We start from the raw sequence: 72,089 nt of genomic DNA on the forward strand, positions 1-72,089 counted from the left end.
TCTTTTCATGTTGCGAACGGGCCTCCGGAACGGATCCCGTTCGCAACCAGAGGTACCACTGTATAAGCCCAGAGTTCTGGAAGATAACCTGATGTCTGTGGAAGCCCACCAGAAATGGACACAAGGTACATACTGGCTTGGGACAGTGTGTGGAAGACTACTGTCGCCAACCAGGTGTAGGAACCTTTGGGCCTCTGGATGTTGTTGTACTACAACTCCCACCATCCCCAGCAAGCATAGCCAGTGGACATGAATGATGGGAGTTAAAGTTCAGCAACATCTAGAGGATCAAAGTTCCCCCCACACCTGGTGTAAACCAAGGTGAGAGAAGATTGAGTTGGCCCTTGGAAGGGGCCCATGCAGTCTAGGAAGAAGAGGGGGCGGGAATCATACTACTCAATCAATTGAGTATATATAGCATATTTGAAGTGCTCCACTCCTTCACATGCCTTAGGTCAGTGATGGTCAAACTTGGCCCTCCAGCTGTTTTGGGACTACAACTCCCATCATCCCTAGCTAACAGGACCAGTGGTCAGGGATGATGGGAATTGTAGTTGGAGGGCCAAGTTTGGCCATCACTGCCTTAGGTGGTGGCATAGCTGTCTCAGAACCCTTCCTTTCTGCTCTTGGTCTATTTCACCACCACCTTCAGAGGACTAAGATTTACAGTTCTAGAGATATCTAGGCATGTGTGTCTGTGAGTATTTTTCCAAAGAGAGGGGAATGAAACACTGAAGTGAGGGGAACAGGCTCGATTTTCACACAAAAAGGGGGGGTGTGTGTATTTTGCTGCACATCTCAGATTCTAAAAATGCTAGCAACTTCCTGGTTGTTGTTGTTGTTTTATGTGTTGTTGTTGATGTGTGGTTTTTTTGTTTTTATTTGCTTATCCTGGTGGGCAAATCCCCCTGCCTTGATCCCCCCTGAAGATGCCCATGCACCCTAAATGAACCACACGGGCTGCCGTGCTAGGTGAACTGTGGATTCCCTGCCTTTGCACTGAGTACAAGTAGCCCCAGCCTGCTCACCCTTTCCACTCAGGGCTAGTTAATCCATATAAATAGCTTGGACTGAACTTCAGCCAGCAGTTGTGCATTCTGAAACCCAATAAACGATAGGGTGGGCTGAGACAGGTGCTGCTATACCTGCTATATCTTTGGTGGCTTATACAGCTATAAGCCCAGGCGCCTTAATGCTAAGATCAGAGGAATCCCCAGTCTTGTCATCTATGACCAGCTTAACATACCCTGCTAAGGCCCAATAAATATGAAGGATGTGAATATAAGCTTCCTCTCCATTTCCCCAGGTTTTTCCCCAACTTCAGTACTGACCATCATTTCAACCAAAAGGCTGAAGTAACATTATTTATTTAAAAAACAGTATATAGCTATAAAATATAAAACTTGCAACCCAGCCAGCTAAATGAACTGTGGTTGACGGCTCAGCAACCTGGTGGATTGTGATGCTGCTTTCCCCCTTTCTGAGCAATACAGTGGTACCTTGGGTTAAGTACTTAATTTGTTCCGGAGGTCTGTACTTAACCTGAAACTGTTCTTAACCTGAAGCACCACTTTAGCTAATGGGGCCTTCTGCTGCTGCCGCGCCACCAGAGCACAATTTCTGTGCTCATCCTGAAGCAAAGTTCTTAACCTGAAGCACCATTTCTGGGTTAGCGGAGTCTGTAACCTGAAGCGTTTGTAACCTGAAGCGTATGTAACCTGAGGTACCACTGTACATAGACTCTCTCTCAGAGTACTCCTTCCTTTATTCAGGTTCGCTGTACTAAAATGATGGGCAGTGTGTGTGTGGGGGGGGGGGACATCCTTTCAGACATAAACCAGAGCAAGCACACAGATTCAGACACCATTGCGTGCCATTAGGAGGAGAGTAGTTAGCTGTTTCCGTTCAGTGCTGGTTGAAACCGGACAACTGTTCTGACTGGGCCACTTTCCACTGGATATTGCTAATTGGACTCTTCCCTTGCCCTTGGGGTATTTTTATCCTGCTTGGCCACATAAATCCGCCCCCCAAAGCACACACACAAAAACTGTTTGATCTGCATAGCCCTTGCTTTGTTTACTTGTATAAAGACGTGGGGTCGTTCTGTTCCCTTTTGAAGCCTTCCCCTCATGACTTTCTGCGGTATGGTGACCCGTGCTTCTGAGCACCGCAATTTCCTAGCGACTCCGTTCAGCAAATCAAATCAGCAGAGGAAATTGCTTTCTTTGCTTGGGATACAGGCTACTTGCTTCTTCCCTCTCATTGTGCCTCAGTGGCAACGTCTAATTGATTTGACTCACTCGAAGCCCTTTTCAGAGTGGTAGCATGCTTAGCAATTTTTCCATCAGCAGCAGTTTGCATCGGGCCTGTAGGGTAATAATAGTGATCTCTCTACCCCACGGGCCTCATTAGGCCCGACAGGCCTTGAAGGAGGTTGGCTTCGTAGGCTGTTTTGGGCAAACCATGCCTCATCCTAGCTGAGACTGTCATCATATGATGTCAGGTATTGGAAAGTTCAAGAAAGAGCTGACCTATGCAGCCTTGGCTTGAATTTAAGCTGCTCAAAGTTGGTGCTTTTGGAATTTGGCTCCCTTTGCTGCCCAAGATCCTTTGCATCCTGGCTTGAATTCAAGTCAAGAATACATTATTCCTTTGTAGCCATGGCTCAAAATTTGAATCACCTGATGTCATATGATGTCAGGTAGCAGACATTCCTGTCCACCTGTGGCCTGTGCACACATTTCGCCTTCCATTTGCCCTTCTTTTCTGTCTTCCTCTCTTGCTCTACCACCCCATTATATCTTCTCCTCTATTTATCCCTGCCTAGCGGGCTGCCCCGGGAGGGATGGGGTACTATTGCTGGCAGCTTCAACTGATCACCCACAGAGGGCTTTTTTCAAAACCAACCAACCATTTTCAGCCTCTTTTTTACCCATTCTAACTTCTCTCCCCCATTCCTCTCATCATCTCCCAGGAATAAGTTTATTTAGATGGAACTATATATAGTTTTTCCTCCTGATTATATGTGCCTGGCTGCTACTGCTTTGTTCTTAGGCATGACGTGAGTTGATAGCCTCATGGCCAGTTTTCTTAGCATATCATTACTGCTGTTTCAAGTTGAAGTGGATGGCTTGTTTGTCTTGCTCTGTAGTTTTCATTTTTAAATGTAATTCTGGGTGAGCTCTCTGACTCAGCCTGATCCACAGCGCCTGCAGCTATTATAACCAAGCACTCCTACGCAGAGCTTTGCTGATGTTTCTGTCCATCAGCATCCTGCAAAAGCTGTTCCAGTTCTGGGGCCCACACAGGTTTTCTAATTCATTTTATTAATCACTTTCCTGGAACTGCCTCCTGTGCAAGTCCCATTGAGATAAGCAGGGTGCTTCACACAAGAACATTAATGGTCCTTATCAGCACAGCCCCTTGGGATTCAGTCTCTGGTCACTGAACGGACAGGAGTTAGCAAGCTTGGAGGTTTTGCCATTTTATTAGCTATAGATCTGTGCAGCTAGGCAGAAGCAAATGGATCAGAGCTATTATGTGGTTTAAGGAGAGGCAGCATGGAAGGATCCAAACGTGTGTTTAGGCTGCATCTCTTCTACTGCTTAAGATTTCAACAGTGCAATCAAAACAGGGAAAGTGGCCCTCCAAGCCCCTCTGTCTGGACCTCGGGATTCTCCCCAGTCCGCATCCCTCACAGGCAGGGCATTTTTTGTACCAGTACTCCCTGGTATGAAGTACCAGCATCCTTTTTTTGCTGAACACAACAGCCATTTTGTACTTCCTACCCGCACGCTGCATGTCTATCAAGATAGCATACCCTCCAACATTTCTCCAATGAAAATAGGGACATCCCATTCCATAATGATAATTTTACTGTTTATATCCCACACATCTTACTGGGTTGCCCCAGCCACTCTGGGCAACTTCCAATGTATGAAAAAAAACATAGTAAAACATTAAACATTTTTTTAAAAAATCCCTATACAGGATTGCCTTCAGACAGCTTGGGGTTGGACAACTCCACACTCTCCAACATTTCTCCAGTGAAAATAGGGATATTCTAAGGAAAAGTGGGACATTCTGGGATGAAATCAGAAACCGGGATGGCTTCTTTAAAATAGGGACGATCCTGGAAAATAGGGACACTTGGAGGATCTGAGATAGGAGTATTGGTTTACGAAAAAGGCACTGCTCACATGCTCTACTCTGCAGGTGCCTTAAGTGTTTTTGCCCGGCTGGGATGTTATCAAACTCACCTCTTGTTTGCTGGGATGCTTGCACTGGCATGCAGCCCCCAGAACATTGCCCAGATGAGAATGCCACCCTGGGTCTAAGAAAGGTTTAATAATCATGATAATAAGAGTAATACAAACTGTTCTCTAGCATGGATTGCAGTGATCTTGAGCGACCTTGGGGGTGGGGCAAACGAAGTTCTTGGAATAGGTGAGGACTTGTCCGAGACGGGATGTCAGCAGATTTAGAAACCAAAGTGCCTGTAGGATGTTTGGGAAATCCTCACTTAGGTTGTTTTAATGGGTGCTTGCTTGCTTCTGATCCAGTAAACAGTAAGTGGAGAGGTGTAAATCAGGCACTGTGCAATTAACACTATTTTTATAACCGTGCTATCAAAATCTTTCATTTGGCTTTAGGCATCATTTTCTTCTGGTTGCACAGCCAAGAGTTACAGAATTCTGAAGAAACAAAGCTAAGACAGCACGGCGGGGGGAGGGGCAGGGGCAGCTCATAAACTGACTCCTATTTGGAGCAGCACACATCTGAAATCATGAGCCATGGTTATTGTCCTCTGCCAGTCCGCACAAATAGGAATGCCCCATTCCCTTTCCACCCCTTAGCGTCCTCCTCCTCCTCTGTAGAATTAGCAGAAGCAAGACGAGAAACTTTATGGCACTGAATTGCATGTGACAAAATACCCCTCATTAACATGAAGATTGCACTTCATGTACCTTGTTAGGTTTTGACAGTCTGAGAATGACGTTTCCTAATCTGGGGAGATTAGTCACCTATGGCAGACCATTATTTCCTGCCTGTTTCCATTGACATAAGCAGGGCTGAGGAGTTTCTTTCAGCCAGAGGACTGCGTTCTCTTTTGGAAAATCTTCTTGGGGAAGGGGGCACATGCAAGTGGGGTGGGGTCAGAGGCAAAAGTGGGCAGGGCAATGAATGCAAATATGGCTTTTATTCGGTAATAATAATAATAACAATAATAATATAAAAAGCAGCAGCAGCAGCAACAACAACATCATTTTATTAATAACCAAGCAAAAGAACAGATTAGTTCCCAGCTGCACCCACAATTGTGTGGTCTGGGGAGGCATCATTGATGCCTCCTCAGCTGTTGCCATTGGCTGCGGACTGCCTGTGATGTCACAAAAGGACATGGCAACTGAGTGGATATAAACATGGTCCAAGGGGAAAGGCTTTCTCCCTTCCCTAACTGTTAAATAGTGGGTACATAACACTAACGGATCACAGCAGGTAACAGCTGTGGCATTCAGGACTCCTGGATTTCACATGGAATTAACAGACAGAATGAGGAGATCATCCAGCAGCAAGTTGCTATGGAGTGCTAGAAAGCAAGTTTGCTTGCTGAGTGGGATTGCAGCATGGAGGGGGCCGATACCCATGGTTGGAAGCTGTCTGGAGCCTGGCGATGGACTTAGTGGAAACTGGCAGATGTTGGTGGGTGGAAGCTGGTGGAGTTCACATTTGGAAGCTAGTGGGTGGCACAAGGCTGAAGCAGGTTGTTGCTTGCACATGTAAGAGTGCTGGCATTTACCTTCAGAAGCTGGCTGACATGAACTGTGCGGATATTTGCGTATTGAACTGAGAGTGGCTGACGAGCGAATGTGTCTGTTGGCGTACTTCCTGGAAGTCAGCCATTGTGTGTGTGTGTGTCTGTGTGTGTGACTGGGAGGTTTTGAATGTGGTCAAAACAAATGGTGTGTTCGAGTTCGTTCAGGGGGTGGTGGTGGTCACCCTGCAGGCACAAGATAAATGGATGAGCCTATGGACATTCATGGGTAGAAGCCGGTGGAAGCAGGCTAGGTATGAAGTTGCTAGTCAGAAGCCAATGAAGATGTCTGTTGGATAGTAGCCATCCCTCTCACTGTGCCTGTGTTTGCTTTCCAGGATGCCTGAAGATGGGAAGGCTTTTCTCGAGGCTACCTGTGGAAGTAATGAAGAGAACCACAGGGCTTAAGCCAGCCAGCTTCTATTTCTAAATAAATGTCTTTCTAAATACACTGTTCATTACACCTTCCCCAACCTCCCACAAGAGGAATACTGGGAGGCTGTTCAGGTGCTTCTCCAGCTGTTGCCATTGGCTCTGGACTGCCTGTGATGTCACAACAGGACATGGTGGCTGAGGAGAAAGAGACATGGCAGCTGAGGGAGGGAGCAACCACAGGAGGAAGGGACTCATGGGAAGTTGGGTCACATGACCATTTGACACAGAAAGGAAATCTGGGTTGACTCCCTCCTGTCTACTTAGGTTGCCAAGACATTATACTCTTGGGGCTCCTGTATCCTGTCATTGGCTTCACCTACTGTTGGGTTCCTTGACTTCTGTTCCCATTGGGCATCAGCCACCACTGCTGGAAGGCCATGTCTGGCCTGAAGTAGCCCCTGCCTGATTTACAGTCATTTATACGCCACTCTTCAGGTTACAAATCTTTCTGAGGCAGCTTACAAATAATGTCAGAAACATTTGAAAACTGCAGTAATTGATATTGACATGTGTATACCAATATCAGGATCCTTCCCACAGAGCAATTGGTGATAGGTGGCTCTGTGGGTGAAGAGGGTGGCGGTTAAGCTGGAGTAAACCCTGAGGTCTTCTTCAACCGCCTGCCTGCCTCCCTCCTTCCCTCTCTCCTACAATCCTTACAAGTTTTTGAGTATTAGGAAACATTTGGTACAGCTCAGCTGTGAGAGAAAATAATTGTCAGCTCTCAAGTAACTAAGCAGGTGGCACACGAAGGGAACAGGTTGTGCACGTATTCTTGTGTGTATTAAGAGAGAGAGAGAGAGAGAGAGAGAGAGAGAGACTCTCTTTTCTAAAGGAAAGAAAACTGCACAGGTCCAAGAGTGAGATCTGGAAGAAATTTCTTGCTGTGCTATGACTATGCAGAAACCCCTATTGTAAGAACATGACATTAAAATTGCAGGTTCGTGCTAGCATAGGCTACTATAAGGCTATACCCAGGAGCTCTTTACAATGCATTTCCCTGTCACTTTCCTACCTGCAAAAAGTTTTTTTTAAAAAAACAAAACAAAACTGGATTTATTACACTAGGGTAACAGAGTGCTTTAATTGCACAAATGCCAGTTTCCCAATACATGCTTGAATCCCTGCAAAATATTGACTGGCGATGTCAGTAGTTTTTATTAATAGTTTTTATTAATAGAATCATGAATTGTAGAGTTGGAAGGGACCCTGAGGGTCATCTAGTCCAACCCCCTGCAATGCTAGAATACAGCTCAAGCAACATACTATGTCTGCTGAATACCTGATCCTAAACATGGTTGCTTATTGAAAGTAAGTTCCACTGATTCCACTGAGTTTAACTTTCAAGGAAGTGTATATATGGTTTCAGCCACTGTAATCCGCCATTTGTTTAGTTATATCTCCTGTTAATCCCAGTTCACCCCATTACTGTAACCCTGTTTAAAAATGACCGTCCCAAGTTCTAAATGCAATTTTCCAAGTGTTTGTGATGTGTGTGCGGGACAGGCAGACCTGCTGGCTTTAATCTGCCTGCCTCCCACAAATATGGGATCTGCTATTAAGTGCTATGCTGAACTGTGATATTTCCAGCAAAGTGATGGATGCAGAACTGGGGGTGTAAATTTCAGGAAAAGGTCCCTGTTTACAGAGGTGTTTGGGCTGCGCAAGAATCTCTGGATTCCTCTTTTTAGTGACTCATTGAGACAAAATAGCCTTGAGTGTATTATTCTGCTGATGTGCTCCCTGGGGATTGCCCAATAAATGTCGGCTGATTCTTCATCTAGACATTCCTGCCATAATTGGTAAGTCCTGGGTCTGTTTATTCTTCCTCTGTATTCTACTATGAAACAAAGTCAGGATAGGCTGAGTGTGGCACCCTACTCTGATTAAGGGCAGCAACAAATTTCCTATTGATGTTAACAAAACCAATGAAACTCCAAGCTGCTTTTCTGTTAAAACAAATAAAGTAACCAGGGAGATAAATGCTTGGGAGGGTTCCACAGTGCTTTATGCAAACATTTGCCATTGTTTGACACTGCCATTTTTTCTTCCTACATCCCTCCTTTACTTGAACTTCTACCATCGCTTTCCCCCTCCTAGGGCTCATTCACACTTCTGCTTGTCCCATGTCTAGAAAGTGTTGGTTCAAAAAAGAAAAGAGGGGGGGAAAAAGATTTCCTTGGATGCCAAGATCCAAATTTGGGGCAACTACTGTTTGGTTAGAGAACTCCAGCAGAGATTTAAAATCACAAAGCAAAGCATGGAAGCAGCAAAGTAAAGCATGGAAATATAGGCTGTAAAACCTTTAAGATATGCTCTTCCAAGTGAGTTCCAAATTTGTCCCCTTTAAAAGTTCCTTCCAAAGTTTCTCTCTTCTCCCAGCATAGGAACAGACCACACATTTGGTAAGTTAAACAATAGTTTACTCACAAACTCTCTTACAAAGGTCAGGTTAATGTGCTTTTCCATACATCAGTCAGAAAAAGCTGCACAGGCAGTAAAACATAGTTTAGTTACAAAGTGGTAATAGTTCCTAAACTATTGGTATATGCTGAAAGCCATGTGGCTGAACTGGAGGAACCACCTCAGACCTCTTTTCATGGTGAATTCGCAGCTAGTGTGGGGGGCAGCAAAGGCTTGATTACCTATTTCCTCCCAAGGTAAGGGGAAGTGACATAGCTAAGCCTGGCAGGACAGCTTACTCTATGGTATTAACCCTCTCATGCAATAGACTTAAGCATGTTAGTTATACGAGGCTGGTTATCCTACAGAAAGCAGGTGTCTGAGCGGTTTTCGCTTGTCCCACACTTTCTAGGCATGGGTCTGAGTGGGTTTTGCATTTTCCCCACAGCTTTCCCCTAGAAAGCATGCTCTTTACTTCTGAATCAGAACAAATGGCAATCTATGGAAAACCCAATTGCCGTTTGTTCCAATTCAGCAGTAAAGAGCGTGTTTTCCCATGGGAAAGAAGAGGGCAAAAGGAGGTGTGGAAGGGCCCTTAGTTTTCCTCCCTCCTCACTCCCATGCCATGGCCACTGCTGTTGTGCAACCCACCTTCTCTTTTGCTCCCCTCCCCCACCCAAATGTCAGTCAAATCCAGGACTGTGATGAGGCACTAAAAATCCTCCAAGGGGCGTTGACAGGGTGCTCCACAGATATATACAGTATAGACCAGTGGGATAACTCAGTATAAGGGAGCATATCTGAGACCTAGACACCTCTATTATTCATAGGATTAAGCTTGTGGCTTTTCATTTTATCTACACAGCTTTACTCACTAATATAAAGCCCATTAATCACCTACATAATTTAGTAACTTTGTTCATCTTTATCTTGTGTAAAAGGTCCATTGGTTCCTAGCAATGTTTTCTAAAATGCAGCCTGTCTCTGACATGTCCTTCCTTACGATCCAAAATATGAGACTAATAAGTTTGCGCAAGACAGTTATCTTTACTGGATTAGCCACTTTGGTTACAATGCCTTAAGGTTGCTTGGTTTTCAGAGGATTGAAGCTCTGAACCTTTTGGCTGCAATTGTCCTGAGGGTTTGTCAGTCCTCTCCCTTGCTTGGAAAGTACTCTCCAGCCACTGGATGGGATAAATTAATCTCAAATGGAAGTTCACATGAACTAGGGGAGCAGGGATATTAGGGCTGCAATTTACATCCTACTTGTGTTAAACCACCTTATGCTTTTTGTATGCTTCCTCTATACAGTGGTACCTTGGGTTACAGACGCTTCAGGTTACAGACACTTCAGGTTAGACTCCGCTAACCCAGAAAGAGTACCTTGGGTTAAGAACTTTGCTTCAGGATGAGAACAGAAATCGGGCGGGGGCGGTGGCGGCAGCAGGAGGCCCCATTAGCTAAAGTGGTACCTCAGGTTAAGAACAGTTTCAGGTTAAGAACGGGCCTCCAGAACGAATTAAGTTCTTAACCCATGGTACCACTGTACTGTATATGGGCTACTGCGGAAGGCCATTGCTTCCTACTCCCTAACCCATTTTATGAAGTAGAGCAGCAGCCAAATGGTGACCTCAAGGTGTTGGTTAGAAAACAAGTTAATGCTTATTTTTGCTCTTTCAGTAGATAAAGATCTAACAGGGTTTATTATTTTCAATCCTGTGACCTCTTCAAATGAACTTTACTACTTTTTTTAAAAAAACCACACGCTTGATTGATCTTTCCTTTATTTTACTATGTCTGTGGTTGTTTCCAGCTGAGGTGTATATTGGGCAATCGTCCTAAGTTGTTTTCACAAAATCTGCACTGAGGTTATATGACATTGCCACCAAGTAATTGTTATCCTGCACTTTCCACTGTAGTTTTCCATCGCTTTTTTGCTGCAGAAAGTCTGTTTTGTTTTTGTTTTTGTAAGAGCATTTGGGTACTACTTAGCCCCTGTTATTTATCACAATGCATTCTCAGTGATGGGTTATGGAGAAGGGCTTAAAGGTCACACACGGGCATCTACTGAAATGTACAAAAGATTTTTGAAAACGTGTGACAGTCTGGAAGTGCCCTGAATTTTCAGTCACCAAACTTTTCAGGAGAGAAATTAACTATCTGCAGCAACAACACAAACAACAAATATTAAAGTTAGCCCAAGCTTTGATGTCTTCTAGAATCTGGATAAACATGGGCTTTCCAGAGCTCTATTCTAAAGGAGCAAAATATTATTTGTTGAACTTTGGCTGACCTCTTCCATACTGTGTGTTTTTTGTGTGTTTTTTTAAGCAGTTAAGTGGTCTGCAGAGCAGCTCTAGAACAAGTGAAAGTTACTCTTTACCCTCTCTCACCCTTTTTATCTATGGTGATGCAAAGGTTAGCAATTTCAAAGCAGCTGCAATAAGTAGCTTAAGCCACAGTCTGTTGACAGGGAATAACCATGATTACCTAGTAAAGCTGGCTTTGTGAAGAGGAGGAGGAGAAGCAGCTGCCTGTGTCGCTTTGCCTAATGCCATGACAACCAGTGATGGCCAGTTACCTACTAGTTCTGCTGTCCAACCCAGAAATCTTCCTAAATCCCTTTTGCTACTGCTGCTAATGGTTCCTGTGGCACTTATTGCAACCACTTACCTGTTGCTCTCATAAAAACAGTTAGCGCATATTGATGTACTCTATTATAAATCAATGGCATTACTGAACAGGTTGTGCAGCACGATTGATGAAGATGCCTTGCCAATTCTTTACATGATATACGGGCACTGCACTATGCCTGTGCACATTTATGGTTTACCACGAAACGGAGCTTAGTTTATGTTAAGGCACAGATGATCCACAGCATTACACTGGTAATTTATATGTTGGGTGAAGCAGGAGCTTTAAAGAGCATCCTTTCACATTGTTCTGCCTTTGGAATAAAGTTATTTTGTGAATGGAAATCACGAGGATACTGCAGGTTCAGTCATAGGGCGATATGGATGTGCATTGAGATAGTCTATCTGCTGGGAGAATGGACAAAACAATGAAGTCATGTGCATGCCTTTGGGGGGGCTGTTTGTTTGTTTTGTGCAACTGCACAGTTAAAGCAAGAGCATGCAATCAATCATGTTGTTTCAGAGTAGTTGGAATGTGCAGTGGTCCATTTATCTGAGCGGTATTTGCAAATGCCAATCTACGAAGGTGTCAGGCAAGCAAATAGCACACATTTATCCTGCATAAACCTGAGTTATAACGAAATGCCAAGAACTTCTCAGGATGGCGTATATGGTTTGTATATCTTACAAACAGGTCCATGTGCTTTAGACATGACTGGTATCAATCACTTTACTCTCTTTTTAATTGCAGCCCATTCTGGGGATTAGCAAGTGAGACCTCTTGTGCTCTGGGATATTATCATTCAGCAACACAGAGGACAGGGGAGATCGTGAATAATAATAATCTCTTAAGCGTCTTCCATTGAGGAACAACATGTGCTTTATAAACATGAATGAGTTAAGCTGCTTGAATCCCCGTGACGAAGGAGAAACACAACATGAGCCTTCTCCACCTGCTGGGGCTGTGTGTAAGAACATGTGTGTGTGCCAGCTGCCTTGCCCAGCCCTTGTTGACATGACACCATTTTTCACATGGCCTTCACTGCTGTGCATTGTGGGCTTCCAATCTCACCTTGCCCACAGGGTAATGAAGGGGCTGGGTTTGTAATCGTAAGTATATTATGAATGGCCCAGATTAAGAGGGTGCCTGCTGATAGAACAGGGAAAAGAAATCTCCATCGTGCTACTAAATCTTTCTCCACAATTTTGCTGAATGGGCTTAATTAAAAACCATGGCTGCATGTGCTATTTCTCTGCTGAAAGCGCCAGGCCCTGATTAAAAACTTTGCCCTACATGGATGTTGCTCTTTCGTTCCTGGCCCTGCTGCAAAACTCTTCTATATCTAAGGTAGTTTTAAGAATGTTTCACATCTGGCCCAGATCCAGCTGCAAGAAACCTATTAGATCCCAGGCTTCCCATTGTTTGTCAAAGATGGTTCTGGGTGAATGCAGGTTTACAACTCTCAAGAAGTTATTATCTAGGATGAGTTGTGAAGATAAGCCAAACTAGATTTCACAATGAGCCCACAATGAGTTCATTAGCTGCACCCACATACCATTTTCTTTTACTGCAAGGGAGTAGGAATCCTGGGATGTTTTCTAGCAGAAGGTAGCTGATATAAATCTATGCCTATCTTTCTTGCTACACAGACAAGTGGTTTTCCACCCATTGCCTCTTTCTCCTCTGTACTGTATGAACCGTGCCTGGTTCCCAGTATTGAGCATATGATTGATTAATTTTATAGACCACTTTTCAGCCAGTAATACCTGCCAAAGTGATTTTACAGCAACATTTGAAACATCCTGAACAAATTTAATTCATAAACAAATTAAAATTTAGACAGGCACTTATGGGTGGCAACAACCTGGAATAAACCAAAAGTCACTGAACAACAGAAAAACCCACAGAAACATAACTTTCGCTACATCCAAACAAACCTACCTATGGCCTAATTTCACAAAGAACCCAAATACAAACATTTTGGCTGATAAATTCTGATCAATGGGCCACGTCAGAAGAGCCTTTCTCAGTCCTAGCTTTATTGTCCGTCTCTCTCTCTCTCTGTCTCTCTCTGTCTCTGTCTCTCTCTCTCTCATAGGTGCCAGGTCTCTGGGGCCCTGGGTGCCCAAGCACCCACAAAATTCACCATGGAGGGGCTGAGCACCCACAAATTTGGGTGCCAGGGCCATGAGCGCTGCATGGCACCCATGACCCCGGGCACCCACAGTCACGGGGCCAAGGTGGCACTCCTGCTCTCTCACTACAACTACATTATCACACTTCCCGTCTCAGAATCCTAAAGCCTCAATCTCACTTTTTAAACCTCCTAATTATCACCCTTGCAATTCTGCGCAATGTTATACTTTCCCGATCACCATTTCTCTCCTATCCCACCTGCCTCTGTCTCATCCTCCCCGCCTCTCCTACCCTGACACAGTTGAGGATTAGCATCCAGGGTATTATTTACATCGTTGCTAAATATTTAATTTAATCCTGGCTAGATTTGTTCTGCTGAGCCCTTAACCATGACCTGCTTTACTCTCTACTTACACCTAATCCAAACCCAAAACTTTCCACCTTGGGCAGCTGATTCAGCCTACCCTGGCTGCCACCTGAGTGTTGCACCTTCTCTTAAGGACACGGTGCTGCTGGGATGGGGAGCAAAGCTTGTGTCTGCACAAAACGACACTTGGTACTTGGGCTTGCACAGCATGACCTGGCCTTTCCCCTCTCATTGCTGAATGATAGCATATTTAGGGGTGGGTTGGTGGTGGTTGTCTTTTATTACCTGCTTTGGTAATCTTTTGTCACAGCCAGTTGCAGCCCGAATGTCTGTTGCTTGGAATCACAAGTGGGGAGAGAGTTGTTGCACTTCGGTCCTGCTTTGGCATTTTCTAGAGGCACCTGGTTGGCCACTGTGAGACCAGTGGGAGCTTTCTTTATTTTTTCTGTGATGATTTCAATGTCTATCCCATGCGTAGGCAAACTAAGGCCCGGGGGCTGGATCCGGCCCAATCTCCTTCTAAATCCGGCCCATGGATGGTCCGGGAATCAGCACGTTTTTACATGAGTAGAATGTGTCCTTTTATTTAAAATGCATCTCTGGGTTATTTGTGGAGCATAGGAATTCGTTCATTTTTTCCCCTTCAGAATACAGTGGTACCTCGGGTTAAGCACTTAATTTGTTCCGGAGGTGCGTTCTTAACCTGAAACTGTTCTTAACCTGAGGTACCACTTTAGCTAATGGGGCCTCCTGCTGCCGCCGTGCCGCCGGAGCACGATTTCTGTTCTCATCCTGAAGCAAAGTTCTTAACCTGAGGTAATATTTCTGGGTTAGTGGAGTCTGTAACCAGAAGCGTATGTAACCTGAAGTGTATGTAACCCGAGGTACCACTGTATAGTCCTACCCCCCACCAGGTCTGAGGGACAGTGGACCGGCCCCCTGCTGAAAAAGTTTGCTGACCCCTGGGCTATCCTGTTCTTCCTCCCAAAGAGCCCAGGATGGGGAGAAAAGGGTTCAATCACCCCTCTCTGTGCACTACCTCTACCACCCCCATGCCTAGGATTAGATTTTTGAAATCCCCTGACATGTCAAATATTCATAAAATTAACATGTCAGGTAGTTAGACCTCCAGGGACAGAATCTAGTGCACTGTGCAGATAAAGCAAGCAGCCTTAGGCTGAATCTCTCATTCCAAGGTCCACTGCAGATTTTCTTACTTAGAAATAGAACAACGGGTGCTAGAGGGAGTATCAGAGGATCCCAATCAAACTGGCTCCAGTGAAAACAAATCTGAAAAAGTGATGCAGGATTAGGCAAGCCACTTTAACAGGATTACAGCAACAGGGGAGGAATGCCAAACATTCCCAGACGGACAACCTTCCCGTGGGCTTGCCCCGAAGTGAGTGAGGCTGCACTCCCCCAGCTTCCCTAAACAAGGAAATGGTATCTTTTTAAACACACTGCACATGATGTCCCCAGAGCTATACAAATGAGGCCCTCGGTTAACTGGATTCCCAGGCACGCAGACGTGGCTTGAGAGCCTGCAGCTGGCATTCCGCAGGGATCTCAGGTGACAATGACAAGAAGCAGATTGCAAGAGCATTTCTCCTTTCCCTCTCTGGTGCCATATGGTGCTCTAAAATGACAGTAAGCAGTGTGCTCATACAATGATGTGAGTCAACCCCACAACCTCAAGCACAGGACTCCCATGCCCAGACAGTGTCACGTGAGCTTGCTCGGTGGCAGGACACACACCTGGCATGCGAAAGGTCTCAGGTTCCGTTCCCTGAAATCTCTAGATAGGGCTGGAAAAAGTCCCGTGCCTGAAACTCTGGAGAGATGTTTCCAGCCAGGGTAGTGATCTAGGTGAACCCACAGTCTGACGTTGAACAAGGCGGCTCCCTACGAATAGTAATAGTCTGGGAATAGTAAGAGGCTGGCTCTGTCACTCAGTTGGCATCAGCCATCTTTGTGTCCTGAGTTTTATTGGCTGGGATCCTGTAAAACAGTAGCTTCTAGATTCTGGAGGGAAGATGGATGAAATGTAAGCTGCGCAGGTAAGGATGTGCAGTTCAAACAATGCCAGTTTCATTAGAGAGAAGTGGAGCTGTCAAACAAAAGAACCTGGTGGCTATTAGGATTTGGGTTTTTTGTGTGATTTCTTGTTCAGATATTTTTAAAGGGTTGTGCTGTTTCATGGTTTTTCATCTGGTTGCCTAAGCCACCTACCATTTGTGCAAAGGGTGGCGTATAAATCATCTAAATAAATAAATGAAAGCAAGAAAAGTTGGCTGGGGTCATTAAACAGGAGCAGGAAGAAGGTCTTGGTGGGAATCAAAAGGAATAAGATCTGGATGCAGTACAGACTTAATTGATGTAGAATTTATTGTTCTGGCTCCTTTCTAGCATAACAGTGACAAACAACCCCCTATTTCTCCCCACTAGAATACCTCTTGTCCTCCCAGGTTCATATAAGTCCTGGGATTGCTCACCCTGGGGTTCACAAGGCATTCTGAAATACTTTTGAGAATTCAGGCTGCTTGGAGGAGGAATAGGATCTGCAAGTTCTGGGGTTGATAAACCTGAATTTAGGGAGAAGGACAACTGAGTCTATATGGGGATGTTTTCTGTAGGGCAGGAATAGTACCTTAGTGACCTAACCATCAGGAACTGTGTGTTAAAATTAATAAATGTAGAAACAGGATGGAATGGACTTGTCAGAAAATACATGCAAAAGTGACATGAACCAATAATATTCTGATTTATCTATCCTCGCTTTCAACATAATTGCTTATGTCACAGGCGACAGAGACATCAGGCAATGTTATATGCCCATGCATAATTCTCTGGCTTAAATGCATGTTTATGAAATCCCTGAAAGTTAATCAATAATCTTGATTAGTAGAAGATGTGGCATGCCGTGCTTTCCTGCAGGGTGATATCTGCCTGCATCTCTGGAGAGGAGCGTGTGCATCAGTGACAAAGTGATATTGATGCAACCCTTAGCACCATTGCCCATCAAAGTGGATCGGTGTTATCTTATGGATAAATGCACTGACTTGCTCTTTGCTAGCTAGCAGAGGTGGCTGTTGTTGTTTTTTAAATAAGTCAGTCAACAAACAAACAAACAAACAAACAGCATTTCTGCTTTCCACACACCCCTTGCACTAACCACTACACAGTGCCCCCTGTATCCTTTGTGCATGACCGCGATAAATTGAATATCTATTACTGCTCCTGTTCCAATGCTGACTTTATGAGTAGAGCTCTATTGTTACTCAGAGTGATTTATGAAGTCCTCTTTATTTAGCATTCTAGTTCCGTTTGGTGCATGTCAAGATATTTGCAGAAAATGACTATATGCAAGTCAGGGCGATCTGCCTGGTTATGTAACACAAGCAACGCTGCACTAATAATAGAAAGCGGAAGAAAGCCTGGAGCAGGAAGAGCAGCGGAGAAGGGATAAATCAAACAAATGAAGTGCACAAGAAAATGTCATTCTTGGACAAATGGTGACAGCGTTCATTCTGTCCTCTTGGCATTTCCCTCGGCGCTTTCATCAGTTCCCAGGAAGATCTGCATTCAGGCAGTTCTGATCCGATGGCATTGAGGTCCAAAGGCCAAACGCAAACAAATGTGTGGAGAGAACCCACATTTCCTTGGCCTGTATTTGTTTCCTGGCTTACGCAAGAGGTGGATGCAATGCTAATTTGTTGCTGATTTAGGCTGTGGATGAGTCGTGGATGAGCAAATCCCATCAAAAACTCTGGGCTATTGGTGAATGAAGGACTGGAGTCCAGCCCACTGTTGAAATAAGCTCAACCATAGGAATACAGTGGTACCTCGGGTTACATACGCTTCAGGTTACAGACTCCGCTAACCCAGAAATAGTGCTTCAGGTTAAGAACTTTGCTTCAGGATGAGAACAGAAATTGTGCTCCGGCGGTGTGGCGGCAGCAGGAGGCCCCATTAGCTAAAGTGGTGCTTCAGGTTAAGAACAGTTTCAAGTTAAGAACAGACCTCCGGAACGAATTAAGTACTTAACCCGAGGTACCACTGTATAGGAAACAGCCTTAGACCCTTAGATCTAGCCCAGTATTGTCTACACTCACTGGGAGCAACTCTGCAAGATTTCAGACTGGGGACATTTGCTGCTCTACCTGGAGATGCTGGGGATTGAATTTGCAACCTTCTGCATGCAAAGCAGATGCTCTACCGTTGCGCCATGGCTCCATAGGGCTGTTTCCCAGCATGGAATGACATGCTACATTCAACACAGGGCTCCTGTCAAAACTGACAGCTGTGGATTGACTTTGTCCATGCATGCCCCCATCATCTTTAGGCAGAGCTATGACGTTACCATGTTGTGTGTCTCTCTGCCAACATCCAATGCACACCACTGAGCGGGATGGGAAAGGACAATGCGCAATGTGCTGGTGATATTGCAGCATGTCCAGCATGCCAAGGGTGGGAGATCTTGACATGGTGCTGCTGCCTTCCTCTGAGGCTTCCGAATGTGGGTCTGTGTGGCACAACAGAAACACGTGTGCTCCCAGCACACAAAGGTGCGCATGCAATTCTTCAATGCAGAACTGATGTTTGTACAGGAAATTGATTGACTGAATGAATGAATTTATGTTTAGTGGTACCTCGGGTTACATACGCTTCAGGTTACGGTCTCTGCTAACCCAGAAATAATACCTCGGGTTAAGAACTTTGCTTCAGGATGAGAACAAAAATTGTGCGGTGGCAGCGGGAGGCCCCATTAGCTAAAGTGGTGCCTCAGGTTAAGAACAGTTTCAGGTTAAGAACAGACCTCCGGAACGAATTAGGTATTTAACCCGAGGCACCACTGTATTGCCTTTCTGCCGAGGTGCTCAAAGCGGTTTGACAATTTGAAACTGCATGAGGGGCCATGATTCATGAAAATAATTTGAGAGCACAGGAAGAAGGGCAAAGGGATTGTTGTTGTCTATATCTGTTTTGCTAGCAGTATCAAAGGTGTGCCGTCCATGTTTCGCTTTATTGCTCAGACACCCACAAGCACTCACAGAGCCTGCCCTTCTAGTAGGTTGAGTGAAGTGGGTGCCTCAGATGGCAGATTCCAGGGGGCATCAGCAGCGTCTTCCAGCCATTTCCCCTTCACCCTGGCTTTTCCCATCTGCCTGAGCTACTGCCCTGGTGGTGTTACTGCTTAAAAAGGTGAAGGGACCCCTGACCATTAGGTCCAGTTGCGGACGACTCTGGGGTTGTGGCGCTCATCGTGCTTGTTGTTTCAGTGGTGCTGCATCTGTGTTCAAAGGGGCTGCATGTATATTTTTTCATTATATTGTTAGTTTAAATGTGGAACATTTTTTTAAAAGTGAAATACTGCTCCAGTAACTGGTGATGTGCGGGGAGGGGAGGAAAGTTTCTTAGTTCCATTTTCGCTGTTAACCAATCAGTGCTGTGTACAGACAGCATCTGTTGCAAACTCACAAAACCATTTTTTCAGAACTGGGCCCCAGAGAGAAGTATGTGTGTTTATGTGTCCTAGATTGGGCCCCCTGCTTCAGGAATATTGCATTTGTCTTCACCTTTAATCATGCAAGAATGCTAGTATTCTTTCATTACAATTTGCTGAACTCAGCATTTCCTTAATGTGGGGGTTGATCTGCATATGGAATCTTAATGGGTCAGCAAGCCCAACTGATTTCAATAGACTCATTTCTGTTGATTGTGCTGTTAGCGTATGATAGCTGTTGATAGATGTTTTGAAATGCTTGCTGATTTTTTATAAATGTGAATTCTTTGTTGGGTTTAGTAAACTGTTGCAATAATTAATTGGATTATTCAGCAGGGTATTGCACTTTAGAGAGAAGCAAATTAAAGTGTACAAATATTTCAAATGAATAATGGTGGAAATCTGGTACTAGTTATATTCCAAATGAGTTTCACAATGTCCTTTCCATCATATTTATTCTGTGGTAGCATTTTTGGTTAGTAATAAAAACCAGAGTATAAATTCATTGGAATACATGCAGTATCCAAAAGCAATTGACCCTACAATTCTCATGCTGCTTCCTCTGTGATCTCACTGGAAACATCTGGATTAAACAAGACTATAGCAACCTAAAGGTACATAAAGGATCTGGAAGTCACCTCTTTACCCTGAGCTTTGACATGTAAGAAAGTTTTTTAAGGGCCTGCCCTATTCTCCTGATGGTGTTTAATTTGTTGTGAACTGTTTACAATACTGTATTTTTAATTACTACGACCTACACTGGGTTATGGTGATGGGTAGGTAATAAATCCTAATAATAGTAATACTAATAACAATAATAATATCAGCACAGCTGACATAGAAAAGCTACATAATGTATCTTTTAATTTGAGTTTAAGGGTTGGGTTTAATTTAAGAATAAAACTAAATAAACAGAGCAGGTGTTTCTTTCCATAAAGGAAACCTGAAAAGACTAACAAAGGCAATGTTGTTAACCTCATTTTGGAGAGAAGGCGCAATGAAACACAAGCAGAAGTTACTTTCCATCTTGGGCAGAGTTAGAATAGCTGATGTTTCGGATATACCAAATTCCATCGCTTATTATCAGTTTGCTGAGCCAGCCAGTCGTGGTGTAACTGATATCATACAGAGTGTACATTTCAAGCCTCCAAGCTTTTTCTGGATTGTAATTTAGAAAACAAATACCTCTTAAATTGCACATTACAGATTAATTAGGATTTGGTTGGATATGATTAGGCCAATTAAATTGAGCTTCAAATCAGGCAGTGATCACCCATTATTTACAGCCCTAGGCAAGAAAAGTACAAATTAATCACCTGTGACTCCCCCATTCCTGGCTTATTGGAAATGGCAGCTGCCCACCCACCCAACTACTATCTCCAAAGCTTTGGGGAAATCCCTAAAGAGAATTTTCATGGTAGCAAACAAAGCCCTGACATATAGACATTTTTCAGCTGCTTAAGGACACAAGAAGAGCCCTTTTGATCAGACCAGAGGCCTATCTATGACTAGTCACCGAGTTGGAAAGGTCCACAGGGGTCATGTAGTTGAACTCCCTGCAATGCAGGAATCTCAGCACCCTGTTCTCGATGGCCAACTGGATTCCTCTGAGAAGCCCAAAACTGGGGCATGTGTGCAGCAGCACTCTCTCACTTGTGTTTCTCCACAACTGGTATTCAGAGGCATGCTGCCTTTGAGAGCCCTCATGCCTAGTAGCATCATCCACCAGGAATTTATTTAACCCCCTTTTGAAGCCATCCAAACTGGTGGTTCTCACACTACATCTTGTAGCAGCAAATTCCCTAATTCAGCTACGTCTGAGAGAGGAAGTCTTTCCCCATAACTGCTCCAAAGCTTCAACTGTTCAGCCTCACTGGATGACCCCTGGTTCAAGTATTATGAGGAAGAAAAACTTCTCCCTATCTGTTTCCTCCACACCATGAATGATTGCATACACACCTCTCATGTTTCCCATCACTTGCCTTATTTCCTAAAGGTGGCAAACATTTCAAACTTTTTTCGTAGAGAAGTTGCTCTACCCCCCGATAATTTAGGCTGCTCTTTTCTGCACCATTTCCAGACATGGGAGCCAGAAGTGCACACAGTATTCTAAGTGCAGATACATTTGTATAAAGGCATTGTGATATTTGCCATTTTGTTTTTTATTCCTTTCCTAATGATTTTTCGCCACAGCTTAGTAAAGGTGTCCAGCTGAGACCTAGCTCTGCCAAGCAGTCCTTTCAGAATAATAATAATAATAATAATAATAATAATAATGTCACCCATCTGACTGGGCTGCCCCAGGCACTCTGGGCAGCCTCAAACAAATTAGAACGCAGTAAGACAGAAAGGCGCTGGGCTCACTGAAATGACAGGTTCAACAAAGCCAGCTTTCTCCAAGCTAGCGCCTTCATCTAGAGAGGTTTTGAACTACAACTCTCATCAGTCTCAATCAGCATAACTGTGAGCTATAATCCAAAACATCTGGAGGAGGGCACCAGGCTGGGGAAGATGAGCTAAGCCTTTTTAAACCCTTCTGCTTTTCGAATGACTTTGCTCTAATTATTATTTCATGAGATCTTCACCGACCACAGAGAGAATTCGGAGGACATAGCATTCAGTCCTAAAGCACTCTTTTCGGCACATCACTCTTAATGGCTTCAGCTACAAAGGCAGTCTGTGAAATCAGGGCCAGTTAACTCTTTCATCACTCATGCACACACACAACCCCCCCCCCCAAACATTATTGTCAATGCAAAGTCCTTCCAGGGCCCTTAGCTGGTATGCACAATGCATTGACTGTGATAAAATGGATTCTGAAGGCTCATATTGTTACAGGCTATCAAGTGACTGAACTGGATAGGCTCCAGTGAGTGGGTACATCCATTTTTTAGAATGGAAGCTTATGTTCAATGTCATTAAAAAAACAAAAACAAACCACCTGCAGCTTCACGGTCACAAAAATAGCCTTCAAACAGCAAACATAGCCCACTATTAATAATTAGTCTGGCTGCGCAAGTCTTGTTTCCGCACTCATATAACTGAGCAGCAGTGTCTTTCAGTGCTGTGTCAAAAGGGCACTGTGATCCCGAAGCCCAGCCTTGTAACTGGCAACTTGCTTTGTCACCCTAGGTGACAAGGAATTCTATCCAGGCAAGTGGGTGGGTGGGTGGGCGGAAGAGGGATGGGTCACTCCACCCATCCTCCACCTGCTGACTTGAGTGATGAAAGGTCCTTGCCATGCGTGTGGACCCTCCAAAGTGCTAGGCGCTAAGAGAAGAGCTCTGTGCCTTGTGTCTTGCTGTGGCTGCCAATGGTCAAGTCTTAGGCACATTGGGTTGGTCACGGTGAGAGGAAAGTGCTGGGCTAGATGTGCCCCTGGCCTGATTCAGCAGGACACTTCTGCTGTTCTTAAGGATATAGGGCTCAGACGAAAGGGCACTGTGGAAGCACTGCATTACTGAGGTCCTATTCTAAACGCCATCCTTCAGATGAAATCTGGAATTGCTAAGTAACGACAGATCCGAGGAAAAGAGGCTAACCGACTGTTCTCAAAGGGAACATGAAATGCATCTGAGCCAAGGGCAGAAGGGCAAGTCCTGAGAGCCAAGGGATGAGGACTGAGAGGTGAGCCATAACATCACACCTGGCACACAGGCTCTGATCTCATCCTCTTATTACACTCTTCAGCTACAGCAGCCGGTAAGCTGATCATTGGCAAGGAGCGTGTGTGTGGGGGGGGGGGGGTCAAGGCATCTAAATGACCTGTGTAAGCTGCAACCAAATCCCACCTAGCTAATTAAGAAAGGCCGGGTGCAGTGGAGGGGGGGGGGGAAAGCAGTGAAGTCTGAAGAAATCTAATATGACTATAATAATGTGATAATTACCCTAAACCACACGGGAGTGTAAGATAATCTCACATCTTCCAATAATAGCTTCAAAGGGCTGTACCTCAGCAGTCACTTTCCACTAATTGTTGAATTACAAACAAAATGAGCACATTGGGGCAATTACATAATTTATAGTTTCTGAATAAAGTGTTTCGAAAAGAAAAACCCGGGTTGAAGGGCTGATTCAGTTCATCAAGGGAAAGCACATCTTTTCTGCATTTCAGCTTTCCCCTAATAGTCCCAGAATTCAACCCTCACTTAAAACTAATAATCAGGGTAAATGTGCACTCCAGTGCTGGAGCTCATAATCTTCAATATACAAATATGAGTCTCCTTTTTTTAAGAAAAAGAAAAAAATCATAAAATGGAAAGATGTTGCTGCAGGAGGACAGTAGCCATTCTCTTGTCTGAATGAATGGATTAACAGTCGATGGACAATTGCAATGCCTCCCTTATCCCTTCTTATGGAACTTTATATTCAAATTTGACTTGGACTGGACAAATAGAGGACTCTTCCAGATACAGAATTATCCTCCGTAATGTAGGATGCATGGCTGCTGCAATAGGTGATGGTAGTTTGTCGATGTTCTAACCCTTTGAGACAAGATAAATGGAATGTATTTGCCCTCTGTCCATTACAGCATACTCTGGTGTCTTGGGGGAAGAATCACATGCAATAACCCTCACAACAGAAATGATGCCCCAAGGGGAAACTCTCTGTACTGTGAAACAAAAGAGTAATTATTGAGGAGAAATTGTGTCTCCAAACACAAGGAGCTCACAGCATACCACTAACTAATGACACAAAACTAGCAGTTCCACAACTGAACTGCATTCATCTGTCACAGAGCATGACCTATGCAAAAGACCAAGAGAACAGAAAGATCTTAAAATCTTTTTGAGCTGAGATGGGGTGTGAGAGAGAGACAGATGGATAGGTGGGGGTGGAAGCTGTGAATACTAGAGCTGAAAATGATCTGCTCTGCAGAGAGATTCACATCTGAGGATTTTCGAGAATCAGCCCCAAGTTGGCCTTGCAGTACCAAGTGGCAAGAACACAGGCAGGGAGATTGGATCAAAAGTATACATGCTACTCAAATCTCAAGGCTGTTCTGCCAAGAAGAATGAACATAAGTGCTGGGACTGTACTCCTAGTTTTTATCAGCAAACTAGGTGGCTGAATGCTAACAAGAACCAAAATGAGGGGACAGCATGTTCGGCTGAACATTTTGAAACAACAACCCCCACCCCACAAGAGGGCACACATCTTTGCCTTCCCCAACAGTCAAATACAGACTTACTGGTCTCCAGAAGCCACAGAATGCTGAGTGTCAACTGGAAAAGAAAAATGGTAAACTGCTTAGGCAGCAGAGGAAACCTGCCTGCCTGAGCCCTTTATAGCTTATAGTACTCTGGGGGAGGACATAAGATGGCTCCCTGAATGGGGGCATCAATTAGAAAGCAAGGACATGCTGCAACATTTTGTTGCAGGGCCCATTTCAGAATGCTAATGATTTACAAGGGGAGTAGATCAGTGTTAAGAGCACCTGCCTTGCATGCAGATGGTCCCAAGTTCAATCCCCAGGTAGGACTGGGAGAGACTGCCTGCCCGAAACCCTGGAGAGCTGCTACCTGTCAATCAATACTCAACTAGATGAACCGATGGACTTGAGCTTCCTATGTTCCTGTGTACAAGCCTGACAAAATGAAAGACCTGCTATTATTTCTTTATTATTAAAATTTGTATTTTGCCCTCCGACCCAAAGGCTCTCATGGCAGTATGTAACAATTGATCAAAATGCACAAATCAATAGAGAAATTATAATATATAAAATAGGTATCAAAAAACAAATCAAGAACACAAATCCAAGCTATCCAGCATCAGTTTGCATCACTTTTAATTTACATTGTCTAACAGGAAAGCCTTTTTACCCATTAGTAAACCCCCACACAGGGTGGGGCGGGGCAGTGGCTTCATTTGACTATATTCAAGGAAAAGTCTCTGCAACCTTTCTGGCAATCCATTCCATCGCTGAGCTGCCCTTTGTTCCTAACGTTTCCTAATGTACGTAAATGAACCCACTCCTTTTTCCCCTTTTTTGTTTGGCATTTTGCAGAGGGGCACAAATGCTGTCCCTCTCCCTTTTGACATCCCTTTAAATATTTGACAACTGTCAAGCAATCTAATCTTCTCCTCTTTCCTCCTTGAATAAATATGCCCAGTTGCTTCAGCTGTTCCCCAGACAACTTTGTTGTGTTGATCCATTCTGCCACTTGCAGCTTCTCACAGAATCATTTCCCCCGTTTGTCTGCAGCCTTCTTGAACTCTGAACCTTTACTGAACTAAATACAGTATTGCAAATATGTTCTTTGCCACTGCTGAGCAGAGATGTAATATTACTTTTGGGGTCGTGGATGTTTCTATTAGCACAGTCCAAAATGTGCTACAGCAACTCATTGTTGACTCTTACAGTTCTCTACAAATGCTGAGCACATTGTACTGCCATTGTACACACTGAGTTCTTTATTATATGTGCTGTTAGGAGAGGGGGTGTATTTGCTTTGGCCCCTTTTACCCTGCCGACCTTTCAGATGTTTAATATTAGCACAAAATGCTAGCAATTTGGAACTGCGCAGTACTGTCTCATTCCATGAATGTGATTAATTAGGTGGCACAGCCCAACTACGTTAATTGTCAGAGAGCCTGTCACTTGGCAAATACACCAGCAATGATCTTTTGCAGCTGCTGTTCTTTCAGAGATGACATCTCTATTACAGCTGGCTTATTTAGATGGTTTCAGGAAGGATGTAATTCATACACCTTCACAGCATATCTGGACCAAAGCATCATTTGCAATAGGATCAGAGCATGGATACCAATAAAACAGTACATCAAGAACAAAAGAGGTGCACATAGTATTATGTGGAATTTGGGGGGGGGTGAGTGGCAGCGGCGGAATTCAGCTGATGTAAAACTCTGATGTAAAAAAGTCTGAAAAACTTTGACATTAAAAGCTTCAGCATAATGCATTATATAAATAGTTCAGACTAGAAAAAATGGAGTAGTGACTAAGACCATTGCTGTATTTAAACACTTTCATTTTTCTGGGGGAAAAGACTTTAAGATAACTTCCAGATTTGATCCTGCTTTGCTTGTACAGATTTTGTGGGGAGGTTATGTGATATTGACTATTTACTGAGCATTCTTTCTGATTTGTTTGTGAGAAGGCTGCATCAAACAATTGTTATCCCACAATTTCCAGTGCATATTCCTGTTGTTTACCTTATTAAAAAACAACCAATTTTTGGGGAGGTGGGGAAGCAGGTTTGCTGCATAACAGCATCAAACCAACTTTAATTGCATGACCTGAATTTGTCAGTATGTGATTACGATTACGATTATTGTAATCGTAATTGTAATCACATACTGACAAATTCAGGTCATGCAAATAAAGTTGGTTTGATGCTGTTATTAAATCTCACACACAAAAAAATAGTGACAGCCTGGAAGTGTCTCAACAAAAGGCAGAAGGGTTACCAGGAAAATACAGAATGACAATAGCTGGATGATGGTGTTGTGTGGACGCTCCATAAAAAGTACGGTATCTGAAGGGGGGCAGAAGAATTCCACACTAATCACCCACATGGAAGCTCTTTGTGCTACTAATTCAAAGTCCTAGGTGTACCACTTCCGGGTTGGCGCCATCGCCGAATGGCGGACTCCCTCCGAGCTCCGGAGGGAGTCTGCTCGGCAGGGGCTGGGTCCTACCGCGCCGGCGACGCGGGGACCCTTAAAAACCATGGGCACGGAGTCTGTGGACATGGGTGACTCGGCTTGCACCATTAGCGCCCTCCCGACTCGTGAAGGAGCCTTTTTAAAGGCTTCGGATCGGGTGCCGGGGAGCGGCGTGGTGCTTTGAGTCTTCTGCTTTCCCTGCCGAGCGCAGCCGCATGCCATTCGACGGAGAGCGCTGACTTCTTCCATTGAAAATTTGGACTATTAACAACAACCCGTGAGTAATTGGGAAACCGGGTTCAAAATTTCGGATTTGGCACGAGCGGGGGCGATTTAAAAAGGAAGTCAACCCCCCCCCTACTGTAAGCATTCCAAAACAAGGACTGGGTAACCAAGGTCCAAAGGGAAGTATACCCCTGATAAAAATTATTAATTTCACGATGGGAAATTATAAGAACTGTGCTGGAGGAGAAGAGTGGAGGGTGAGAAGAAAAATGCAACCCCCCCCGGGAACCGGGGCGATTCGCGGAGCCTGGTGAAGAGAGACGGAGACTTTGACAGCTGTCAAAGTAGCTGTCAAAGCTGGAGAATATAAAGAGGACTTTGTTATGAGGACTTTGCTGGTTAATTTTGTTACAATTTGCTATAATATGGATATAAACTGTTGGAAAATAAGCAACAATTTGACTTTTGGATTAGAGGATACAAAGTTATTACAATCCCCCTAGAGGGGTTTTGGGACATTACAAGAACGGTCGTAAGTGGAAAAATACTCTGGGATTCGCACAGGACTTGTTATCTTCTGGGAAAGCTGCAAAACTGAAATAGTATTTTGTCTACAGAGGTATTTACATTAAAGGAGACAATAGAATTTTCTATTGAAGAAAGGAAGGGACTGGACGTAAGTTTCTGTTCCTGAATAACAAACCTCTGTAGAGATACCAGATTTCTGAATTAGAAAGTTTTAGCAGCTGAACAGGACAAGAAACCTGAGAAAGTGAGGAATAAGAAGAACAAAGGACTGATTACGACACGGAAAGAACAACGGGAGGAGTGGCAAAGATTAAGGAAATTAAAGGCCTTTGTTAGATTGGACACTTGAAGTTAAATATTATCAAAATTAATAAATTAAAAGAAAACCGGCAAGATGAAATCGGGAAGAAATCTGGTCATGAATTGAGACTTCCAAGCTGATAATGTATAGACTGATGGACATGGGGAATTCAAACCGGGGAAGGGGGGGGGGGAGATTTGGAATCCAAAGGCTGTGTAACCATCTTTTGAATTTTTCTATATCTCTTATTTTCTATTTCTTTACATAACTTATGTATGTTATGTTATTTTGATTGAACGTGTTTAAAAAAAGGGAATTCGTGGAAGGAACTGGGGTGGATCTTGGGGAAATTTTTTTTTCTTTTCTTGTTAATGATGTGGGACGGTGGTAAGATTTGTACAATTCAATTTGGATAGTGGGTTAAACAAATTAAGCTTCAAATTGGGAGTGAGAGGTTGTAGAACCAAATTAAGGAAAGGGGAATACAGTCGGGGGGGAGTCCTAGAAAGTAGGCAATGAAAATAAGGTTTTTAAATATCTTTTTTTTCTTTTTCTTTTTTCTTTGTATTTTTATATTTTTTGAAAATTTAATAAATATGATTTAAAAAAAAAAAAACAAAGTCCTAGGTGTATGCACCTTTGAAATGCACAAGATGGATAAGAACAATGATTTTGATTTCAGCAGCTTTGGCCACTTAAAATGAACACTTTCCCTAAATAAGCAAACCCTTTAGGCAAAAGGCTAGATTTGCAGATGAGCTTATGCAAGCTGTATGAAGGTCAAGTGTAATGGGAAATTAATGATCAATGTAATGAATTAAATTACATGGTTATTCTTGTTACATAAGAATTAAGGAAGTTATTAGTAATTACCTCGAGTAATCACTGTCATTCTTAAACAAACTTTAACCCTTGCCCAACCTTTTAGCAACTCAGTCATCAGTTGAACTAGGTAGGGGTGCTTAAAGGGGGTAAGGAGAGGGATGACATTTTGGGTCAAATCTAGCGTTGCTCTTCTGCAAGCAGAAATGCTTCTTCCATTTGTGGAAGGAAACACAATCCAGTGGAGACTCCAGATGGATAATTTTTCACCAGTTCCCTCCACAGACCCTGCACCATCTTCCACCTGATTTTCAAGGGGCACAGGAGGCATCCACAAAACAAATGGCTTCCCTACCCCTTTCCTCCAGAGGGAACATCCCACAAGTGAGTGGAGTTTATAAGTGTGGTTATTTTTGTTGAGGCTGACTGTCAGGGCCAACCCAACCATAAGCCAGACTGAGAAAGCTGCCTCAGGTGGCAGAATCCAAGGAGCACCTCTGTGGGCTGTCTTGCAAAATCTCACTGGAACCCCAAAAACCACAGCCTTGCAACCCCAGTGAAGCTTCCTTCAGCAGAGGCAGCAAGGGGTGGGTAGGTGGGTGGAACGCGTGCAGTGCAGCACCTTTACATTTTGCCTCAGGCGCCCAAACAAGACAGGCTGTTACTGTCTATGGTCACCATTTTTAAAAAACAAGAACTGCTTTTCTTACTGTGGAAACAATCTCTTTTGTTAAATGGAAGCGCTCACGTCGCAAATCAAACACGCTGCTTTTCCCAGCCTTGTTAGGTGGGTTGAAGTGAACCAGTGTCCAATCTCCACCCGACCCCACAAATCCTTCTGGCTCAGGGACCCTCGGCCTTTACTTCTGTGTAAAGATATTGAGGTCTGTGCTGCACAGACGGTGTGATTCCTAACCAGCAACAAAGGCATATGGGGGGGGGGGGGCAAAACCGGCCCAGGGCAGTCCATGATAGAGCAAGCGACCGCCACACAGAGTACGGTCCGCTGCTGCTCCTCCCGTGTTACTGAGGGAAGACTAAAGACCCACCACAAGCTTGTTGTGGAGAAAGTCCTTTAACGCACGACAACCAGGACGGCCGTCGCCCAAAGCTGGGCAGGTTGCCGGATCAAAACCGCGCGGGCGAAAGGCGCGTGCTAAGTTCTGTGACGCCTTGATGTTCTGGAGCGGCTCGGGAAGCGCTCAAGGGACCCAAGCAAAGCTGGCACATAAGCTGAGCTTAACCGCCTATTTATAAGGAAGAGCTCCCCGCCACCCGCTGCCTTTTAGTAGTCTCTGCCCACATTTGGCTCCCCGCTCGCTGCCCAGTCCGTGCTCTTCCTCCCTCCCCATCCTTGTCCCCATCCTAACTGCTCCCCGCCCCCCCCCCACTAGTCCCCATCATCACGCGGCGCACGATGCCTTGCCGCCCGCCTCGGCTCCCCTAGCAACAGAGCCTGGCTCCCTTAACTCCCCCAATCAGCGGAGGCTTGCTTCGTCAGAGCCAATGGAGATGCACGGGGCGGAGCCTACCCTCTGCCAGCGGGGGAAGGGCCGCCCCGCTCGGCGCCGCCATTTTGGCCTCTGAGAAACAAAAGAGTCGAAGCCGCTGCTGGCGGGGAGCTATTTGGCAGGTAACCGCATCTCTCGGTTTTTTATTACTGTATTATTATTATCATCACCACCAACATTACCGTTCCCACCCTTGGGTGTCTCAAGGTGTGAGGAGGAACCGAGGAGTCTCATCCCGTCTCGGGATAGGAGCCCAAAGGTCCCTTTCATGCCGGCTTGAGAAGAGCCGGTGGCAGGGCCACCATCTTCCGCCCCTTCTCCCTGCGGGTGGAGCCGGTTGCCACATCCGCACCCCGGCACCACGTTGCTTTCTCCCGTCGTCCTCAGGCAGCCCGCCTGAGGTATTCGGCTCCCTCGGCTCCTGTAGCCGTTGAAACCCCAAAAGCGCCGCCGTGGCAGCGTCATTGGAGGCAGCAGAGTTAGAGGGAGGCTTGCTGTTTCCAAGGGATGCTTCTAGGAGAGGGGTAGGATGAGGAAACGAAGCCTTTAATGTGCGCCCTATCTCCCCCCCCCCAACCCCACACGTCCCAGTACCAGCCAGGTATCAGTGAATATGGTGTGGGTCCCCCCCCCTCGTTTGTCTCTCTGCAATCCCCCTCCCCATTTTCTACCCGGCAGGAATTGGTTTGCCGCTCGGTATATCTGAGCACCGCTCTCTCGCGCTCTGTGTTGCGTTTGGCTTGTGATGTGGGCCCGCATCACCGGGCATCCAAACTGAAAATGGTCGGGCGGGGGTGGGGAGGAGGAGAAAATTGCTGCGAACATTTCAAACCCCCCCCCCCTTTATTGCGTTTTTATTATACATGCACTTTTATGTTGGGTTTGTTTTAACACTTGAATCGTCATCCTTCTCTCCTTGGGTGAGATTTCTCTTTTCTTTATCTTTCCCTTATCGGAAGGTGTACGCAGGGTTAGAAAACCTTTCGCGTAGGGCCAGGAGGTCATAAAATGGTGAGGTACTTTGAACTTCTGGGTGGGTGTGGTTTAAAGCTTTTATTGTGATGGGAAATGCATGAATCATTGTTACTCTGCAATTTTGAAATAAGCTGGATGACTAACCAGGTACTTGTATATGCCCTCCTGATTTTTTTCTTTCTCCACATGTTGCACCTGCCTGGTGTATTTGTATGAGATTTGTATCATAAATTTGGAACATCTTGATCTTACATTGTAGTAACCTATTACTGTAGTTATTTAATTGAATGTCTAATTGACTTCTTCCCAGGCAGTACACCGTGTGTTGAAAGACCTTTTATTGCCCTGAAAAAATATTAGCAGCAGCCCTGAGGTACTGTGGTTGTTTTGACATGCACATGACACAATCATGGTGTTCTGTATTTCTGATGTAATTTTCTTATGTTTTGGCCTGATTTTATAGCACACCATGCCCTACAGACTTGCTGTGGTTGGCATATTATTAACATGGCAAAAAATAAGTCAGTATCTACCCAAATAACTTCCTCTTAACAGCTCTTAACATTTTATTAGAATGCTTTTTCAGAGCAAATTGCTCAAAAGTGTGCAAAAATGTAGGTAAAAGAAAACAAACACATGGAAGAAGTTCAGTGATTACTAGCAGTCATGTTGAAAGTTAGTTGAAATGTTATGTGAACAAAGTTGTAACCAGAAGGCAACCAGTGAAGTAGCTTGCCAGGAGACTGCAGGAAGCTTTGGAGATTCCGGAATGTTGATAGAAATGCATATGGTGGTCCATGGCCTCTTGAGGAGGGGATGTGGATTATTATCTGTACCACATCAACCTTAATAGCTTTCAAAAGCATCCCAGTTTACAGCCTGGTACAGAATTATCCAAATTATACAGAATACATGAAGATGGCTACCATATCTTAATCATTGACAAAAGATGTCAGCCTTCTTGCCAGATGGTTATAGTGAAAACAGCTTAAGTCACCAGTGAGTACTTCAAGGCTCCATTGTGCAGTGAGCAGGAGTGGTTATTTCCCATCAGTTATGAGTGATCCTTCAGTTTCTAGACAACAGACTGTCAACCATCATTACATTGGCCGTGTCACCATATTTTCCACATTCTTCTGATATGTGATAAGGTATGATATAGAAGACAAGCTGGACATAAATTGGCTTATTTAGGATAGGGGTATTTAACCTGTAGCCTTCCAGATGTTGTACTACAACTCCTGCCATCCCTTACCATTGACTGCGGCCTGGGGTTGATGGAAGCTGAAGTTCCAACATCTGGAGGACCACAGGTTCTCAGTCCCTGATTTAGGATTTATAAATGAAATTAACGGAGATATATTGCACATAGTCAGTTTATAATAAATGCTATTGACATCTTAGTTAACTGGATTGTTTTGGTTGTTTACACCCCCTTTGCCAGTAAGGGGCAGTACTCTGTTGCTTGAGGTGAAGTATTTGCATAATCCAAATTTACTTATGTGAGTTCCCCACAGTCATTGGGGATGTTTGGCATGTGAGAGCCAAGATCTTATAGCTGTCTGCCAGTCACTTCACAGCCACCAGTGATCCTTCCCTTGCATGTTTAAGGGAGTAAAGGTGGAGATCTTGTTGATGGATGGGGTGAAACTACAAGACGTCCCACCATCTTCTAACCGTTGACTTCACTAGGAAGCAAAAAGTAGTAGTTTCTACAAATAGGGATATTATTAAAAGTGGGATTTGGGCAGTGTTAGGAAACTCAGATATATAAGCTAATCGCCAAATGGTGCCTTAAACCTAGGTTACTGTTGTCAAAATGAATGTCTAGATGTCTTTTTCCTCAATGTGGTTTTTTATTACAATTTTTATTCATTTCATTCCTATACTGCTTTATATTTTAAAGAGAAAATCTCAAAATGGTTAACAACACATTAAAACATCAAATAATACAATCCAGAACAAAACAAATTCAAGCTTCAATGAAAATATTTCAGACTGTTTCCCCCATATTTATTTACCTACTTAATTTATATAGCTTCCCCATAGTAGAAGTACTCTAGGAAGCCAGTGTGGTGTAGTGGTTAGAGTGTAGGACTAGGGCTTGGGAGATCAGGGTTCAAATCCCCACTCAGTCATAAAGCTTCCTGGATGATCTTGGGCCAGTCATAGCCTCCTAACCTATCTCACAAAGTGTTTGTGGGTATTAACTGAGGAAGGAGTAAACTATGTACACATTGGAGGAAAAGGTGGGATATAAATGCAATAAATAAGCTTTTCTGCTTACCTTCTTAAGAAAGCTGGAGGGGCCAGCCAGATGGAGATGCCAGTTGTGAGCCTGGTATCCAGAGATTTATATGTAGTTGCAACTGGACCTACGCCTGTCACAAAACGCACCTGGCTGATTTTGAACACTGATGGCCAATGAAGGGATCCCTCATCCCCCTCACACAGCATAGAGCCCATTGGAGATGGTGGTGATGACACAGATGGCTGTATGACCCCCTTGCATTTTCATAATCCATTTAGCTGAATTACTTGGGTTGGAGAGACTAATGCCTCTGCTATCCATTGCAACAAGCTTGCTAAATACTTTATAAATAAAATGATGCATATCTGTTTTGACTAGGATGCCATATTTCAAGTATAGATAACTTTAGCACCCCTTTACAGTTGTACCTCGGAAGCCGAACGGAATCTGTTCCGGAAGTCTGTTCAACTTCCGAAATGTTCGGAAACCAAAGCATGGCTTCTGATTGGCTGCAGGAAGCTCCTGCAGCCAATCGGAAGCTGTGGAAGCCCCTTCAGATGTTTGGCTTCCAAAAGAGGGTTCGAAAATCGGAACACTCACAAGGTACGACTACATTTATTTGGAATGGGCAAGCTAGTAGTATAGATGTCTGTATAAAAAGTTTCACAGAATCTAAAGTGAGATGAAGTAGAGCCTGTCCAATCTCCCCAGGAGGGTATTTTGGAACTGGCACCATCAGTGAGAAGGCCCTGCACCTGATACCCACCAGCCATATTTCCAGTGAAGATGAACTGGAGAGTAGAGCCCCTGAAACCATTCTTAAGGAATGAGCACATTCATGTAGATGGAAGTGGTCCAATTCCGCTGAGGGTTTTAAAGACTAAAAGCAACACTTTAACTTGAGGCCAGAAAAAAATGTAGTTGATATCAGTGTGTTATGTCCTACACACTAGCTAACATTCTGGCAAATACACTTTGTACCAATTGCACTTTTAAAACTTTGAAAGCAGCCACACATAGACAACATTGCACCAGCTCAGATGATTACTGTGATTTATGGATGTGACTAGTGCGTGAGTAACGAGTCAAATCCATGCTTTCGAAGTAAGACCACAACTAGACAAAACTGATAAAAGGCACTCTTGCCTGCTTACATAGTCTGATTAGTTCCAGGAGTACCCCCAGACTGCATACTTAGTCCTTCAGATGGAGTTCTGTCATTGCCTGCATTAAGGATCATTTTGTTTGCTCCCATCCATGCCAAGACTGACTCCAGATACCAAGTTGGAGTTTTCACAACTTCTCTGTGGTTAGAGGATGGAACGAGAGATGGAGCTGTGTGTCATCAGCATACCAATTGTACTACATTTCAGAATTCCAGATTATGTCTTCCAGTGGTGCCATTTGTAGAATAAACAATGCTGAATCAGAAAGCACTGAAGTTGTCATTGTAGTGGACCTGCTGAAGTAGGATGTATGTAGCATGATGGATGAAATTATACATGCTGTGAAAGGTGAGGTACATAGCCTAGGATCCTGGGAGCAGCCCAACTTCTGGATGCCCAACTGATATTTGTTATAGACACATGCTTCTTCTCAGTTAATATTCAGCATGCCATCTTCCATCCCTTTTGGAAACCAAAGGCATTTTGATCAGTGTAAGTGCTTTGGTAATAGGAACGTTAAGCTGGGTCAGACAATTTATCAGTTGAGGCCAGTATTGCCTACTACTTTGACTGGCAGTGGTACCCTACTTGCTACTTGATTTGTTTTTACACTAATGATATCAGTTTGAATATGGCACCCTTTTCATCAAAAGTATGTGCCCTGAGCTACAGTTCCTCCCCCGATAAGGATTGTTTACTATATGAGACTGTCCTTGAATGGGCATTTATATCATGGCTACTACACTCTACATTTGTATTCATCTTAAAACACACCATATATATTATTTCAGTAATCCTAACAACTACAGCTCTCTTAAGATTGATCAGTATTATTAGTTCCATATTTCACATGTACAATGGAGGCTTGTCTAAGGCATCCAAGTGACTTTCTAGTTGCATGATTTGAATGTAAAACTAACTTTTAATAGCACTGCCTACTTTGGCCTCTGACCCTACCCCACTAGTTTGTCCAGAAGGGAATGTGGCTCTCAGACTGAAAGCGTTCCCCACACTTGCAATGATCAAATTTTCCATGTTTGTGTTTAGTAAAAAAAGCTAAAAACTTTGAAATGAAACTGCCAAGTTTGCATTATATTGTATTTTCAGTTGGCATCCATTAATTCTTATTAATGAACTTTTTTCTGTGGAAAAATAAAGCATTGGTGCCCCACATAACTTCTAAGTACTCCTTGTTCTACAGCCCCATCCCAAGAAGTAGGAAATTGAAGAGCTTGTATTTGATGTTGGTAGGAAGACCTGGCAGTTCTATGGCTGGTCACAAATTACAGCAGTAGCAACTTTTTGGGAAACGAGACCTTGAGCTTATGTGTTACGCCCATTCAAAAGCATTCAGAGTAGTTTTAAAAGATGATGCACACACATTCCATTCCAGCAGGCTGCAACAGTGAGAGATAATGGGAAGCAGGGCCAGTCCATCAGTTATGCCTGAAAAACCCAGCTCCACCAGACCTACTCTCCTTTAACTGGCAGCAGCCATTCCAACAGCAAGAGAAAAGACGCTGTGTCTTTCTGCCAGCTCTGCTGAAAGGACCAGCTTCATCAAGCTTCTCCTGTCCCTAAACTCTTTTTCCAGCTAGTCAATATAAGAACTACATACCACGGAGAATTGTGGGTTTGGTTCCAGACCACCACAATAAAGTAAATATCACAATAAAGCAAGACACACAATGCTTTTTGTTTCCCAGCGCATATAAAAGTTATGCTTACATTACAGTGGTACCTCGGGTTACATATGCTTCAGGTTACATACGCTTCAAATTACAGACTCCACTAACCCAGAAATATTACCTCGGGTTAAGAACTTTACCTCAGGATGAGAACAGAAATCGCGTGGCGGCAGCAGGAGGCCCCATTAGCTAAAGTGGTGCTTCAGGTTAAGAACAGTTTCAGGTTAAGAACAGACCTCCGGAACGAATTAAGTACTTAACCCGAGGTACCACTGTACTGTAGTCTATTAAGCCAGGCCCCCCTGGCTGCAGGGTGGGAGGGGGAAAACCTACACACATAGGATCTCCTCTACAGATGTTCCCCCTCAGTATGCATATGGCAAAGGGTGGGTGGCATGATGGCAGAGGTAATAAGTTTCTCACATGTCAAATTCATGAGGGAATCACCCAACTAGGGCTGTGAAGATAGGCTGGAGCACAAAATAAAGTTATATTAGAGTCCTTTGCTGTTTTCTTTATAAGGGGGTCTGACTGTGTCATTATTTTTTCAGGCAAATTAGAACTTTTTTCTTAAGCAGATGGCTCTGTTTCCGTTAGTTGCAAATCTCTATACAGTAGGCCTGCCACTTACATGAGGGTTTGGTTCCAGGGGTCCATATGCAAAGGCAAAATCACATAAAGCCAGCAACCCCTGGAACTACCCTCCTGTGTGACCATCCCTGCCTGTCTGGATCGGACCTTGCCCTCTGCCTTGCTAACCGGGCACTGGGATCCTTCAGGAGCCTTCCTGCCGCCTTCCTAGAGACTGGAGGGCTCAAAAAGCTATTTTCATAACTGGTTTCTCCTGCTCCCCATTTACGGTATTTTTCTGTGTATAAGTCAACTTTTTTTGCTGATTTTTTTTCAGTCAAGAATTGATGGTCATCTTATACACAGAATGTGAATGTGGGGCAGGGCTGGAAAGCTTGACTGCTTTCAGGCTACACTGTGGGGGAAAGGCGCTTTGCTCATGCTCAGAGGCACTATTTCCCCCTCAGCCAGGAGTGAGCCTGGTGTATGGAGTTCAAGCTTCACGTGGTATCCTGTAGACGCCTCGTCGCCCTGTCTGGAAGACTCTACTCTGCCCGCCTTCCTAATCTTTCAGCTGACCTTCCAAAGTTCCAAAGTTTGGTGACTTAAGCTGTGCGGCTGCCAATCCGCACTGAAGGTGTTATTCTGGGGAGGGAGGGGGTGGCTTCTCTGGCTCCAGTGCCCACCTGCTTCACCTTGCCCTGTCCATGGAGATGCAGTTGGCTGCGAGCACTCCTGGATTGCTCCCAGCTCTGGTGGCTCAGAATCCAGGACCTGGACGCTGCTGCTTTGTCTTCATGCAGAGTAGGATCAGGCAGGTTGCAGCTTAGGCTGCAAAGCGCGGGAGGGCAACAGACGAGCCCCCTCTCTTGCCCACCTGTTTTGATCCTGGGCGCTTTCTGCCTGGGCTTGAAGGCAATCTCCCAAAAAAAAGCTCTCCCTGGCTCTAAATGAAAAAAAACTTGCCCGTTTTCATGTTTTAAATACTGATTTCTTAATTTTGGGTTAAAAAAAAAAGAGATCTTCTTATACATAGGGGCATCTTATACATGGAAAAATACAGTACGGTCAAACCTCAGTTTCCGAACGTCTCGGCTGCCGAACGTCTCAGAAGCCAAACACCGAAAACCCGGAAGTGAATGCTTCTGTTTTCAAACGCATCTCGGTAGTCGGATCGCTTCTGAGGCACGTTTTTCAATTTTCCCCATTGAACTTGCTGACAGCCCTTTGATCCTTGGTTTTCGAATGTTTTGGAAGTTGAACAGACTTCCGGAATGGATTACGTTCAAAAACCGAGGTTCCACTGTATTTATTTTTCGGTTGCGTGCCTCAGGTCCCAATCACGTATGTATATTATGTGTTGTTTGCGGGCCCATTGTATAGTATTTAAATCAGTAGCAAACTGCTGTGACTAGTAGAAGCAATCACTAGAAGTTAACAGGAAATGAGTCACAGTAGGCCTGTAAATGAGTAAAACTGTAAGGTGCCATATATTGGAACAATTTCAAGAGGTGTAAGTAAGAATAAGGGTGTGGTCCTACCAATGAAAAAATATATTATAAAATCACATAGAATAGCTATATTCTGGTGAAATGCCTGGCAGGTATTCTAACGTCATTCTAACAAGGGTATTGAAAACAATAGCTACCTTAATCATTACCTTGTTTTTTTCAGATTTGCCAGTTCTGTCCGATTACTTTTTGTACCAGTCTTAATAGGGCTTGATTTTTAATAAAAAAATTAGTTTACTTGTGACAACTGTTTAATATGTATCTACAAGTATCTATTCAGGATGGATTTAACTATGCCTACCTAGACTTGTCCATACTTCTTTCATGCTTTCTTTTCCCCTTCCCCTAGGTGTACATGGGAGTTATTTTCTCCTTGCTAGGCATGGCCTGGGATGTAGTAGAAATAGGCTGGGCAATAGCACATGTATTTCTATCCCCACTCCCCTGTGGCTGTTTGCCACTTTGGGCCTTGCCCCTGTTAGATGGATAAAACAGAAGATTGATTAATTTCAATATGTATTGATTGCAACAGGGATGATGGGCCATCAGTTAGATTCACAAACAATAGTGGTAAGTGGTACCTCGGGTTACATATGCTTGAGGTTACATATGCTTCAGGTTACAGACTCCACTAACCCAGAATTAGTACCTCGGGTTAAGAACTTTGCTTCAGGATGAGAACAGAAATCGTGCAGCGGCAGCACAGCGGCAGCAGGAGGCCCCATTAGCTAAAGTGGTGCTTCAGGTTAAGAACAGTTTCAGGTTAAGAACAGACCTCCAGAATGAATTAAATACTTAACCCAAGGTACCACTGTAATGCTAACTGAATGTATTCTGTTGTTGTTATCACATATACAGTGGTACCTTGGTTCTTGAACTTAATCCGTCCCAGGAGTCCGTTCGACTCCCAAAACAGTTCAGAAACCAAGGTGTGGCTTCCAATTGGCTGCAGGAGCTTCTTGCGCTCAAGCGGAAGCTGTGTCGGACATTTGGCTTCCAAAAAACTTTCGCAAATCGGAACACTTCTGGGTTTGCTGCGTTCGGGAGCCGATTTGTTCGACAACTAAGCTGTTCAGGAACCAAGGTACCACTGTATTACATTCTTTCTAATGCAAGTAGATGTACACTCATGGAAACTCATAATAGAACGAATCTGGACATTGCAGACAGAACCAACCAACACACAACAAGCAAGCATCTTTCCAAAACCTTAAGGCTACATTTTGTTCGAATGATATTTTTTTTTTGGGGGGGGGGGTGTCCAATAGGGTGAGTGTTTGTTGGGTTGGGGGATCCTCATATTTCAAAAGAGTGTCCAAGCTGTGTTATTTACCGGTAATCAAATTACAGACAATTTTAACCAAGTCATTTTGTGTCTTGGTATTTTGTATAGTTTGTGATAGAAGAGGAAAGCAAATTTTTGAAGAAATATTTTGCTAGATAAATTGAAATTGATTAGATGCCACTAAATAAAGCCCAGTATGGTATGTTATAAAATGTATAATTTATTAAGTGACAAACTAATGACAATCAGTTCAAATACGGAGTCCACACCCTACTCCTGCATTGTTTCAAAATCCAATAACCTTTAAAGAGGAGAAGTGAAAGAGAACATGGGAACAGTGGAAAAAAACTTACCCTGCAATGGAAAATTTTAATCTCTCATGCAAGATGCAGAGATGCTAAACTGGATCTTCTACAGATTATTATTATTTTTTTTGTCAGCTACACAATGTGCATTGGCTTGCAATGCAATTAAGAAATCAGCTATATCATAGAGGAGCTTTTACTTTATTTTACCCTGATCTTGTACAACAGGTGCATTGGAAATCTGCAGCCCTTCAAATAGTTGTTGGACTATAACTCCCATCAACCCTGACAATTAGCCATGCTGACTGAAGGTTGCAATCCAGCAATATCTGGAAGGCCAGAGCTCCCCCCTCCCCTGCTGTATCGTTGTTCATTTAACGGCTCTGTGCATACATGGATTCGTTAAAGCTGCATCATAACCCCAACCAATGTCACAGAATTGTGACATTACCTGTGTATGTCAGAAATGTGAAATACTATTTATCTGTTCTCACATTTTCACAAAATTCATCTGAGATTGTCTTGTCAGAATTCACGTTTCTTGGCATTTACCAAAAATGGTCAGTTCTTGTAATATGTACATGTAAGGTTTATAAATTAGATAGTTGAGGAGGCATTGCCCTCTTGCCTTTAATGTGATCTTGCAGTTTTCTAGACTGATACACTGCACTTTAAAGGTTTCACCTTGCATTTACTTAACTATGTTGTTTGCATGTCCTTTGCTGACTGCAGGTGTCCTGTGAGAGTACAATGCAAATAAAAGCTGAGCAGTGTAATCATGATATGGTCATAGATCTCCTGAAATTACTTTTAAAAGTTTTAACAAGGAAAATATTTGACTGCTTTTGTCGGTGTTATTTTTAATAATTCGTCTTTCTTTATATAAGAGGGGATTGTTTTGTAATTAAAATGATAGTGTATTAAAGCTTATGTGCCATTTGGTTGTTGAAGAAGTTAAGGAGCTGATTTCTCCCCCTCCCATGCCCCAATTATGATTCCAGCAATCAGCATGACGAAGACCTTCCTCTTTTTGCCCCTCTCCATTTGTACAGCTAATGATGCATGAAGCCTAATTATTATTAACCCCAGTGTAGTTTTTAGTTCTACCATACTTTCAGAGGCAATCATCTCTATCTACTGTGACTTTTATTTTGATTAACATTATGCAAAAAATAGACTTACATTTCTGCTGATCTTGTTCTTTTGAATTGCAAGCCACCAAACAGCATTCATCCGTACTGTGACATTTTATTTCAGATGTGTGTGTTCTAGACTGATAATAAAACTTTCACCATTTTCCATGGTTAAGATGTGATGCTTAATTTTAGATTTAACTTCCACCAAGGAGATTTAAGGATCACATGCTTTTAAATAGTTGAAATAGTCTCTACACGTCCTTCCTCAAAAATAAGTTTTTTTGGCAAATATGCAATAAACAGTTCTATTTTCTCTTGACCTCTTTTTGTTCTTTGCACTGTTCCATCATTGTGTTCTTGCTTTACTTGTTTGTTTGTTTTTTCTCTCTCAAGAGAAACTTTGCTTCCATCCCTGCTGCTGATGCTGATTTCTTATGGAGCTCTGCTTTATTAACCTCTTGAAAAATTTCCATTCATACATAATGCTGCTGGTACTGACGTAATGAATGCAGTAATAGGACTTGAAGTAGGATTTCCATCCAGTTATGAAAGCCAGTGTTGGAAGTCTGTTGGTATTTAGCATAGATTTTGATCTCTAAAACTAGAAAAACTAAACTTTCTGAAACAAGATAGATAATGTGGGCTCCCTGTTAAGTCAGTACTTACTTTTTGCTCCTTGTGAAGCTAGGAATGGGGACATTGAAATGTTCTTCTGTTCTTGGTATCCCGTGAAGGTGACTAGAGATGTCTTCTGGGGACTGGGGCGGCTGTGAGGCTATTCACTTCTACTGCCCTGATCCTTTGGACAAAAGGATAGATAAAAGTATTATGGATGGATTTTTCGCCTCTCCAAAAGCAGGTTTATGTGTGGAATGGTAATTCTAGCAATTGTGAGTGTAAAGCCAGAGGATTATTCCTGGTTCATATGAAATGAAAGGGAATGATTTGGGAATAAACTGCATTCTCAGCTTCTCAGGAGGAACTTCCATGTGTAGAGAAAAACCAGAACATATTAGTCTAGTAGGGCAAGAAAATCATTGTAAGAAGTAGCTGGAAAATATTTATTGTAGGTGTCCCAAGTACCAGGGAACTTTCTGATCCTCAACATCCAGTCTCTTCCTTGATGAGTAGGTAGTCTGTTCATTTAAGCAAAATAATTGAGTGAGGGAGGGGAGACGGGCAATTTGGTATTGTGAAGAGTCTGCCAACAAAGAGAGGGATGGAAGGAGACTGATGTGAAGGAGTTTCACTCACGTGGCTTGCTCATTGGGAAAGCAAGAGTTTTGCAAATTTTAAACTTTAAATATTCCCATCTCAATTCAGATTCCCTTTACTCTTTTTAAAGTAGTGACTATTAATGGCTCCATTCATATCAACACCCAATGTTTATTCTAGGTTTTGTATTTCAAGGATGCATTTAGTTAAATGCTGAATGCTCGAGACTGTGCATAGCCAGTATTTTGGATAATTTTCTAGATAGTTTAATAAATACTTGAAATTTTTTTCATTAAGGGGATAACTTGTAGTTAGGCAGAAATGAGAGAGCAGAAATAATGAAAATGAAGTAGAGAGAGTTAGCCATTTTGAAAAAAAGAAGACTTTTAGAAAGGCTATTGCCAAAACAAAAGCATTTGTTGTATTTCAGTAATTGAACTCCATGTTCCCAGGCACATGGGTCATTTTCTACATCTCAATATTTAAGTAGGATATTATGTTCTTGGGGAAGATTGTTAATAATTAAAATACTTTATGTTTTATACTCAGAAGATTTAGCAGGAGTTAAAACGCTTTTCCTTTAGAGTTATATAAATGGTATTATGAGGGAAAAGATATAAAATCCTGTTTGGGGTGGAAGTGTGAAGAATAAAGATGCCGTTGTTACCTTGATCTAAAGCAGGAATGGATCATTGGAAAGCTGTACATAACAAAACTTTGCCTAGGGACATCTAGTAGCTTAGGATTGCCTTGAACTGCATTAAGACAGGTTTTTTAAATGTCAAGTATGCTGCAAGCCCCCCAGGGACTGTTTTTAATCCCTCTTAGCTTACACATGGACTTCTGACCAGCAAGATCAGTATAGGTAACACAGTGTCTAGATTGAAAATGTGCAGTAAATAAAACCATGAACCATGAAAACTTAGTGAAGTGGTTAAACACACAAGTTATGAATTGTGAAGCCTGTGATTTAGATCTCTGCTTCACCATATGCTCACTCTGAGGTATCATGCTCTGGTATGGGAACAATAATGTAATCACAAGTAAAATTCCAGGGAAGGGAGGCAAAGACTACTTCAGGGCCTGCTCCAGCTGCTTTTCCCCTCTCCCTCTCAGATGTGTGTGATCTACTGTCATCTACCCAGTGGGAAGGATTCAAGGAAGAGAGGTGATGTTGATGGTGATGTCTGCTCTCCCAGAGAAGACTATTCCAAAGAGTAGATGCCAGAGAGGGCCAGCTCCACTTCTAGATCTTGACAGCATGTGAAAAGGTGTAGAGCCCATGTCAGATATTATGTGAGGAAGTATGTATGAGAAGATGCTCTGTGGTGTGGTATGCAAGACACAGGCTGTTTAGGACTTCAAAGTTAAATTTAAAAAAGCAGCACCTATGAGTTGTGCTTTGAAGTAAAAAGACAACCAGTGAAGTCACAAATACTTTAATGCACATCAGTCAATAAGGGACTGCAACATCTGGACTAATTGTGATGCTTTTCAAATCCATTTTCAAGGGCATGTTAATAGGAAATGTTTTTCTGTAGTGTAAGCAGGAGGTTACCAATGCATGAAGAACAAAAGCAAGATTCTGTTGCATAATACTGGAATATTATGCATGCCCCTGTATGAGAGACAGCTTTTATGCTCATGTTTGAAGGTGGGGCCTGTTGAATCATGTCCTGGGTGATACCCAAGAGAATGCAGTTTTGTAAATACACACAGTTCAGCATCCTCTGTGGACTGCTCTGAACATATACGAAAGAAAACAAGTTGTGAAAGCGCTTGAAAAATTAATGAGCTCGCTGGGGAAGAGTGGAGAGTGGCATACGTTTGCGTATCAGGTGAAATCTGTAGCAAATACATTTTTCTGTGAGGATCAGAGGTTGTAGAGATTATTTTGACCAAGTCTTTATGTGTTTGCACACATGCATGCATTTTCTGTTACGATGACAGAGCACAATTTCTTGAATGTATTGTCATGATTACAATAGCTTGTTTATTTGGAAGTAAGCTAGGGTTGCCATATTTCAAAAATAGACTCAGTGTCTGTTCTGAGTAGGAATACAACCCAATGCATCTTACCCCGAGTAGATGATCATTGGATGCATCTTTATCTGAGGGTATTGCTATCGTAGAGTAATTCATTGGAACTGGAAAAATAGTGCCATCTTCTGGATAGAAGTGTGTTGCAGAAATGGACTGGATGCAATAGTAGTTAGGTAGTCAGAATGTGCTTCACACCAGTAAGCCATTAAGAGTAAACATTAGGTATACTCATTGCTTATCTTCTGTAGTATCACAGGTATGAAATTATTGAGCTCAAAATATTTTGTTAAGTGTATTTTCACCGGGTAGTGTGCCTGATGATAATATTGTTATGGTCCAGCAAGTATTTGTTAAATTTCTGTTCACTCTGCCGAGGGCAGCAAACAACAAAACAATGCACAAAATTTGAAAACGATCTAAAATGTATCTTAAAAAGAATTAAGTATCCTCAGTGCTAAGAAGTTCAATATTATCAGTATCACATACACATCTATTGTTTAAAATCCCTCTGTGTGTCTGTGTATGTTTGTGCATGTGCGCGCGCACACACACACACACACACACTTCTAGAAATTTATCAATTTTTATAAAAAAGAGTTGTTTGTTTCTGCAATCCATTGCCATTTAAGTTTTAAGATAAATTTTGTGCACACCTACTTGGAAGCAAGGATCTTTGAATTCTGGGATTTATTTCTAAGATGACATGCTTTGCACAGCTTTGCACTGTGATCCTGTACTTGGGTCTATCTAAAAATAAGTCTGCGACCTAGAACACTTTGTGGTCTCTCAGCATTAGCTGCATGATTGTTCATGTAACACTCTTTATGGGAGAACCAGTGGTCACATTATTTTTAGCTACAAATCTTAAAGACTAAACTATATTAGACCTTTGCTATATTTGCTAATAGGATTTAGCTCATCTCTGCTTTTCTTTTTCAAGATGATCAAAATAGACCATTGAGCTTCAAAATGTGTGATCCTCACTCTTGAAGACCACTATAATTCTGTACGATATAATGTTTGTCATCTTATAAGGAGAAAAACATATGTAGATACAGAGTTAACTTTTAAGATTATCCTCCTGTTTAAGTTGGAGATAAGGTTGCTAAGAATAAAACAAGCAATGCTGAACATACTACTTTTATAGGAATATGCACAATAGGTATTGATGTGTTTTAAAAATGAGGGGGATTGTGAATTTCTGTCTATTTGTGTGATCTATGTATGCACAATTTTCTGAACATGAATTCTTTTTAGTTCTCTTTTTGGAAGCTGCTCTCAGAAGTCTAAAGCTTTTCTTTAAACTCTTGAGTTCAAAAAAGCTAATTTGACATTCTGATTCATTTTATATTTGCTGTTTATATGTTTTTAAAATCAATTTGTATATTTTAATATATTTTTAAGTACCATCCTGAGAACCTTTGAGTTAAAGTGCAAAATACAAACTCACTAAATAATAATTAAATGGAAAATGCTTGTGTTTATTCTTCTGGGACCGTTCTCTTAAAAGCTCAAAAAGCTAAATTGCAAACTCCTTTATTACCCGGGGAGTTCAAAGTGGTGTTGAGGAACTCTTTTCAAAGGCTAGTTTAGGTTGTGGCCAGGCTCTTTCTTTTTAAAATGAATAGTAATAAATAGCGTGTGTATGCATGCATGCAGACTAAAAGAAAGGAAGCATCAAATGGAAACACTGGTTTACAGTGTTATTTGCATGTTCTATCTACGACAGGCTTTAGAAAGCTAGATGGGTATCCGTAATATGATATAGAGAAAAGAGTGGAAATGCGTCATTTATCTACAGTTTTGCCCTGTGGACTATTGTGCTGATAATAAAATGCTGCAAGGGTTAGCAGATTTGAACAGCCAAGAGAAACAGTGCGAGTGCTTCTCCCCCTTCCACTTTCTGCATTGACATTCTCCCTGCTCCTTCGTAATAGGCACGCCTAGTAGCTGTGTGCTAATCCCAATTGGCTAAAATTGTGAGAGGCGTGGTATGCAGATTATGGTATGACCTCACTCCTGTTTGTCTCAGTGCTTAGAGCTTGTTGGCTCTTTTCAGTTTCTGCTTCAGAGCGGAGAGTTTCACTTCTCTTTCTCTCAATCTCGGTTGCGAAAGAATCTGTTATTTGTGCTCTTTCAGACAACGTTGCTAAACGAAAAGGGATTTTCTTCTGTTTCCATAGACTTTCTAGCGGGAATAAACATATACTGGAGAAGCGATCTCTGTGTGAGCTGCCTTCACAACTGCCACATTGGTGTGTCTAATGTGCTACAAGGATGAGCCCGGCATTTGGAGCTATGGAAGTGGAGCACTATTCCAAAGGCGTCCTGCTAGAGCCTTTTGTTCATCAGGTTGGAGGTCACTCCTGTGTCCTCCGGTTTAATGACAAGACCATCTGTAAGCCCCTTATCCAGCGAGAACACCTGTTCTATGAGACCCTTCCTACAGAAATGCGTAAATTCACTCCTCAGTATGAAGGTATGTTACCAACCTTAGAAGGGGGTTGGGCTTTTTTATTCCTTTTGTAAATCCAAATGTGCTGTTTTGTCTCTAAAGTCTCTTATGCTGAAGAGATTTTAGGGGGTTTCTTTTCATGCATTTTGATATTGTCTGAGCCAGGCTGTGGAGATACAGGGTGGAGATGCTTGCCAGTGGGTCTTTGGGCTGAATAACAGCATTAGAGTAGAACAACTCTGCTGATGATAGCCTATAGATCGGCCTTAGGCACAGGTAGGTAAGTATATTGATAATAGCTTGTAAATGTTTTCAGTAATAATGTGCTGCTTCTTTCTGATTTGTATGTATGTGTGCACTTTTTAAAACAAAACAAAAAATAAACTGGATAAGATTTGCTTGTCTTACAGAAGTTTATTGTGGTTCTTTGGATTCTTTTCTACCTCTAACAATTTGGTCAGCATAGCAGGGAAGTTAAAATTTACTGTTAAAACATATTCAGCTTGTTTTTGCCCTTAAGGAGATGGGGAAAAAATGCGGTCATTAGGTAGGCAAAAGGTGAAATACCGTTGAAGAGACTGTCTCAGATGGTATGTGGGAGTAGATATTCCAGTTCTTAGCATTGCATTAGTTGACCAAAACTTTTAACTTTGAATGAGGTACTACTGGAATTTAATTAAAGATACCCGAATTTTAAAAATCTGATTACCTTTTTACATTGTATTATATTTATTCACTGAATAAAGCAACCACTATTTCACCAATTAAAAGACTAAGAGATGTCTCTTAGTTGTATTGCTATATGATGTGCACGCTTACTGAAACATTTGAAAACTTCTCATTACAAGCTTTTGGAATGAATAGATGAAAATGTACTTTATAAATGTTTGATAGAATGTAATAAATTGTACTAGCATATGTGGTTTTTCTCTTTTGGAGATGTGTGGGAGGGATTCAGGGGTAAGGGGGGGCCTCATTTGGTCCATCTCTGTTGTTTTTTCCAGGATAAAGTCAAAGGCCATTTTCTAGCTGGCTTCCCCCCCTTTCCTGTAGCTCTTTCCTGTGTGGGCAGCAGGACTGTCAGTCAGAGCTTCCGCACTCCCTACCCTTGCTACTGTAGGTCCCAGAGCTGCCTGCCCTTCTCAGAAGTGCCAGTCTCTCGCCAAGAACTCTAGTGATGAGCGGCAAGAATGTACAGATTGATTGATTTCAGGATAAAGAGAGAGGACTGAGGAAAAAAAGCCCCATTCAGCCAGTTGTTACAACTTCTGCCATAGCATTCCTATATGGCACTGTCAGAACTTTCCTCTAAGACTCTCAAAACATAAGACAATGCTCTAGAGACTCTGAGATGAGGAAGCAAAAATGCTTTCAAAGTTCACCATGTTTTGATGTATCTCAGTCAAATTTGTTTTGTACTTCATTTTGTTATTTCCTTTGCAAGACTGCTACATAACTGAAATCAATAAAATATATTCCCCCAAGGAAAATAAAAATTGTAAAGTTAAACGTGGTGATTCTAAGTGGAACCCTTTGAATTAGTTGTCTGTTGTAATGTGTGATGTTGTTCTTGTTTTGCTCTGCTCTTGCAAGCCTTTCCTTTTCCCTGGAATCTATTAACCCTCCTGAAAGCCATTTGTTTGGATAAGTGCTTTTAGCTTTGCTGTTAAGCAAAACTTAAAGCTTTTGGTGTTTCTGTGCAGGGCACATTTCACTGCAAGATGTAAATATACAATGTTTTACATCTCTTCTAGGGACAGATAAGTCAGATTTTTAAAAAAAGAAAATAATAAAAAATTTCAATAATTGAAAACGTCTCCTGTTATTATTTGATTCCTATGTGATTCTGCTCACGAGAAGAATCTCCTGTATCATTAATGTGTTGTCTTCATGATAAATTGTCTTCTCTGTGAGGTGTCACTTTGTCTAGATGTTTTGATATTTGTTAGGTTGACAGATGAGTTTTGGCCTGTGGCAAGATAAAAAACTAAGGACTGGGGTAAGAGAAAAACCAAAGTTGCTATATTCTTAGTGCAAAATTATGTTGTGTTGTAAGCTGTATATGCTTCTCATTTCTTTAATTTTAACTGTATATCTTATTTTTCCTCTGAAGGTGTGGTATCGGTAAGCTTTGAAGAGGATGAAGATGGAAACCTGTGTCTAATAGCATATCCATTAAATGGGGACCATGATAACTTGGAAAGCCTAGATAATTCTGAATGTGAACCTAAAAATAAATTGTTACGGTGGACTAATAAAAAGACTGTATTGCTAGAAAATGAAAAGTTAACTAAGGAGTGGGTTCGACAGCACCGAAAAGAAGAGAAAATGAAAAGGTAACTAAAAAAAGAGTAAGCAAAGCAAAAGCTAATATCATGATTCTTCTGTGTACACTCAAATCTCATGAATTGCAAAAAATAAAATAAAAAAAAAGGAATGCAGTGCAATCCTAAGCATTTTTACTTGGAAGCAGTTCCAATTGTATTTAATGGGTTTCCTTATAGATGACTGTATAAAACTACAGACTTAGTGTGGTAAAACTGGATAGGGTTGTATACTGTACATTTTTGTGCCTAGAAAGTCATTTTTCAAATTTAAGTAAGGAGCTCTGAAATTCTAGTTTTTCAGGCCTACAATATATTTAAGTTGATTGATTTCAGGATTAGATTGAGGCATTTTAAGTAGGAGAAGAATATCTGGAACATGGTGTCATTTGAATCTTGAAAGTTATAAACTGTAGCAACTGTTAAATAATGCTCTTCAAATATATATATAAGAGGCCATGTTAGGCTGATGCTTCAAAAGCAATCAAAAATATTGTGGCACCTTACAAACAAGGCACTTATTTATTTAGCTTTTGTGGACTAGAATCAGTGCTCATCGGATGCCAATACTCTTTTAAAAACATGGGTGAAGGCTTGACTGAGAAACCATGGGACAAATTACTTGGTTAATATAAGAAAGATAGTGGATACCACTTTTTAGTTTAAAAATCATTGTGAAATAGGCTAGTTGTAAGCAATGCACGAGTGAAGGCTAGCAGAGCACAAATATTTTCAAATGATTTTTGAAAGGCTAGGATACTTCCACTTGACCACTAATACTAAGGTTTGGTTCTTATTTTTCAGCCATAAGTTAGAGGAAGAATTCGAATTGCTGAAGAAATCTGAAGTGCTGTATTACAGTGTGGAGAAAAAAGGAAACATCAGTTCTCAGTTTAAACACCATAATCCTTGGAGTATGAAATGTCATCAGCAGCAGTTAAAGCGAATGAAGGAAAATGCAAAACATCGGAATCAATATAGTATCCTTTGTGCAAATAAATGAATGACAACTGAACAAGAACCACATTATCGTAGGAACTGAATAGTTAAATATCAAATGTGACAAGTCACTGAAACGGGAACTTTTAGACCAAATTTGTGTTTCTCAGCATTGGCTGATGGAAGTGACTACAATGTACTATTTTCTGCTGTTGGAATTCAGGCTCTCACATAGTTCTTAGGTTGATGCTACATAAATCTGCAGACCATTTACCTTTACAGTAGCCCGCAATTGATGTGTAATCTCTGCATTTGGTGGAGGATATTGATGGTAGTGCTGTTGTCTGCATTATGTAAGGAACCATGTTGGTCTTGCTTCAGTCCAAGCCAATCTACCTCTAAGCCAGTACAGTTTGTTGAGGAGTGATCTGTGCTGACAGTGGTATGAGTACAGATGTGCCTTTAAATCAAGATATTCCTTAGTGCACATCTAATTTTTATAAATGGAACCTCATGCTTTAATTAGTGGATAGACCCAGTGAAGTAAAGTTCTGCTGTTTCTTTATGTTGGAACCACCAGCATTCTTTCCTCAAATGGCACCAGAGGGCTTAATCTCTACCTCTCATGATCCTCATGATCACACATTCAAATGTATCTTGGTTTGCTTTTTTAATCGGCCCAAAGAAGTATGTATGTTTTTTTGTTCAGTTGTATGGAGAAAAATAATGCTATCTTAAGAGCCAGCAGCTTATTGTCTCTTCTTCTCTATTTTTTATTTCCAGTAGAATATCTGATAGAGGGAGATCATGTTTAACACATATTCTTTGTATATAAAGAGCTCATGTGCTACACGTAAACCCACTTCCCTAAATCATATAAATGCAGTCTACAGGGATTGGCTTGTAGACACCTCGACATTCTGTGATTGCCATTGGAGGCAAATAGATAAAGGGGTCTGTGTGCCGAAAATAATAAATGTGCTGCTGGTTCTCTGATGTGGCACAAAGATGATGTTTGGCTGTATTTTGTCTTTAAGTAGCCTATTTACTGTATGCTTCTGGAAATGAATGTACAGGGGTACCTCAGGTTAAGAACTTAATTCATTCTGGAGGTCCGTTCTTAACCTGAAACTGTTCTTAACCTGAGGTACCACTTTAGCTAATGGGACCTCCCGCTGCTGCCACACGTTTTATGTTCTCATCCTGAAGCAAAGTTCTTAATGCGAGGTACTATTTCTGGGTTAGCGGCGTCTGTAACCTGAAGCGTCTGTAACCCGAGGTACCACTGTATAAGAACTGCTAATGGGTTTTTTTCAGGGGGACATTAAACCCTTAGAACACTGAAAAATGTTCAGTGAAAATACGCAGGTTCTCTGCACAAACCTTGTAGAGAAATTTTCTGATGGAGTTGTCTGAAATATTGATAACTTATCATCAATATCTGATTGGGATAGTTTATAATATTTTACTACAGTTGAGAAGAGCAGCTGAATAGTTTATCCAAGGTTATACCTGAGTTATGTGTCAGAGCAAAAGCTTGCTGAAGCCAAATTGATTGTTTGACAGATTCTGTCCTAAATCTCCATCATCTCAGAGAACAATGCTTTTCTTTGGTTTGTGGAAAACAAGGCATTTTATGATACAGACCTGCCTGACTGTTAAAATCAGCAGGGGAGGCCTTGCTGGGGGAGCACTGCTATTTGAGGCCCAAGAGGTAGTGGTATTCTGGGGACCTTCTCTGTAGTTACCCCCCCCCCCCAATATGCCCAGTTATGGAACACCTTCCCCATGGCAAAGGGGCCAGCACTCTACCTGGCACTATCACCAGACTCTTTTCATTAGTCATCTGGGAGCAGATGAGTAATTTTAGATTGGGTTGTACCCCCCCTTGCACTATAGTAATTTCTGTGTTCCAAGTAAGGTATTTAATATATTTTATTGAATGTTCGTATCCTGCCCCTTGTAGTGAAAGGTGGATAACAATGAGTTTAAAATGCCAGTCATTAATAGTGAAGTTAAGCTTTACAAGTTCTAATATAGGGGCAACATTGAGAATTTTAATTATTGGTTGAAACATTTCTTTATTTCGGCTTCAAGTATAAGAGTAATTTTGGTCACAGTTCTTCCGAGCTTTCCTTAACTAAACAGAATTTATCTTACTGGAAAACCTAACCTCGCGTTATGAGGTGCCTTGTGTGTTAGATCTCAAGATGGGAACCCGGCAGCATGGAGATGATGCATCTGAAGAAAAGAAGGCAAATCAAATCCGGAAGTGTCAGCAGAGCACTTCAGCAGTTATAGGAGTCCGAGTTTGTGGTATGCAGGTGAGTTTCAGAAAGAGCAGGAATGAATAGTTTCTGCTTATTAGACTGTGAGTGAAACCAATTTCTATTTGCGTTTTCTTCAAGTGGAAAAATTCTGGCTTTCCTTAGGCAAGGATTGCACTGTTCTGAATTTTGTGAGGTACTGATTACAGTTGTCATCAAATAGTAGAATTAAGTGCAGTGGCGCTGTACATTTCTCATTATATATTTCAGGCAATTTAAGAATGGTGTCCTCCTTATTTTCTCTAATTCAAAAAAATTCAGTGGTGTTACTCATTTTAGGCAATTTTGTAACCTTCCCACTTCCTACTTTTCTAGCTGAGAAATTTTACATTTTATTCACCATCTTGCTGAAGAAAGCTCCAGAACGTAGCAGTATCACTGTAATCAGGCGGATGGGCCACTTGAGAGCAATGCTCTTCCTTATCAAGAGCGGAGAAAGTGAGCCACTGTGCCTTTCTCTCACCATGCATGGAATTTGCTATTTAACCATCAGGCTGTCCTTGATTAAGAAATCCAATATGGGAGATGATCACAGAGAGTTTGTTTCCACATGCATGTGCATGGAGTGAAGCATGCACTCAAAAATCCTCTCTAGCAATGCATTCTCTTCCCTCCCATACTAGCAGATTGATTGATTTATTTTAAATGCAGATTCTGTCCTGGAGTCCTGAAAGACTAAATTTGAATGCAGATAAACTGCAAATTATTCACGATACTAATAGGCTGCACCCTTGCTTTTTTAAAAAAATAGTTTTTATTAAGGATTTTTTTGTGGTAGTCTGCACTAAGTCTTTGTAGTGTGCACACTTCAGAAAAACAACCAAAGGAAGGCTCCTTTCACAAATAACATGATTGTAACTGTAAGGCAAGCTGTTACTATTTATTTGGGTGTTTGTTTGTTTGTTTCACCTTTCATTCTGGAAAGATTTCTAAGACACCTTGCAATTTAAAAGTAAATAAATAAAATTACATTGAAGCTGCTTCTTTTCCCTTTGGATCATTGTGGCTGTTCATGTTGACTTTGATCGCAACATATTGCTCAAAAGGACTGACAGCTGGGTGGAAGTTGCCTAGCCGTGTGCACTTTATTCCCTTCACTGCAGGCATTTTCACTGTCCAGAGGTAGAGTAGGTGGTAGCAGTTAGCTGTTCTGCTGCCTGGCTGTTTAGTTATTCCCTGTAAGTGAAAGATGCAAGTGAATGGGGCAGTATGGACAATAAAAATAGTTAGGGCTCCTTGCTTCTCTGCTGGCTCTATGCATCCTTTTATGCAAGCTTGGTTTGAATGGAATGACTACTATGAGAGAGGAACTTTTCATCTTTCTGTACAACTAGAAGAGGTCACCTATCCCACTTTTTCTTTCCTTTGTTACTTTTAGTGGTAAACATCTCTGTGCTTTCCCTTTAACAGCAGCATCTCCTTTGCAAATGATGCTTGGAAGGTATAAACATGGTATTCATAGTCCCTTTCCTTATTTCAGGCTGCAGGATATTGCTCCAGTAGTTTCTTAGTTCATTCTTTCTGCTTTTAGAGATCCTAGTTTTAGTCACCATGCTTAATTTTTATCCATTTGAGGGCCAGCTTGTACCGTCATTTCAGTTTAGTCTTCAAGGACTGACTCATTAATCTTTGCTACCATTTTAGCAGATACTAATACGATTTGTTATGGTGTGTTAAAATATATTTTCATTGTCTCAGTTATATGCTTCAAGCTATTGATTTCTTCTGCGATGTAGACATACACAATAATTTTATTTAAAGGGCCATTTTCCCCTTCCTGAGATTGCCACCAGTAGCTTTTCAAAATGAATTAACAAGCATAGGCATGATACTGCTGTTATTGGGCTGAGTTACCAAATGCCATTATGCATGTTGTAACTTGACTTTTGAAATAGTGGCCAAGTAAATTCCTAATCCTACTTAAATTCCATGGTCTTATTTCATCAATGGAAAAACAATAATATACACCTTAAGAATCTGCTTTGGAATTAAAACGTGTTATATATGAATGATTTGGCAGTTAGAATATTCCACCTCTGACTTCCTTCAGCTATATCAGAAGACTTTTGAAAAGTTTTCATTCTCTTCTGAAGCATATAATTTCTCGAGGGTTTTAATTCAAAGTTACTGTTTCATTCAGTGCTAACAATTCCTTTTCTTGCCTTGTATTTTCTACAGGTTTATCAGCCAGGTTCTGGCCAGTTAATGTTCATGAATAAATACCATGGAAGGAAGCTTTCGGTCCAAGGATTTAAAGAAGCACTTTACCAGTTCTTTCATAATGGGAAATACCTGCGAAGAGAACTCTTTGAACCTGTTCTAAAGAAACTGACTGAATTAAAATCAGTCTTGGAGAAACAGGAATCTTACCGCTTTTACTCCAGTTCTTTGCTCATCATTTATGATGGAAAGGAATTACAAGAGGTAGCCGTGGACTCTGATCCAGAAGACCTTGAAGGCCTTTCAGAGGAGTCTTCAGATGAATCGGCAGGCGCATATGCCTATAAGCCTACTGCTAGCTCAGTTGATGTTCGAATGATAGACTTTGCCCATACAACTTGCAGGTATTACGGAGAAGATAGCGTGGTGCATGAGGGCCAAGACACGGGTTATGTTTTTGGACTTCAAAACTTAATAGTTATTATTAAAGAAATAAGGGATGAAAGCAGTGAATAAACATTTAGAATGCAAAGCAGTAGAAAGCACTATAGTGACTCTTTGTATTCCAGAAATATTGACCACTTTCTGGTGGTAGCAACCTGTACAGACTCTGTTGGGATGGCCCCATCAGAGTCAAAGCTGTTCGGGCATTTCCTTTTAGTGGTGCTAGAGTTAGCACTGACACATCTGGGTATCTTTATTATTTATTTTAACTCTCGTGAACATTCCATATTTGATTATTCAAATACCTCTGTTATTCCTGTGTGTATATATACCAATAAAATTCTTTTTGTTCATTGTAAGTGACAATGTTCTCTTTCCAAGGACCTGGGATGTTTTTGGTCATTTTGTTAAAACAAGCAGATTATTATCCCTTGGTTAAGGTGGACAGATCTTCCCTTCACATCTTTTTCATAAAGTGAAATATTTATTGTTAAGAGGGTATCCTAGTGTATTCCTAGTATTAGACTCACCCACAAATAGTAGAACCAGAACAAGTTGGAACTACCTACAAGTAGGATTTCCTTGCTGGAGAGTAGGTGTTGGAGGAACACATCAGGAAGCCCATGTTGCTGGAGTCTGCACTATTCCCTCCAAAAGCGATTGGTGACCTTTTTAGAGGAGTCCATAAGTCTTGCCTGCAAATGGGTGAAGCCTTTTGCGGAGCCTTAATAAACTAATTAAAAGCACCCAGTTGATCCCAACAATCAACAGATATATGAGATGTATCACACCTGCTTTAAGATACCAAACGCACAGGCCTTGGCAGCTATGGTTATTCCCAGCTCTTACCTATCCTCATTTCTTGGTCTTTCTAATCATGTTGTGGAGCAGGGCATTTGTTGTTTTTCCTCTTTGACTATTGCATTATCTGCTTCTTGCCCCCCCCCCCGCCCCCACTGGAGCCAAGCTGGGGGTCGACTCTTAAATGTAAGCATTTTAACTCTTCCCCTTAGAGCTGTACGGTATGGCTTTTAAGTTGTGCCTGTTGAGAATTCACATAAATTGTCCTGTGTGAGATCTCTTGCTTGTGTCCTGGGCATGTGTTTGGCTTCAGTGTTTATTTTTCACCATGTTATCAGAATATGCAATTTCATTTTATGTCCTGAGCCAAGTCACACACAGTTTTCCAAGGCAAGAAATAAAATGTTTTTATTTTATTTCAAATAAGAATAATAATTTTACTATTTCTAGCCCACCTATCTGACCAGGTTTCAAAGGGCTCAATCCCAAAGAAAGACATTTATGACCAACACATTCTGTTTATAAGCAGTACAAACCTAGGACAGCTATACATCTTTTCACAATAACTGAAACCAGGAAATACCAAAGAATTCATGCAAATGAAACAGTGGATTCTGCAGTAATCAACAAGCCCATCTCCCTCATATGATTATGCTCTGCTAATCAATTTTAGTCTCAGTGAGGTCTGCTATATGATACACTGATGCTGTTAATGAAACTGCACCTTCACATAGGTACCTAGCTCTAAAGCACGGCCTTTACCCACATTTTCCTTAGTTCTCTTTGATGCTTGCTTGTCTTTGCCCATGTATGTCAACTTTCTCTAGCTTTTCTGTGTGCTATTTGCCCTTTCACTGCTGGGTCAGCCAGTTGGTGTGAGCTGGGATGAAACTATAGAGCAGGGGTCAGCAACCTTTTTCAGCAGGGGGCCAGTCAACTGTCCCTCAGACCATGTGGTGGGCTGGACTATATTTTTTTGGGGGGGGGGGAATGAATGAATTCCTATGCCCGACAAATAACCCAGAGATGCATTTTAAATAAAGCCCACATTATACTCATGTAAAAACACCAAGCAGGCCCCACAAATAACCCAGAGATGCATTTTAAATAAAAACATACATTATACTCATGTAAAAACACGCTGATTCCCGGACTGTCCGTGGGCCGGATTGAGAAGGCAATTGGGCCACATCCGGCCCACGGGCCTTAGGTTGCCTACCCCTACTAAAGAGTGCCAGAGTGTGATTGCCCTTCGTCAAAATGTTTGTGTTGGAACTGAGACAATTAGAAGAGTGCCCTGCATGAAATGTTGGAGTAAAAATTAACAACATACTGTTGAGCATTAGGTGAATACCTTTAAAAAGTCATGGATGAATTCCACACAAATACCATTCTTCATTGTGGGTCTGCTCCCTACCCCGTTATTCCTAGCCCCGTCTTAACAAACCAGTGACCGCTAGCATAGCACTCAACCACACACACACACACACACACACAGATGTTCACTCTTGCACAATCGCTCCTGCACATGCTTGCCATGTGCTCACAGCTTCACTGGTCCTGAGCTGGCCCTCTCTGGAGGAATGAACTTGTAGCTGCCCTTACCACCTCCAGTGCTAGCTTCAGATGTCCAGCTACGTAGGTCAAGCTTGCCTTAGTTCTCTCTTGGCTGCTTTTTAATGGATGCAGCTGCTGAAAAGAGGTGGATGCTTAGAAATGTGTCTTCTGTATATCTGAACATGTGGACTATGGGGCTGCTGGATGACTGCATCTTTGCTGCTTCAACACTCAGTAAAATACACTATAATAGTAGCAAGATCTGCAAATGTTGGCTTTCCAGGGGTGAGACAAGTGGGGTGAAAGGTGATTCCCCCCATGACCTTATAAAATTAAGCAATAACTTGACCAAGCTGTACTGTGGTCCTATTCAAACAGTGCTTCATTGAGCTGCCTTTGATGCCTTCAGGTATCCTCTTTGTTCATCCACATCATCTCTGCCCTTAAAACGGTTTTAAAATTATTAATACGTGTTTGGGAAATCTGTTCCTAGTATAGTACTCCAAGCATATAATAATCGAAAAGCTATCAAACATTCAAACTGTGAAAGCTCAGTTTTTAAAAAGAAATTAAGTAGCAAACAATTCATAAATATGGTTTTCTGGAAGCGGGGGGGGGGGGGGGGAGAGATGTTGAAAATAGCAAAAGAGAGAAGTCCCTTTCAGTTAACAGAAGGATATGATTCTTTGTAATTGCCAATTGATTATGCCAAAGTCTGCCTTCGTCTTGCACCATTTTGTAGCTGGCTCTGTCCCTAACACTCCCACTTTGTGACTGGTGGGCCCACATACAGTTTGGCCCTGGTAGTAGATAGTTTGAGAATCCCTGGTTTAAAGCTTTATATGTAAGCATCAGTACTTTGAATTGGGCCTGGTGATTTTACCTTCTTGGGCTCCATGATCACTGCAGATTGTGACAGCAGTCACAAAATTAAAAGACGCCTGCTTCTTGGGAGAAAATCAAAGACAAACCCACGCAGCATCTTAAAAAGCAGAGACATCACCTTGCCAACAAAGGTCCATATAGTTAAAGCTATGGTTTTCCCAATAGTGATTTATGGAAGTGAGAGCTGAACCATAAAGAAGGCTGATTGTCGAAGAATTGATGCTTTTGAATTATGGTGCTGGAGGAGACTCCTGAGAGTCCCATGGACTGCAAGAAGATCAAACCTCTCCATTCTTAAGGAAATCAGCCCTGAGTGCTCACTGGAAGGACAGATCGTGAAGCTGAGGCTCCAATACTCTGGCCACCTCATGAGAAGAGAAGACGCCCTGGAAAAGACCCTGATGTTGGGAAAGATGGAGGGCACAAGGAGAAGGGGACAACAGAGGACGAGATGGTTGGACAGTGTTCTCGAAACTACTAACAAGAGTTTGACCAAACTGCGGGAAGCAGTGGAAAACAGGAGTTTCTTGGCATGCTCTGGTCCATGGGGTCACGAAGAGTTGGACACGACTAAATGACTAAACAACAACAACAACAACAAGCCATAAACCAGGGCAATTGATAAAAGGCAAGCATAATATGGCCTGGAAAATATACAACAGAAAGTAATCCTGCTGCCACATTATGCATTGCTCTATGATAGTTTCTTTTGTGGATGGAACTCCCTCCAGCATTTAGAATGAATCACAGTGTTGTAGTCGAACTGCAGGAACTCCACTGGTATAGCATCCCAAAAAGATGTCCACAGCCTCTCCTTACAAGCTTCTAACCAAGGAGAGGCTGCCACCTTCTGAGACAGTCTGCTCCTTCAACTTCTTCTGATAGAATCTGGTTGTGGTTTATTACCAGCCATAAACAAATTTAAGATTAGTTTGCATACAGGTGGGCTGCCAAAGTAAATCCAGGTGCACATAAATACTTCCAAAATGACCTATGTGGGACCTTGAAAATTCCAGGAAACAGCACCTAAATTTCTAAATGGGGTACCTCTTGTTCTTTCCTTGTACATTACAGTAAACATGACCCAGAGAAAACAGTATTAATGGTGGGAACCATGCAGATAAGTGATACACAGACCATTTCACACATTCATCTCTATCATTTGATCCATCTTCACTCATAGAATCATAGTATGCAAAAAAAGAGATTCCAGGGTTGCTGTAGAAAAAGAGTATGTCACACTTTCCTGTGAAATACTCATTCGTGCTGCTTCCTTATTTTGAGCAACATATTCGGATAACAGCACAGCTGAAAGGAAAGGGCAGGTTTCCTGCATATCCAGATTTGATGCAAGCCCAGTTTTGTTTTAAACATGCCAAATTAAGATGTAACTTAACAATGTGATTCATATCTGATGCTGAGAATTGCTGCTTAATGTCAGAACATCCTCACTCTGGAGTCTAAAATAGAAAGAAAAGGGGGGGAAAGCCATCTCCACCCAAAACTTGGAGAGAGTTGAATGACGTTAATGGAGTGGCTATTGTGAGAGCAAGACTTGTTTTCCTTCCTTGCTCCTTGTCCCCGAATTCTTTCAAGCGGCTCCTATGTTTGCAGAATGCCAGTTACATAACTGCTTCTTCTGAGTTTGCCAGCGCTGAGCACCATTAGTCTGTGGGTGGAAGTACAGTGTGTGATTGTTTAAACAAAGTCTGGCTTTTATTCCCCAAGTATCCAGGTGGCACAGATTGTCTCTAGGGCCGACACTGGCTCTTGGGGAGCCTTGGTAGGAGGGATGGTGGTTGGCCTGAACCATGGAAGCCAGTTCCCTTCCTACCACCTCAAGAATCTGGGTTCAGAGAAGACAGCGTGAGCGCCCTGCAGTTCTGGGAAACGGCACAGTGGTTTTAAAAAGAGCCTCTCAAAGCTTAAAAAGACAGCCTCATTTGAGATCCTCTCAAAGGTTTTCCATCGGAAGAACGCCAAGGAGGAGCTCCAATTTGCTTTAAATTATTTTAATCTGAATTGCTGTGTAGGATCAAAATTAGTACTTGGTTTGCAGGTGGCAGGAGCAGATTTTGTTTCCTGAGCTTGATTTCTGCTTCACTCTCTCTCGCTGCCTCTCATCCATATTCAAGCACAGAGGCTGCAGCGGTGATGCTTCTCAGATGCGCCAGTCACGTTTTGTGCCAAAGATGCCCCATCATCTTCTGAGAGCATCGGGAAATGCGATTGTAGCAGCAGCAGCAGCAGCAGCCCGAGTTGTGTGCCAGGACAGAAAGCCAGGCTGGAAAAGGGAACATTGGAGGAATGCATAAGAGAAAGAGACGTCCTATTTTAGTCCTTGGTGTCCTTCTGCTGACAAGCACCCCCATCCGATTTGCATCTCCATGCTCCGTATGTCATCGTCAAACGCAGGTTTAAAATTACTGCCCTTCATTGGATAATTCATGAGACACTTGAGCCTGCAGTGAGTGAGGATCAGCTGTCAGCACGTGGGTGGCTACGATGGGAAATTCCACCACAGGGAGCAGCAACTCACATCGAAGCATGACTGTGAACAAAGGAAGTCATGAGACGCAGCCGTAGCCCACAAGAGGGTCAAACAGCTCCCCCCAACCTGCTGTCTTCTGGGTACTTTGGAATCCAACGAAGGATGGGGAGAACATAGATTCAGTTCACATTTAAATAGCGAACTAAATGATGGGTGCTTTGTGAAACAACGCACAGGCCAAAACACAGCCATCCTTCAGCTTTCACAGCTGTGTTGCAGTTCTCTGGCACAGTTAAGGGTACAAAAATGCACATGCTGAGGTAAAGTGACCCTAAAAATGCATGTATTTGTGGAAATGACGTACAAAAATTCATTATGTTAGGGGAAATTGCCTTGTAAAAATGTGTATCTTAGGCAAATTTGCATACACAGATGTGCATATCAGAAGATGTTCATACTAAATATCATTAATTTTCATTAGGACTTTTTAAAAATGCAAACTGATGTGGAAAACTGAAGACTGCAAAAGTGAGAACCCGAGAGAAACTGAAATCGACGTATTCACTCCAGTTCCATCAGCCGCAACCAACAATGGTCTACAGTCAGGGATAATGCGCTATAGTCCAACCACATATTGGGGGTTGGGGGGACAAGTTGGGTTAGTGTTCCTGTTTTCTTAACTGATAGATTGGGACGGAGTGGTGAGAAGAATTCAGAATATTTCCCTCCTGGCAGGAGTGCTGGATTTAGGGTGATTGACAGGAATGAGCCAGCAATAAATCATACCAAGGAAGTTGGAGTTAACTCTTTATTAGCAAAAACAGGATCTGCACAGGAGTATCTGGCCTAATGAGCACAGCAACTCATCTCTGGTAGGTCTTGCCCCCATGAGGCAGTTGTGGAGGCTGAAGATCCCTGCCTTCCCACAGCTGCCTAAGTCCTCTCCAGAGTTCCCCCCAAGCAATCTGAGATTGCCCCTGCATGAAGCCAACCTCTCCTCTGCCCTTTTCATGCATCTCCTGGTTCTGGGAGACCAGTGGGGAAGGGAGCTTGTTGCAGCAGGAGGGGGAGACACCTGTGCCTCTTCACTAGCCAGATCCACCTCTGCCTCTTGTTTTCCCTCCTTTCCTGCTTCAGCTTCTGCCTCTGATTCTGGGCTGCTCTCTGCCATAGACTCTCCCAGCTCACTAAGCCCTGTTCCCTCTTCAGCTTCTGACACCTCTTCCCAGTCTTCTCTCTCTTCTCCCTCTGACCACTCATTGTTGTCCCACCACCACTCCCTGGGCTCTGAGCCTTTTTCACTTGCATTTCCCCTGCTGGTTCCTCCCACCATTCCTCTGCGTCCAACCAGTCCATGACAGTGGTGCAGGAAGTTCCACTGCACAGGGCGCCAAGCTGAGGGGGCAGAAAATAAGATGATGATGATGATGATGCCTATATTTATACAGTGAGCTACTGAGAAGATCTATAAAAAGCAACTGTACCAAAAGGAATTATTGGGAAAATAAGAAATATTTAAAGCAGGGGGTGCCAAATTTTGTCCTTGCTTAGGACTCCATATTAACCAAGTCTGCCCCTGCCTGCAGTTTTGCAATCTTCACATTTCTGACATCCATGCAGAGTTTTTCTCTCTCTCTGAGAGGCCAGTTGTACTGTGAGAAAGAGCCTAAAACTGCTGTGTAAGGCGCATATCAGTTGCAAAAGAAAGAAAGAAGACACGCTGCAAAAAGAGGCTCATTATCTGGGTAGAGGTGAAGTCAGGCAACTGCCTCGACAACAACAGGCAGAAATGCCCATCGATAAGGCTGTCTGGGAGACGGAAAGTTTGCACGGGGACTTTGAAATGCTGAGCACACGGCTGGGCGGCGTCTGCAAGGATTTTTCCGAGGTGGTGTTGGTGGCAAAGTAAATACTTAAGGCAAATAAATAAACATGCAAAATCCCCTGCTACCCTTTCTAGATAATGTCAACACCTCATCCTAGGAAACTCTTCTTTGACAGGGACAGATATCCCAAGGTGTTTTTTTCCACTATTCTGGACCTCAAAAGAGATCATTTTGAGAAGATTTGGATCCCAGGGGAAGCTACCGTGTGAATGTCATGCTCCTTGCAGAGGTGATGTATGTGTGGATGAAGCTGGCTAGCCTGCCAAGAGCAACTTCTGTCAGTGGTCTGGGTCATATGAGCCCTGTCATGTTGAGACAGCAGTGGCACAGTGGCAAATTCACTTCATGACAATCCCAACCAGCAAGTTCCTTCAAAAATCCATCTGTTTCAGGAGACAAGGGAGGAGTGCACCTTTGGGGCTGAAGTCAAATTGTTGGAAGGTAACATCAGCTGCTGTGGCTGCAGAGACCAATGCAGGAGAGACATGTTTTGTTGCAGCTGGGGCAGATGAAGGCATCTGGTTGTACTACTGCAGATGCACCATGGAGTTTCATCTCTCTGCACTCCTCCCAGTGGTCATTCTTCCTCCGGTCACAGCTATGGATGCACGACCTGTCTGTCTCCAGGCTCTGTGGTCATCTGCAAGGGATTCCCACCCAGCAGGGTTGATGTTGCCAACCTTCACGCCACATTTCCAGACATCTTTGTAACACAGAGTTGGTCTGCCGACAGGCCTGGTACCTGAAGCCAGCTCCCCAAAGCTTAGAAACAACTGCTGATGGTGCAGCATCTCTTGTAGATGGAGTTTCTTCGAAATCATCCTGCCCGACTCCTGCTTTCTTTGACAAGGATGTGATTAGCATGCTCTCCCTCCCTGCTGTGTTGGACTCCCTGCTATCTGCCTTGTTTGGCTTTGTGCATGGTCAGCTTAAGCTTCTGTGCTTGGCTTTGTTTCCTTGGTCTCTTCATTGAGCGAACTAAAACATGCTTGAGCTCCTGGGCTCAGGTTGGAGTTAGGTGGAGATGGCCTCTCTAACTTGGCCACAACAAAAGCCTGCTTTTATGACAAGGGATAGGAATACAGGAAACTGTCTTATACTATGCCAGGCCATTCAATATTGTTTGCTCTGACTGGCAGGGACTCTCCAGGGTTTCAGGCAGGGCTCTAGCCCAGCCCTAGCTGGAGATGCTGGAAACTGAACCTGGAACCGTCTGCATGCAAAGCAGATGCTCTGCCACTGAGCTGGGGGCCCTTTCAGGTGACTCCAGAAGTGCTAATCGGACTGGTCCTTGCATCCTGCAGTCGCTGCTGACATTGGAAGCTTGTATGTGTATATGTGAGACTTGTCCTTGCTCCTCTTAAGTCTTGGTCACACTATAAACTCTGAAGTCCTACATTTTGCTCAGCTGCTAAGCATGTCTAAAATGCCTTTTAAAAATGCAGACTGTCCAAGAACAGGCGAATCCGTGAACAAATCCGCTTGAAATGCTCTCTCTGTCTCTCTCTCCTTGTGTTGGGGTTACGTCCTCATTTTTCTGCCTGCCAGGGAGCAGGATGACAAGCCAACTGCAAATGAGATTCGGCTCTGAGGACACTTTGAGTCCCTTCGAAGGGGTTATGTACACAAATATACTCTACGTTGCAACATTTGTGCTCCTCATTTTCATAGGAGAGAGAATGACATGAAAGACAAAGCTGACACAGGTCTCTGTGTGTGTTGCGCTCCAGCTTTTCAAAAGACAAATCTTTTCGGGGTGGAAACTGGCCCATGAAAAGAGCTTAGTGCAGAATAGGTGGAGCAGAGCTTACAGGACTGCCTGTGATTATGCTGGGAATCAAAAAAATAATCAGGATCTCTCTAAACTTGGCTTCCAGTCACTGTGTGCAGACCAAGAGGCACTGGCTCCTTTTTCAGTCCACATAACAGAGGACAGGGTTTCCAAGAGTGCCTGGTGATGATTTGAGGCAGAGCCAACTCTCCTGTTAGGCAGAGAGAAGCAGCAGTCTCGGCAGCTGCAGGGCACAGACTGTTGCAGGACAGATCTCCATGTGCTATGCTGGTCCCAGGTAACTGATTAGTGGCTCTTCCACTAATTGTGCATTGGAGGAGGATGTTGACCCATGAAAGAGATACCAGGCAGCTAGTATCAGGATTTTGTACCACACCAACTGCATCACCCATGCTGATCCTACAAGTCTGTTTGGAGAAGCTGTGAGCAGCATGGAGACTGCTCCCATTCCTGTGTATAGATGAGACATACCAATATGGCACACCCAGGAAATGTCCCCTCTGGAAGCATGTTGAGTTTCTTAAGTGTTGCTTACTGAATTGCAAGACAAGGAGGCTTGGTCCCAGAAGTCAACCTAGGCAAGGGGTAGCTCTCTCAAGGTTACTGGACCCCAACTCCCACCAGCCTCAGCCAGAATGATCAATGGTCAGGTATGATGGGGAATGTAGTCTGGCAACATCTGGAGGGACACAGGGTCCCTAGGCATTTGTGGAAAATTGGCTCATGGGTAGGTGATCAAAATGGGTTGCTTACTCATTACCTGCATATTGCATCCTTCTTCTTCCATGAAACATCATATGACAGGAAATGTGAAGGGTTTTAAATTTTATTCTTGCACCCATCCTGTGATGTAGAGTCCTTTGAGCGAGAGTTGTTTTCTCAAGAGCAAAGCCCAGCCAATAAGTTTCATGGCTTGAGCAGGCATTTGAGCTGAGATCGTTCTGTTCCCCCTCCCCGGACCATGACCCATATCCCCACTGAGTCACACTAGACTAGATAAGCAGGCTTTGGATCAGGGCAAGTACGTGCACATCAACAGGGTGAGCAGTGATCTGTTAAAGGCATGATGTAAATCAGAAGAAACAGGATAATATAAAATGGCCTGTTAATACAAAGCCTCATTTACAGGTGAAAAGGAAGCAGAAGTGGATAAACTTTAAATAGAATCCCATGGATAGAATCCTGTCTTGGCTAGCTGGTCTGCGAAACCAAGATCTGGTCCCTTTTGTTAGCCTGAGATCCTTTCGCTATACAAAGAGTCATCCCAGGGGGTCAATAAAGCTTTATTAAAGGTAAAGGTAAAGGGACCCCTGACCATTAGGTCCAGTCGTGGCCGACTCTGGGGTTGCGGCGCTCATCTCGCTTTATTGGCTGAGGTCAGCTTCCAGCTTTATTGGCCTGATACAGCTTCCAGGTCATGCGGCCAGCATGACTAAGCCGCTTCTGGTGAACCAGAACAGCGCACGGAAATGCCGTTTACCTTCCCGCCGGAGCGGTACCTATTTATCTACTTGCACTTTGACGTGCTTTCGAACTGCTAGGTTGGCAGGAGCAGGGACTGAGCAAGGGGAGTTCACCCCGTTGCGGGGATTCGAACTGCCGACCTTCTGATCAGCAAGTCCTAGGCTCTGTGGTTTAACCCACAGCACCACCTGCGTCCCTAAAGCTTTATTACCAACTTCCAAATGAATCATAGAGCTGGGTGTGTACGTGTTGTAAGCAACATAGTCCAACCTCTTGCTCAGTGCAGACAATCTAGGGCTACAGCATCCCCAAACGCTGCTTGTGGAGCTCCAGTGCACAAGAGCCCATCCCCCAGAGGGTAGTTGTACATTGTCAAACTGCTTTCACCATCACAAACTCTCTCCTAATGTTCAACTGAAATCCACCCTCCTGTAACTTAAGCCCTTTGCACTCTGGGGCAGCAGAGAACAAAACATTGCCCTAGTCTGTGTCATAGATATTCAGGTATTTGAAGAGTACTATCCTGTTAACGTCCCCCACCCTAGCCTTCCCTTCTCCAGACTAGACATCTCACTCTACTCTATGCCTCAAAACTTAGATAACTTCGGAATAGTTTTTGCTCATTTTTTGTGTGGGGCTATTTCTGTCTTGACCAACCTGGTGCCCATTTGAGGTTTCAGCCTACAACTGCCACCATCCCCAGCTGGCATGGCTGATGGGAGTTGTCCACCCAAACTGACCATGGCTGGGGTATTCTGTTGCATCCACTGAAATTGCTCCTTTAAAATTCTGACTCAGTTGGTCCAGACCAGGTCGAAATGTGGGCTTGTATATGGTCTTGCCCTAACAAGAGCTGGCCCTTAAAACAGTGTGTGATTGAGCAGAGGGAGGAAGCATGTTAATAAATTATCTGCAAGCTGCTATGCCGAGAGAGCTAATATGAGCTTCTGCTTGGCAACTGCTGCTAGTGCTAAGATCCTGGGAATGGCTAGGTCTGGCTAGGCGCCCCAGTCTCCCAGCCCTTCTTGGTATTTAACCTTATGAGCAGACGGGAGGAGTGGAAAGTTCCTCTTGGCTTCCAATCCACCTTTTCTCAGTCATTTACAGCTGGCAAGCTTTCCTTTCTGGTGCAGCTTTGTCTCACCTGACCTTGCTAAAGCCAGCGCCTGCAAGTCTAGTCTCTGCTGGCCATGGTTTCCCATAAGAAATGGCTGGATTCCCAGGGAGAGAGAGGGAGGCTGAGATGGTCCCTTGCAGCAGGACTAGGCAAGAGGGTAGATTAGGGTCTACAGGCAGATCAATGGGTGATTTACAATAGATCAGCAAGGGTTGCATGCTCCCAACTGTCTTACAATAGCATGAGTGAAAAAGCTTCGCTTTTTCACACACCTAAATTAGACTGCTGGAATGAAGAAAGCTAACCAGGAGTGGTGTTTTTTGTTTTGTTTTGTTTTGTTTTTGAGTAAAAGGACTCTTGAGCTCAACACAGTTCAGTTTTAGTTATTTTATTTTGCAAGATTTACATGCCAATTAAGGCAGGGTATGTGGCTTGTCTCCAGTGTTAGTCCTGCTCAGAGTAGATCTATTGAAAAGCATGGATGTGACTCACTTCAGTCCTTTAATTTCAATGGGTCTGCTCTAAGTATAATTTAGTCAGCTACAACCCCATGGATGAGATTAGACAAATAATATTATTAGTGTTATTTATTACATTTGTTAGCTATTTTATCTTGCCCAGTTCAACTCAAAGTAACCTACAAACAAACAAACAAACAAACAAACAAACAACCCCCCACATAGATACATTAAAATCAAGGAGGGAAAACAATACATTAAAAACATCCCACCCACCTCTTAAAGGCTACAGATAGTTAAAGGCCAAATGCATGGTTATGGAGGAAAGCTTTTGCCTGGAATCTAAAGATACATAATGATGGCACCAGGCGAACTTCCTTGTGGAGACCATTCTACAAATGGGGGAGCCACCACAGAACAAATCCTGCCAATGGAACTCTTACACAAGGACTTCTGCCTTGTGCAATGTAGCTCCTCCCACACATCCCAAAATTGGCCCAGGAGAAGAGAGGAGGGACCGTTCCATCTGATAGGCTGAGATGCACAACATCTGAATTCCTCCCTATAGCTCTAAGCAGTTTACACAGAATACCATAAAGTATTAATTAAAAATAGCAATAAAAGCAGACGTAACAAAATAGCCTCCAGACATAATAATATGATTTGAATATAGGCAAAAGCGACACAACAAACGTACATTATAATATTTCATGTCCAGGTAGGCTTGCCTAAGCAAGAAAAGTTTTCAGCAGGCTTCCCAAATAGTACAACGAAGGCATCTATCTGCCTAATATTAATAGGCAGTGAGTTTCACACAGTAGACACTGGTACTGTAAACAAATCCATCAGCTCAGAAACACATTGTTTTTTGGTTCTAATTGTGTGTCTTTTGCACCTGGCTCTGATAGGCAGCTCCTGGGGTGCAGGTCAAAAGCTACATCTGAGAAGCCTGACGTCTATCCAACTCTGCCTTGTAGTGGCCACACGGCCATCTGACAGCAACAAGAAACCAAGTCTTTCTCATCAGCCCAGTCCTGTGGAATACTCCGCCAACAGAAATCCAGCAGGCGCTTTCTGTTTCAACCTTTAGACACCTGCTGAAAACTTTCCTGTGCCACCAGGCTTAAGCAGGCAATTAAGAAAAGACCTTGCTGTAATAGTTAGTTGATGACCTCTGGTTTTAAACATTTATGTTTTTTAAAACATAGATAGATGATAGATTAGATAGATGATAGATAGATGATAGATAGATGATGATAGATAGATGATAGATAGATAGATATAGATATTGCTTTAATATTCTTAGGATATAGTGATTGATACACCCACACACACACACCCACACACACACAAATAAAAATAGCTGGCTACTGTGGCTGTAGAATATAGAAAATAGCTGGCTACTGTGGCTGTAGAATATAGAAAATAGCTGGCTACTGTAGCTGTAGAAATTTAGCAGGGATGCTTATGCATTTAGCTTTTCAGATGACAATAACAATTTATTCCCATGTTAACTTTAAAAAAGAAAGTATGTATTTTCCTTATCCTGCATCCCCCACCCTGGTCTTCTTCCAGGGGTTTTGATCAGCTTATGTGTGCTTTCCCACCCAGGCAGCCTCCAGGGCTAAATGTGCTTAGCTTTAACCGTACACCATGTGCCCCACTCCGCCCAATGCCAACAAGCAAGTACTTACTTGCCTTTTGTAATTGTTTGCACGGCCTCTTCAGGGAGGGTAGGTTTTATTTAGTTCCCATGTTGCAAAAAAGTAGGAACCAGAATGGCCATTTCAAATTTCTGTGAATCTGAAGGAGGCAGTCACGACCCCAGAGTCCAGCAGCAATCGAGGTTAGAGGCGCAGTGCTCCAGGGTCAAAGATCTGTCGCTATTTCTGCAGCAGGGCCCCTGTCTCCAGCATCCTAGAGCTGCCCAATCAGCATGAAAGGAGAGCTTTTTAGAAACTGAAAATCCTTCTCAGCCTTTGTGCTGATTGGGGCAAATCAGAGTGAAAGGAGGTGAGTCAGCTACTGAGGATTGGCTCCTAGGGTCACTCTGGAGAAGGGATGCGGGACTTGTTCTGTGTGTTTCAAAGGTAAGTGCTTGGCAAAAGTGAAAACACAAGGTACTTCAGTTTCAAGAGAATGGCATGCAAGCTCTCATACATGCAATGAAACTTCAAGGAAAACACAACTTAAGCCACTCCAAAAGGAGATATTGGAGCACTCCAAATCATTCGCCCATGTACATGCAGAGAAAATGGTGAATCTAGTTGAAAGGCAGCACATAACGATCTCCATTGATTGTTGCAGTGCATCCCAAATTATTATTGTTGTCTAACTGCAATATTATTATGTAAGGGTGTATAAGTTCAGAAGGGGGTATGGTTGTGACCATTATGAAGAGACCCCCAACTTCTGAATTTACCATTACACTACTGATCTAGACTCGGAGTCCAATCAGGTATAGGGCTCTCTGATCCTTCTGCTAGAGATCAGGGAACAACTGAGGCAGAGGAGCATGAGTCCCCAGAAGAACCTCCTGTAGCTGCAGGGCCAGAGCTTGGACTCTCAAGGACACCTTTCCCTGATACTGAGGAACTAAATGCATCCCCAAGGACATCACCAGCGGAGCAAAGAATGCACCAGATTGGAGACCAGGCAATGGAGGAGGAGTGCCTGTCTTCAGGCCAAAGGACAGAAGTCTATAGTTGCAAGTGGGTGGAGTCTGAGAGTGGGACCTTAAAAAGGTGCAGCCTGCCTTCATCTTTTGCAAAAGCAAGTTGCTCACTTGGAGCTATCTGTAGTCCTGCAACTTCTGATCAGCTGTGCCTCTTTGTCTGTGGGATGTGGTAACAGAGGCAGCTTTTGGGAAGCTCACGCTATCCAACTTGCTTTCTTTTCTTTTTTTGCCCAGGGTAATAAAAGTAGTTATACTCTGCTCTCAACTTAGCTTACTGTCTCTAGCAAGCCCCACAGAAGACCTGAAACCACAGCTGGGCAAATGTGCCTCATGCAGTGATAAGGAGGGAAACTCCTATCTGTAGCTCTAGCAGTAGCCCCCTGAACTAATCCAACATGCTGTCGAATTTGGCCCAGACTGACCAACATGGTTCCCTTCAGATGTTGCTGGTTTGCAGCTCTTGTCACTACTGACCATCGGCATTGCTGGCTGGGGCTGATGGAAGTTGGGAGTCCAACCACATCTGATTGATTGATTCTATTTTTATGCCGCTTTTTATTCAAATAAATCCCAAAGTGGCTTACAAACAAAAGATGAAAATAACATAATGGAACATTGGGAATACAGCATAAATTGTATAGAATACTTAACAAATCATCACTAAAACAATCATAAATCACAAACAAAACAATTACCATGTATGTAACACTATTAACAAAACAACTTTAAAAATAAGGTAAACATCGCAGGTACACCAAAAATCATATTATAAGGATTCACAAAGTAGTATAGCATTCATATCTATAAAACAATCTTAACAACATTAACAAAATAGCAGCAAAGCAAACAAGGCCCTGCTGAATTTGTACACATGGTCTCCCCGTCGCCATGACTCATAAACTTTCATTCTATTCAATGCATCAAACTATACCTGCATATAATGCTTCTGGCAGGGCGATCTCCTACATTCGGGTCTAACCAGAACCCCATTCAGGCCTTCAGTTGGTGAGTGGTGAGCATGGAATGTGAGCAGCTAGAACATGTGGACCAGCCCTGCCCTGTACCCATTGATCATACCCTGCTGCTGCCAGATATTTTGCATCAGTCTGAAGGGCAGCTGTGCTGAATGCAGATATGGGCACACCGCACTTCCTCCACAGCAAAGGCAATATTGGTTGAGTACATACATACTCAAATAGGTTTCCTTCAGAAGGATGGAGGGGGGTGTGCTCTTGTGCTCAGGTCCTGCTTGCGGGTTTCCCACAGGCATCTGGATGCTGGGCTAGACGGACCACTAGCATGTTCCAGCAGGCTTATCTTCTGTTCTTAGGCTGAACATGCGGCAGCAGGACCCTTGGCTAGCATGCCCATTATGGCACCCAGGGGCAGGGCTAGTTCAGGTGTTCTCACTACCTGCTTCACACATTTGGTACCCATGAGTATCACACACCTGAATAGGGCTTAGATGCTACAATGGGTGAGTGGCTGTTACATGCATTAACGTCATGGATTCTGCCAGAGATACCGCAGGGGAATCTGCACACAAAGGAGTCTTCCCCCTCCCCCCTTGGTATTGCAGATGAGGTTTTGCGGATGAGTCATAATTTAATTTGAACAGTCCAGGCTCAGCTGTAGGAAGGACATTTGGTAAGGAACATACATTCCCCCTGGGAGAAGAGTTCAGGCAGAGCTAACACGAACAGGAAGCAGAGAGAGAGGGAGAGAGAGAGAGAGAGAGAGAGAGAGAGAGAGAGCAAAGTGCTAACAGAGGTCAGGGCTGGCTACAAGCACAGCCACACATCGCAGCCCAGCAATTCCCCAGTGTGATCCTCTGTGGCTGTGAAAGACCCAAAGAAGTAGC

The 72,089-nt window shown here is 42.9% G+C and overlaps 1 protein-coding gene and 1 long non-coding RNA gene across 2 annotated transcripts; both read left to right on the forward strand.

Moving 5' to 3' along the window:
* The first annotated feature begins 5,482 nt into the window (after positions 1-5,482).
* On the forward strand, positions 5,483-6,283 carry LOC308472221. The gene is made up of 2 exons (XR_013983364.1): positions 5,483-5,780; positions 6,154-6,283. It is a non-coding gene; the product is annotated as an uncharacterized lncRNA (long non-coding RNA).
* A 23,986-nt stretch (positions 6,284-30,269) lies between these two features.
* On the forward strand, positions 30,270-55,459 carry IP6K2 (inositol hexakisphosphate kinase 2). The gene is made up of 6 exons (XM_080996817.1): positions 30,270-30,428; positions 46,635-46,930; positions 49,020-49,242; positions 50,035-50,210; positions 52,318-52,493; positions 54,675-55,459. Exons 2-6 carry the CDS (start codon positions 46,729-46,731, stop codon positions 55,170-55,172), a joined length of 1,275 nt encoding a protein of 424 aa, XP_080852943.1. The 5' UTR covers positions 30,270-30,428; positions 46,635-46,728; the 3' UTR covers positions 55,173-55,459.
* Positions 55,460-72,089: the final 16,630 nt, after the last annotated feature.

The sequence above is a fragment of the Podarcis pityusensis genome, assembly GCF_964106645.2.
Source record: "Podarcis pityusensis genome assembly, chromosome: 2".
In the NCBI taxonomy this organism is placed as follows: Eukaryota; Metazoa; Chordata; class Lepidosauria; order Squamata; family Lacertidae; genus Podarcis; species Podarcis pityusensis.

Coding starts and splice junctions, on each gene's coding strand:
- IP6K2 (XM_080996817.1), top strand. CDS start 46,729: ATGAGCCCGGCATTTGGAGCTATGGAAGTGGAGCACTATTCCAAAGGC. Junction 49,243..50,034: donor AAAGAAGAGAAAATGAAAAG/GTAACTAAAAAA, acceptor CTTATTTTTCAG/CCATAAGTTAGAGGAAGAAT. Junction 50,211..52,317: donor AAAACATCGGAATCAATATA/GTATCCTTTGTG, acceptor TTAACTAAACAG/AATTTATCTTACTGGAAAAC.